Raw genomic sequence first — 72,089 nt, 5'->3', positions numbered from 1 at the left:
AGTATCCGTAGTTAGGTCATCAATCTGCAATCCATATTCTGCCCGTGAAAAGCGAATAGCTTGCTCAACAGCATTTTTACGCGAGGCATCTTGGGTAACAATAAGGCACCCTTAAAAGATATAAGGGGAAAGAATAAAATCAGTAATAAGAGAAATGTCAACAGCATTCCCAGAATCACCAGCCAAGTTGTAAGTTGGAGCTGCTAACTTCAGGAAACCAATAACCTGGTTCAGCAGGCGTTGGAAAGAAATGGTAAATTTCAATGGCTTTGACCCCATGACATTTGTGTATGATCAAAATATACCATCAGAAGCTAGGCTACTATAGGGCATCATCAGAGCGAGCGAGGAAGCTAACTCGCAATGCTAGCACCCTATCAAGGCCTACAAATATACCAATGTCCTCACTGTACTAACCTCCCAACACCCTTAAAACACAGTAATCTCTAATATGACACTATGGACAACAATAAAGCCATACACCATGTATGATAAGCTTAAAGCAAACAAAATGAACCCATCCTACAACCTCGAAAGCACTAAAAGCTCAAACTTGTATCCACTACCAACCTTAAAAAACCAAACGTATGTATAACACAAAGACCAAACTGAAGGGCAATTACATTCATAACAAACATACTTAATCACAACAATACATGCTTAAACAAGCCACAACTGTTACAACCAAACAACCTCTTTATAACAGGAAACTAAAGAAATGACCATAAACACATACAATAGATTATGCACCACCAGAGAACAATTATAACAGGAAACTAAAGAATTGACCAGAAACACATACAATAGGTTTTGTAGCACCAGAGAACAACAAGATTTGTTGTTTAATACCTACACCAACAGCATGAAACAACAAAGTTAAAATTAATTAAAAAAAATTAAAAATGACATGAACAATAACAACATTTGAAAAAAATTTATAACATTATAACAACAATGATTGAATTTAACTGATATGAATAGTTAATCACTCGTTAAACAAGTCTGTATTTAATATTATAACCAAGATTAACAATCACTTATTGCTTTACAAATTAAATCAACATATATAATCAATTTGCCTACATTTCTAATCTGCATTCTCATTTTCTGATCTGAACAACTAATGAGTCTTTAAGAAATTCAATGCCAGATTTTAACATGAAGAACAGAACAATGTAAAATTATTTTTTAGACTGACCATCCATAGCCTTAAGAAACCTAACAAAGTTAAGCACAGGGTTTTTTTTCATGATATACCCAAAATTGACTGTGTGCAGTTCAAATAAACTCATGAAAACCAAATTTTAAAGCATTTTTAATGTAAACTCTAAGATAATGCACAACAAACAACAACTATACTTTGGAATGATTTAAGCACCAAAATGACTCTAACAATACTAATCAAGAGTCCATAATGTAGGTCCAAATCAATACAATCCATGTGCTATCTATAAATCTGTTCTTTGAAGAGCGTAATGTCAAGTGTGTTGTATCAAGGTTTAGTACAATTATGTGTTTATACAATAAGAGCAATTTTAGGCAAAGTAGTGCACATTATATCATAGTAATTCTACCTTTTCAATTTAAACTAGAAAACCATTAAAGAATACCTCAAGTGGAAGGTTTCTTACCTATTACTATTTTACTCTTCAGTTTTTTTTTTCTTACTTCCTTTGTTTTGATAATGAAACACCATACCAGCATTGCCTTTTATACACATTACCATCATAACCAAACCAGAAATTACATGGTTCAGTAGCATGCGCATGCACTTGAAAATCCCCTGAATAACAACATGGCTTGCATGAGTCACCTTAATATCCAAATAGCAATCCTTTATCCACCAGACAATCAACTGCAACTCAATTGGAACCCCAATTACATACGGTAATTTAGTAAAAGAAAAGTAGCATCATATTTGACACAAAGTCATTTTACTTAACTAATTAAACTCCCCTAGATATGTAATTTTCCAACCACAGTATCAGATTAGCCAAATATAATGTAAAATAAATTTAAAATGAATCTAATAATTATAATTTAAATTAAATCCCAATGTCACCAGAATCATAAACAAAGATTAGAAAGAGAGTGACAAACAAGTCAATAATTGAGCAGTATAATCACAAATAAATTAAAACAAACCTTAACAAGTTATTACGATTATAACAAATACAAGCTGAAATGTGTCATACAATCTAAAAATTACAAGCATAACAACCTAAAATTATCTTATGATTATAATACAATTACATAAGCTGCATAATCTTTATTATGTTCAACATGTTAATTCAATGGAAAACCAGGAAAGTAAATTAGCTAGAATGCCAAGATGATATGCTGAGGTGTCCAAAAATGGTTATGCTTATACTTGACTTCCTAAGCTGAGTGTCCATGTACACAACTTGCCAACAAAGGATAAAGCATTAAAACTGAATACCTTTTTTTAAAAAAAAAAAAACAAAAAATAAGGAAAATAAAGAAGACATTCGAGAAGGGAAAAGTATGAGCAAAACTTAAGGGAAAAATCGCGAGTGCACTGTTCATAAGAAAAAGAAAAAAGTAGAAATTCACATACCCAATTTAGCTTTTAAGGGTTATGGATCTAAGCTACACTTTAACTAACGAATATGATCTATAGCTACGATATAATATAGGCACATGAGATCTTATTTGGATTGTCTTAATGTAAATGTTCTTAATGTCATCTTTAAAACAATAATTTAAATTGTGTTAGCAAACGTAATAAAAGAAATGTATGTCAACTAAAAAAAACGGAGGTAGTATATATTTAAAAGGGTGTAAAAAATTGAAACAGCATACTTCGTCCGTTCTAGAAATATTGAAATAAAGGGAGAGACGAAAACTCTAAGATAAGGAAAGAGACATAAAATAGGTGCCCATGTAATGAGAAGAAAGATAGAGAGAAAATATGTGCAAATTGGAAAATGTTGTAATATTTGTGCTAATTTCTAATATGGTAATTGTTGTAATAATATTGGAACGGGGGAAGTAACATACTTATGCATGTTCGAGTTTTATTAATTAAGCCTAAAATTTAAAGCCTTACGATTCACCCCTGATAAAACCCCGATATAGTAATATGTGTACATTAGCCAAATTAAAATTGTAAATGATAAATTTTCAATTCCTTAAGATATGGTAAAAAGTAAATTTGTTGAGGGAATTAATGGTTTTAAACCTCATTAGGGTAAATTACTCAAGCCAGGTTGATGAATATGAAGATAACAAGTGGCCTAGTCTCAAGTTGACACGTGGTGAGTAGCTCAGTCTTAAGTGACCACTCAAAGTATGACACGTGTCAATAGGAGGCACCTGATGATGAAAGTCTAAAAAGCTCACAATCACGAAATAACCTCGTATAACAGAGCACCCCAATACACATGTCACTCACAAGGGTAGCCAATCACTACACACGTTTTTAGGTCACAAAATGATAACTTGTTATTTGTTATGATTTTAGGGTGTTATTAAACCTTGGTTACTTGATGAATTGGTGTTTTGGTTCACTTTTACTCTATTTTAAGCAATTTTGTATACCCTATGCTTCACGGGTTTTTAGTGTTTTTGTTGAGATTTTAGGTCTAAAGACAACCAATTAAAGCATATGGATGATAAACCGAAGTTGGAAGCAAGATAAGGATGAAGTAAAGCCTAGGCAAAGGAATTCAAATGAAGATAAATGGGAGATAGCAGTAGCGCGACCTCTCCAGGTCAGTGGAGAGGCCTCTCCAAGCCTAGCAAGAAATTCATGTCTCGATATTTCAAAGTGAGAAAACTAGGAGCGACTAGGGATGGAAATTTAATCCGAGTTCGATTCGAATCCGATCCAATCCGAAAAAAAAAAATCCGATCCGAATTCGTTTAAAATTTGTCCGAATCCAAATCCGATAAAATAGATCCGAATCCGAATAGGAGGCGGATTGGACTTGGACCCTACGCAAAGTCCGATGGAGTCCGATCTGAGTCCGAATCCGAGAGTATGAGCATATGCTTTATAACTTGGGACAATTGTTTGCTTGTTTTGTAGAAAAATTTGTTATGTAACTTAGTTCATAATTTAAATATGTTATGTTTATGCTTTACTTGGTATGACAATACAAGAAATTATAGGTATATATAAATATAACAATACAAAAAAAAAAACGAATTATTTCCGAGGTCCATATAAACGGACTGGATTCGGATCCAAAAATTACGAGTCAGATCGGATTCGGACTTGGATTTTTCGGAGTTGAACTCGGATTCAGATTTAGCTACATCCGACCTGAATCCGATCCGTTGCCATTCCTAGGAGCGACCTCTCCTGATTGAGGCGTGGCCTCTTCACATAGCACGACATCTCCAAATCAGTGGAGAGGCCTCTCCGCCTTGTTGCTGTAGGTACTGCCTTCCTTATGCAGATTTAAGAGAATAGTGAGGAGCGGCCTCTCCAACTAACATAGGTGCACCACCACTCCCCCTAGCACTCCATCTCCGCCTTGTTGCTGTGGGTACTGCCTTCCTTATGCAAATTTAAGAGAATAGCGAGGAGCGTCCTCTCCAACTAACATAGGTGCACCACCGCTCCACCTAGCACGCCCTCTCCACCTATTTGGAGAGCCCCCTCCTCCCTACTACAAATGTTCCTGCCTCCCCTTGGAAGAATTGGAAGAAGAATACAGATAGGCATGCATCTGCATTTGGGGCGCGGCCTCTCCACCTATTTGGAGAGCCTTCTCCACCCCAGCATTAGAGTTCCTGTCCCTTTTAAACTCAGCAAGGCGCAACCTCTCCAGGCCTTGGCGCGGCTGTGCTTGATAGATCCTACGACTTTTCTTTTGCGAAGTTTACTATTTAATTAGGGCAATATAAATAGTTCTGGGGTTTTTTTGTACGGACATCCAAGTTTTTAGAGCTTTTCTCTGATTTTGTAGTCTTAGAACTCCAAAAACTCTTCAATGCAAAACTTGAGTTAGCTTTAAATTCTTAGCTTAGAAATCTCAATCCAAATCATTGTAGAAGACCATTCAAGTTCCACCATTGTTATTCAATTTGAAGCTTCTTAGTAAATATTTCTTACTCTTTTATTCTATCTTCCCCCTACTTGGTTGTTAATTACCTGCTTAATTCTTGTATTCTTAGCTTGTTAATTAGTTTTATTCTTATTAATTTGAGTTTGTTCATGAATTGCTTAAAAGCTTTAATTGCTTTAATTTCCATGGATTGTGAGTAGTCTATTTTCTAGGGTTTGGGTAAAATCCTCAATGTAGTCACTGATAACATGTTTCATGTGATAATTTGGTAATTGTGGGGTGTTAATTAGCTGAGCTTAAGTGGTTTCTTTGTTAGTTCTTGCATTTGGCCAATGTTAGGACTATTTATCCAAGCTTTCGCAACGAATTGAAGAATCGAGAGATGAAATTAAGTTAGCTCCCTTATGCTTACATTAATTGACTTGAAATGCCATGAAAATAGGAATTTCCAGTCAAGGAATAATGTTTATGTCATTGTGATTATGCTTTAACACTTGTTTTATGCTATGTAACCACGAGAGTAGATTGTATTCATTATTCAAGTAATCCCTCTAGATTGAGAGAGTAGTTGGGTGCCTTAGATTAATTCCCCTAATTTACCTTGATTATTGCATGCTAACTGTGTTTTGTAATGATCAATGGTATAACCTGAGCCCTACATCCCTTTTAATATTGTTAATCTCCTCTTAGCCTTTAATTGAATTGAACTAGTAGAAGTTACTTAAAACCAAACCAAATTTGACTTGATTTTGCTTATTTAAACGGTAGTATTTTTGTGGATTATTTAATGCCTCTCTTGATTTTGACCCTTTTTTACCCTTGTTATTAGTTTGTGAGACCAAAAAAGGTTAAGCTTTGGTAGGCTCGACGACGCCTATCACAAAACCATGGGAGCATGCACTCCGAAACATTATTAATATTTTGATCATTTATTGATGGGATAAATTACATTCATTACAACATTCAAGGCAAAGTAACCAAGAGCTCTTACTTCTCCCTACTTTCGCTCTCTAGGCCAAATTACTGGAATATACCTATTGCATCTTTGATTGTAGTTTTCCGAGATGTCTCTAAAAAATCCAAAAACTAAATCTACATTGGGGTTTTAAATTAAGGAAAATCAACTTTAAATTGGGATCAATTATTTTTTACAATTTAGCTTTAATTTATGGTTTAAATTATCAAAATTTAGTATTGGCGTGTTTAAATTGAGTTCTCCCGTGATAAATGATGTTTCCATTTTATATAGTGTTTTACCCCCGTCCCTTGGCCATAATTGGTCGTGTTTTTGGCTCTTTATTAAAAGCCATTTTTATTACGAATTGGTGTTTTCTAGTGTTTTCGTAGTTTTGGTTGACTTTTGTAGGGAATTGCACTTTTGGAGCATTTTCCCGGGATATTATGAAGTGGATACGAGCATTAGAGGAGCACGACCATCCTTTATAGCCCAAGGCCGGTTAGAGTCATTGAACTGGTGATTAAGGGCTCAGCATTTGAGATTCCAAGGCATTTGGACCGAGTATTCAAGACCTGAAGAGAAAATTCGAATTGGACCGAAGAATCGGAGCCCAATCGAAGTCCAAGCTTGCCCAAATGTCCTTGCCCGGCCAAGGAAGCTCCTGCCCAAAGGCGCTCCCGAACGGAAGGGGTTGATGAAGAAAATGGCCACGCACCCGAGCTCGCGCCCGGCCGGGCGCGAGAGATGCCCATGATGGAAAAAAGGCGGGCTCGATTGGGTGCGAGATTCTGAGGAGTTCTATTCAGCAGAATTTCTTAGTTTTAATTAGGAGTAATTATTTTGAATAAATACGATTTAATGCCTTTTGTTTTAGTACCTCTTCTCTTAGACTTTCTCTCTCTACTTAGTTTTAGATTACTGTAGGGAATAGTTTCAAGCCTTTAAAATCCCACTAGCTTGAACCCCACTGTGATCATACACTAAAGTACGGTGGCGTCCAAAAGGGAAGAAGATAGAGCAAAATAGTCGCCAACAAGTTTTTAAGGAACTTGTAAACCGTCACGAGGTGAAGGTTACACCCCTTAACGATCCAAGAGATCGTCAACTCCATAAGGTCATGAACCAAATAAGGGTTCGGGGATGAAGGTACAAATCCAACCTAAAAGAGATTGAACCTGCCCTAATAATAGGCCTCTACTTTATTCTGCTCGTATTCATGTGCGCTTTCTGACTAACATGCAATCAATAGGATTAACCTTAAACCTGTTTAATCTATGTTGGTTGAACATTAATGCACAAATAAACTATTATTGGCGATCACTTGAATTATAATCACAATTAACCCTAAACAAGATTATTAATTATCTTATTAAGCGTGATTACAAGTACCAAGTTCCCTTTAACATGCAATAAAGGTGATCAAGCAATAAAGAATAAATATAATATGTATCAAGCAACATAATAATAATCAATAATAATTATAATTAAAATAATCATGAACAATAACGAATATCATAATCAAAACAATAATAATCATAAATAAAATAATCATTATCAAAATAATAATAATAATAATAATAATAATAATAATAATAATAATAATAATAATAATAATAATAATAATAATAATAATATTCATAATCATCATAAATTATAACAATTATAATCATAATCATGTTCATGTTAATATTAAAGCATAATAAAAATAGCAAGATCCTAGGCATAATACTAACAAGATTAATAACAAACCCTAGCATGTCACTAAGCAATAAAAATCAAATCTTTAACCCTAACATGATACTAACATGAATAAATATTAGGAAGAGAATAAAAGGCATCATAACAATCATATTTAACATTAAAAATACCCTAGACATGATACTAGGAATCATAATAACAATATAAACATTATTTCTACATCATAATATCAATTAATCAATTAAAGTACTTACTTTGATGCCTCGTACCTCTTTCTAATAACAAAATACACACGTTAGTAACTTCAAGGAAAAATAATAATCAAAACAATTAAATTAAATAATTGAAAGAGAGATTTGGGACCAAACCCTCAGAAATTAAAACCTTTCACGTCTAGGGCGAAGGCAACTTCGAATATGGCAAGGTGCTTCAAGATCTTGTGAATGCGGAATTTTGTATGAAAAAGCAAGAAAGAAAGAATGCCAAAAGATTAAGAATTGAGAATTGATGAAAGAAAGATGATGAATAAAGAGAATTGGAGAATGTTGATGATTATTGATTGTAGATTGTAGAAAATTGATAATCGGTGATTGGAGATAATTGGTGATTGTTGATAATTGGTCCATGAAAACGGAGTTTTTGATACGATATTTATAAAGAAAATCGGCCAAAAAAGATAATTTATCAAAATAGAGTCTGAAGATCACAGAAACAACTTGGCGCCAGCCCTGGCTCATTGGCGCCAGGACCAGTGGCTTGCGCCAGGCGCCAATGGCTGGCGTCTGGCGCCAATCCTGGTTCCAGGCGCCAAAGCCTGGGGTTGGACGCCAAACCGGCTTTTAACACGTTTTCGAAACTATGATAATTTTACCGTACTGGAAGATAAAATAATATAATTTCAGTCGAAAATGCTATTTGATCTAATTTAAACTCTAAAGAATCCTAATTGAATTAAGAATGATAAGACCTTCTAGAATGTTCTAGAAGACCAAAACCATTCCTAATTTCATTAGGAATGATAAATCATATTAGGCCCTCCCCTAGATCATTGGGCCGTACTTAAAACTCAAATCGGGCCCAGTTTAGTAAATTGGCCATAACTTCCTCAATATTCATCGGAATTGGGCTTATAATATATCGTTGGAAAGGTCTTTGCAAGCCCTATCCAACTACACCACTATTGGACCCTTATCATGGACCAACCAAACTGGATTGGCTGTTTTCTTAAAATAAAGTTTTCAAAAACAGAGAGAAGAGAAAGGAAAAGAAATAAAACTTTCCGCAACACTAGACCTTTCCACACTTTCGTTTCATTCGATCATGATTCGACGTGAAAGGTACTCATCACTGGGTTTGGTTTTGGGGAGACACAAATGGGTGTCTACAATTACTTTCTCTCTCTACAACTTTGTTCTCTACTTTGTTCTTAATTCAACTCTTTAATTCCGATTAATTTGGTAACGATTTCTTCTACTTTAATCTCAGTTATTTACTTTATTTCATTCTAGGGTTTATGGGGATCCATAAATAATATGAAGGGGTAAATTATTGTTGTTTGATTATCAATGCTTGATTAATTTCTTATTTATTGATTTAATGCTCTGCAACTAGATTAGCGCTGGTCTTTTATGTATGAGTTTAGCAATATTAATTCAAGATTTGAGAGATGAGAATTGATATTTAGTCTTAGTTTCAATAGGTAGGTTAATTTATACGGAGTAAATGGTTAAGTCGAGATTCGAGAGATGAGATTTAATATCGGTAGATTAATTTTGTGATTGTAATAAGTAGCGAGAGCCCTTTATGATCTGATTAATTAATGCATTGATGATTGATTATTATGTTTTACCCTGGAATATTATTTATTGGTGAACCTATGCCCTAGGTCTTTTATTCCTTGATTTTCCTCTTACTTTTATTCCTTCTCACTTTTACTCCTAGTAGTTTAGTTCTCCATTATAATAACCAATTGGTTACTTAATAATTTAGATTGCTTTAATTAATTAGGAATAGAAAGACTAGTTTCCCTATGGATTCGACCCTACTTCCCTATCTGCATTAGTTAGAGGATTTAGGAATTACTTTTGATTAATTGATACGACTTTAGCCTAACAAAATTCGGCGTCGTTGCCGGGAAAACGGTTTTATTTTTATTTCTGATTGTTTTCTGTAGTCTAGGTTATTTCTTCTTGTCTCAGAGAACGTTAGTTCTTTGAGGCAAGTCTCATATTTTCTTTTTAGTTCTTTGTGTATGCCCAGGTGTTCTAGATCAGGTTATATCCCATTCGATCCTGAGATCAAACACTCTTTTCATAGACAAAAGAATCTTTATAGGAAAATCCTGGCGGGTTCTGAGGATAATAATAATCGTCGAGACCCTCCAATTGATTGTAGTGATTCATAAGTACCTTCAGATCCAGAATCAGAGATGACGGCACCTAAGAAGCTCAGTGATTATTCGCAGCCGATGCTTACAGATTTTCCACACCTTACTCCCACTTCGGCTCTTGATGGGGTACAATTCAAGATTAAACCCCAATTTATCATGATGATAGAAAGGAAGCAATTCTGTGGAGATAAGGGTGAAGACCCAAATCTTCAAATTGTAGACTACTGTCAATATTGTAATACCATCACGCAAGCTGGGGTCACACAGGACCAAATCAAGGAGATTCTCTTTCCTTTTTCTTTATGTAGAAAAGCCAAATTATGGTGTAATGGATTAAATAGAACTGCACTTGGTATAACTAACTGGGAGACTCTTGTTTTAAATTTTTATAATAAATATTACCCTGTAGAGAGGACAGTTTTGCTAAGAAGCGCAATTCAAAACTTTGCCCAAGAGCCAGATGAAACTTTATATGAGGCTAATTGGGAAAGATTTAAAGATCTACAGAGGGAGTGTCCCTGCCATAATTTAGCACAGTGGCAGTTGATCCAAGCCTTTTATAATGGGATTGGAAATTCATCTAGAACAATATTGGATTCTGCAGCTAGTGGCAGGTTTATGAACCTTAATGTTGATGATGTAGGTCAAGTTATCGAACATATGGCAATCCATAATTCCCAATATGGGAATCCTAGAGGCTTTGCTAACAAAGGGAAACATAGTGTCGACTCTGTATCCTTTTTACAAGCTCAATTAACCTCTATTTGTCAAAATTAGATAATCTTAGTACTGCAAATATAGCTAATGTTTCTGCAATTAATAATAATACTAATGAGACTTTATGTGAAAACTGTGGAATTATAGGTCATTGGGAGCAAGATTGCAGGAGTTCCGTGGAGCAAGTCAATGCCTTTCAAGCTTATAGGCAGAATGACCCATACTCCAACACCTATTATCCTAGGTTCCGGAATCATCCATATCTTTCTTACCGGAGCACCAATGTTCAAAATCCGCCACCTCCACAACAATCACAGGCGCCACAACAAGCATAGCAGAAATATTACCACCTCAATGCTGGCTAGAAGAACCAACCACAACAACCCTCCTCATCTTCCAACCCTGCTTTGGCAGAAATTGGAGCAATGCTGGCTAGTATGCAAAAGCACATGGAGAGTAGAGATGCTCAAATTGATTCGATTATAGCACATAATAAAATAGTAGATAATCAAATTGCGCAGATTTCTTCTACTCTACAAGCCCGTCAATAGGGAGCCCTGCCAGCACAGCCAACCAGGCCTAAGGACCAAGCTTTTACAATTACTCTAAGGAGTGATTCACACTATGATGGCCCCCCTATGCCCAGAGATAATGAACCTGTTTTAATGAATAATGTTAATCTTGAATCCATTAAACCTAACAATGTTGCTAATTACACAAATTTGCAGGTAACGGTTCCCTTCACAGAACTAATTACACAAATTTCTTCATATGCTAAATTCATGAAGGAAATATTGACTAGAAATAGATATATTAATGAGGTAGAGACAACCGCTTTTACTACAGTATGTAGTGCCGTAACTACAAAATAAATCTCCACCTAAACTGAAAGATCCGGGTAGTTTTTCTATCCCTTTTTATATTTGCAATCTAATGATTGATAATGCATTATGTGATTTGGGTGATAATGTTATTAGTGTCATGCCATTGTCTATGTGTTCCAAGCTAAATATGGGTAAATTAAAAGCTACTAATATTACTCTACAAATGGCCGACCGTTCTTTTAAATACTCCTTAGGTGTTTTAGAGAATGTTCCTGTTAGGGTAGGTAAATTTTATATACCTGTGACTTTGTTGTTCTTGGTATGGCCGAGGATTTGCAAACTCCAATTATTTTGGATAGGCCATTCCTTAACACCGTAGGAGCAATTATAGATGTGAAATGATAAGATTACTTTCAATTTGAATAATACCCCTAAAAGCCCCATGGTAGAGGAGAAGTGTTTTAGTGTTAATGTGGTTGATAATTGTTCTAATTAGCCCCAAGCTCTTGTAAAAGATCCCTTGGAGGCGGTATCTTGTGTTGCATTTTCTACAGATGAAATAGACAAACGGCAAAAGGAAGTTGATGCAATAGAAAGAGCCCTCTACACTGTCGGTCTTGGATTTGAAGATGAGAAGGTGGAAACAAACAAGCAAGTTGCGGAAACTGAGCCCATAGTGAGTGTTCCACCAGATCGAGTTGCAATTGCTCAATCCAGTGACAACTTGAAGCAATCATCGGTCAAAAAGGGGTCTCTTGTGAGTAGTAGTAAAGAATCCCCAGTTCACGACAAGGAGGATCCACCAGATAAGGTGAATTGGCGTCCCACAGGGCATGTCAGGAAGCCACGTCGTGGTCTAAACACTGCTCGATCGGGTGAGAAACCACCCGATCAAGCGGTAGACCAAGGGTCCTAATTTTTAATCTTGTGGTAAGAGGGTCGTGCAGGACCTAGATAAACCAACGCTTTGCGGGAGGCAACCCGTATTTTCATGCTTTTTAGTCTAGCTTTCTTTCTTTTTCTTGTGAGAAGATAGAGGAGGGAGTTTAATGAGTTTATTGAGTTTTTGTACAGGCTTGAAGAAAGAAAAAAAAAAGAGTTAGTAAAATTTGAAAAACAATAGAAGGAATTTCTCGTACAAGTCTTGTCTCAGGCCCGACCGGGCAAAACACCGCCCGACCGGGCGCGAGAGTAAGGGTCCTAAATCAGGAATTTTTGCCCGATCGGGCGCAAAATTTGAGGAAGTACAGAACTTTTCATCGCCTGACCGGACAAAGTGCGCCCGACCGGGCGCACGAATTGAAGAAAATCGAGCGTATTTGTCGCCTGACCGGGCGCAAGACCAATAAACTTTCTAAAGTTTAGATCGCCCAACCGGGTGAGAGGCCGCCTGATCGGGCGCGAGCTTCCCTACCAAGCTTTTCTTCTTCTTTCTTCTTTCTTTTCTCATTTCCTTTTCTTTCCACCATTTTTTCTCTCTAAAACCTTAAACTCTCTAACTTTTCTCTAAGAACTCCTCTCCAATTCTCACCCAAATCCAATAATTCTTACATATTTCTAACCCTCTCTTCATCCTCTACATTTCTATACCAAAATTCCCCAAATTCCAATAAAAAATCATACCCATTGTTTCAAGTATAGCATCAAAGAGGTCAAGGACGATTCTTGGGGGGAGTTCTAGCTCAAGTCAACAATATGATCCGGAATTGCAACTTCCGTAATGGCCAACCATCCAAATTGCAACCCGGGAGCAAAAAGAATGGCTTGAGCAACTCTACGAGCGAGAGGTAATCCCTTCACGGTGGTTACACCGCTCTACTCTTGAATCTTATGGTTTATATGATTATGTAAAACGTTTTTTGAACAATAAATATTTGAGGAAATTTGTCGATATGCACTACCCTACTTATCGTGAATTAACGTGTGAATTCCTTTTCTCTTTGTCTGTTGTGAATAGTAAAAAATGGTCCGAAATTGATGTTTAGGTTAAATAATAGAAATATTGTTTTAACCTTTGTTGATTTTTGTAAAATTTTTGATTTGAATTCTGAATTACCCATCTAATGGTATGAACAATATCAAATGGAAGATATCTATCATGTTTTGACTGGTTTAGCGGCGCCTAACGCCCAACATGCTAGTGCCAAACCTATCCATCACCCTGTACCTAAAATCTGGCAAAGATTTACAGGTGTTTATTTTCTAGGAAGGAATGAGCCGCATAACGCCCAAACCAATGAACTAGCTGTAATTGGACATTATGTGTTTGGGTACGGTAAACTAAACATTTCTAGATGCATCATCTTTCACCTTAGTAGACATGCCTCGGCTAGAAACCATGCTACTTCCCCGATTCGTCTAGGAGGCCTAATTACTAGGATAGCAATTAAGAAGGTCGTGTTTCTTGAGAGTGGACCTCACGGTCTCACTAACTGTGGATCAGACACCTACATGACTGCTAGGTACCTTGAGGATTTGGGTTGGGTACATTTGGATAGCTAGCGAGTCCCCCACTGGTGCATTAGGACAGGAATAGAGCAACCATTGCTCATCTTTCCCCTGCCTAATCCCGAGTTGACCGCTTTTCCCCTTGGGAAAGTGTAGGGAATATTTCAAGCATTACCCCAAACTTGAACCCCACTGTGATCATACACTAAAGTACGGTGGCGTCCAAAGGGAAGGAAGTTAGAGCAAAAGAGTCGTCAACAAGTTTTAGGAACTTGTAAACCGTTCACGAGGTGAAGGTTACACCCCTTAACGATCCATGAGATCGTCAACTCCAATAGGTCTGGAACCATAACTGGTAGTTCGGGGATGAAGGTACAAATCCAACCTAAAAGAGATTGAACCTGCCCTAATAGTAGGCCTCTACTTTATTCTAATCGTATTCATGTGCGCTTTCTGACTAACATGCAATTAATAGGTTTAACCCTAAACCTGTTTATCTATGTTGGTTGAATATTAATGCACAAATAAATCTATTATTGGCGATCACTTGAATTATAATCAAATTAACCCTAAACAAGATTATTAATTATCTTATTAAGCGTGATTATAAGTACCAAAATTCCCTTTAAACATGCATAAAAGGCATGATCAAGCAACATAATAATAATCATTAATAATAACAATTATAAAAATAATCATGTTAAAGCATAATATTAATAAGATCCTTGGCATGATACTAACAAGATTAATAACAAACCCTAGCATGTCACTAAACATATAAAAATCAAAGCTTTATCCCTAACATGATACTAACATGAATAAATATTAGAAAATAATAGGAAGCATCGCAAGAATCATAATTGTTATATTTGATATTAGAAATTATAGTTGTTATTCTAAACATCAAGCATCCTAACATGATACTAGAAATCATAACAACAACCTAGACATGATTTCTACATCATAATATCAATGCAAACAATTAAAGCACTTACTTGGATGCCTCGTATCTCTTTCTAATAACAAAATACACGCTTTAGTAACTTCAAGGAAAATAATAATCAAACAATTAAATTAAATAATTGAAATAGAGATTTGGGACCAAACCCTCACAAATTAAAACCTTTCACGTCTAGGGCGAAGGCAACTTCGAACTTGGCTAGGTATTTCTAGATCTTGTGAATGCGGAATTTTGTAGACGGAAAGCTTGAGAGAGACCAAGAGAAGATATTAAGAGATTCTTGAAAATTGGAGAGAATAAGAAAATTAATTGTTGATTATGAGAATTGATGATGGAAAACGGAGGTTTTAGGAGGCTATTTATAGAGAAAATCAGTCGGATGGATAGAAAAACGAATCAGAGTTTTGAAGAGAATAAAACAGCTTAGCGCCAGATTAGCGGCAGGCGTCAAGGCTAGCGCCAGACGCCAAGCCTTAGCGCCAGGCGCTAATCCTGTCGTCAGGCGCTAGCGCGCCTGGCGCTAGAAAACAATTTCACGCGTTTTCTTAATTTTGATCAAATTTAGCCGTACAGAAGGGCAAAATCGTATTTTCCTTAAAAACACTTCTTTTATTCTGAATAAAACTCTTAAAAGTCAACTAAAGTCAATTTATCAATGCTAATCAAATTAGGAATGAAACGAATCTTCTAGAAGAATCTAGAAAACTACAATCAATTCTAATTGCATTAGGAATGATGAATCAATATTAGGCCCTCCTCTAGATCATTGGGCCGCACATAAATATCAAACCGGGCCCAGTTTAGTAATTTGGCCATAACTTCCTCATTATTCATCGGAATTGGACTTATAATATATCGTTGAAAAGCTCTTTTCGAACCCAACCTAACTACACTATTATTGGACCCTTGTCATGGACCAAACCAAACTGGATTGGCTATTTTCTAAAATAGGTTTTCAAAAACAGAGAGAAAGAAAAGAATTAAAAACTATCCGCAACACTAGACTTTTCACACTTTTGCTTTATTCGATTATGGTTCGATGTGAAAGGTACTCATCACTGGGTTTGGTTTTGGGGAGACACAAATGGGTGTCTATAGAATCCCCCACTTTGACTGAGTTTGGAGAACCACAAGTTTCGAAAACGATAGTCAAAGTAACGATAGGGACGGAGAATGAATCAGAATGTTCTACGATCCTAAACCATTCTTGTAACGCCGATACCTGCAAAACTAGCATTAGTTAAATAGATAAAAGAGTTAAGAAACGCGTATCTTGCACCGTCGAGCACACGTCTCTGGAGGTAACCGATCTGTTGTTGTATTTGTCGTTGTGACAACCTTCCACAAGCAAGGGAACGCCATCTTGTTGTTTTGATGTTCACTCGTCTCTAAACAATGGAGATTTTGGAAGAAATGTCCACGCATCTCTGAACAAAGAGCTTCTTTTTGAGGATTGTTCACTCATCTCTGAACAAGGAGCTTTGATGATATGCCCACACGTCTCTAAGCAAAAGAGCTTCTTTTGATATGTCCACGCGTCTCTGAACAAAGATCTTTTAAATGATACGTCCACGCGTCTCTGAGCAAAAGATCTTGAATGATATGCCCACGCGTCTCTGAACAAAAGAGCTTGAAAGGATTGTCCATGCGTCTCTGAACAAAAGAGCTTTTTGATACTTGAATGTTTGTTGCAATCATTCGGTTGGCTGCGATCTGGAGCTTTGATGAATGGTTGTATCCTGTAAAAATCAAAAGACTTTTTTAGCGTTTTTCTTAGGGTTGACCTAAGCCTTGATGTTTTTTCTTAGGGTTGACCTAAGGTGATCGACTGACTTGAGGTTGACTCAATGTGACTGACTGACTTGAGGTTGACTCAAAGTGAAATGACACGTGTGACTCATGACCCGTGTGTGCATTGTATTGTGACCGTGCGACTTGAAAATGCAAAAAAGCAAAAATTTTCCGTCATTTTTGTGGAGGGTACCGACTTTCTCCCGAAAAAGAAAGACGCGAAAAAAGAAAGAAGCAAAGTTTTTGAAGGTGTATGTTGAATGAGCTTAATCCGTTAACGTTGTCTCTCATAATACAAGAATTGTATCATCTTAGACTATCCTAGTTGACTTGATAATGAAAGTATTTAGGTAACTTAGGCGCGGAGGCTAAGTACTTCATACTTTGTGATGCAATGATGATTGAATGTTGATATGACAAGGCATGCTTCAGCGTTGTGTTAAGATTTCATGACAAAGGGTTCCTAAGGGGAAGGACTATTTGTTCATGTGTCTGTGCAGTGTGTGAAAGTGACACTAAGGTTAGGCTGCAAGGGCTAAGCGTGTGGAAAAATATTATTTTGAGAAGAGTCAAATAATGGTGACTCTTAGACTAGGTAAGCTAATGATGTAGGGATCAAGCCCCCAAGTCGATCTAGCTCTACATAAATAGGGATGAGCATTGGAGATCCTTTTATATGATCATGGTGTGAGTGTGTAAATGTGAATATGAATGCATTTTTATTACGGCCGCACCTCGATGTGAGGTTGCCTACGTATCCGTTAGGAATCAGGCCGAACGTAACTCTAGACGAACCTCGCACAAGTATGTGTATACCTCAAAAAGGTCTTTTTAAGGGTTGTAACGTGGTTAGGCTAAAGGTTTTGAAAAAGAAGGGGATAAAAGCTCAAGACCCTAGATAAACCCCAAGGTTTGCAACCTTGCTTTTGAATCTTTATATTTTATGCTTAAGGCTTTTGACTCTTTTTTAGCTCTCTTTTCTCTTTTGCTTTAGCATCTATTTTATTTTTATAAGTGTGGGCAATCCCGATCATGCGGTCTATCACTCACTTGGCATTCATGTTTCTCAGGCACGGTACCGAGCACTCGATAAGAGACGCAATCTGAGACGTATTCATATCAAACACATGTTCAAGTCAAAGACATTGGAACACTTGCCCTTTTGTACACTTTTATTATTATCATTTTTTTTTATTTATTGCTATTTTAATCTTTTGAAGTCACTCAAGCTTTTTATGAAATTGAAAATCGCATAAGTTACACACCATCCCATCCCAAGGTTAGGTAAATATGGGTTGAAAAATGAAAGGTCTATCGTTAGACGAGGCTCAAAGTGGTTTATCAAAAAAGGATTGTATATTTAAAAGGGTGAAAGGTGATATGATGTGGCTAAAAGGGGTGCCTCAAATCATTGGTATACCTTGTGCTCTTTTTTTTTTTTTTTTTTTTAATGCAATGCGATGATCATATGTAAGGAAATAAAATGCTCATTTTATTAAAGGAAAAGAAATAATGATCCTACCAAATAAATCTAAGGAGAATAAAAAGGTGTCTATGCTAAACTTATTGGGGAAAGGGTAAATAAAAAATAGAAAAAAGATCATGAAATCTTGTCGTTGAAGCTTGCCTCTTGTCCCTTGGCTTATCATCACTTGGTGTTCTTGCCGACTGGAGGTATTGGAAGCCCGTTATTGTCGATCAAATATTGGATTGCTTCCTTTAGCTTCCAACAGCTCTCAGTAGTATGACCCCTACCTTGATGGTACTTGCAGCGTACATTTGGGTTCCAACTAGGCAATCTCTTCTTAAGTGGGGGATCTTGAATGGGTCCAATAGGAATAATGAGTCCATTTGCATGGAGTCGATCGAAAGCATCATCGTAGCTAATTCCAATAGGGGTGAAATCCTTTCTTAGTTGCTTTCTAAATCCTCAATTATCCATGGCTAAGATTTCATTAAGGTCGAAAGTACCAACACTGTTACTAGAGTAGGTGTTTTCGGAAGAAGAATGATAGTCGTTCTTCTTTCCTTTACAACCACTGTTGTTATTGTTACTAATCTTGGCCTTCTTGTTGCGTGGAGGAACATGAAGGAGATTTGAATCAATGAGGTCTTGAACACGATCTTTGAGGGTGAGACATACTTCGGTGGTGTGACCACGACCTCTATGGTATCGGCAATAAGATTTTGGGTCCCAATTGGGATACTGTTTTTCAGGCGGAGATTCTTGACTATGACCAATGGGGTGAATGAGACCTTGATCGTGAAGACAGTCAAAGTGTCCTTGCCTGGCCAAAGAAGCTCCCGCCGGAAGGCGCACCCGACCGGGCGGGGTTGATGAAGAATAAGGCCTCGCGCCTGAGCTCGCGCCCGAGGTCGCGCCCGGCCGGGCGCGAGAGATGCCCATGATGGAAAAAAGGCAGGCTCGCTTGGGCGCGAGATTCTGAGGAGTTCTATTCAGCGGAATTTCTTAGTTTTAATTAGGAGTAATTATTTTGTATAAATACGATTTAATGCCTTCTGTTTTAGTACCTCTTCTCTTAGACTTTCTCTCTCTACTTAGTTTTAGATTATTTTCTCTCTCTACAACTTTGTTCTTGATTCAACTCTTTAATTTCGATTACTTTGGTAACGATTTCTTCTACTTTAATCTCAGTTATTTACTTTATTTCTTTCATCATGTCTTGTTTAATTTCTTTGATTAGTTTAGTTTTAATTATGTCTGAGTAGTTTTCTTTCTAGGGTTTATGGGGATCCATAAATAATATGAAGGGGTAAATTATTGTTGTTGATTATCAATGCTTGATTAATTTCCTATTGATTGATTTAATGCTCTGCAACTAGATTAGCGTTGGTCTTTTATATATGTATGAGTTTAGCAATATTAATTCGAGATTCGAGAGATGAGAATTGATATTTAGGCTTAGTTTCAATAGACAGGTTAATTTATAAATGGTTAAGTCGAGATTCGAGAGATGAGATTTAATATCGGTAGATTAATTCTGTGATTGTAATAAGTAGCGAGAGCCCTTTATGATCTGATTAATTGATGCATTGATTATTGATAATTATGTTTTACCCTGGAATTTTATTTATTGGTGAACCTATGCCCTAGGTCTTTTATTCCTTGATTTTCCTCCTACTTTTATTCCTTCTCACTTTTACTCCTAGTAGTTTAGTTCTCCTTTATAATAACAAATTGGTTACTTACTAATTTAGATTTCTTTAATTAATTAGGAATAGAAAGACCAGTTTCCCTGTGGATTCCACCGTACTTCCCTATCTGCATTAGTTACAAGATTTAGGAATTACTTTTTTATTAGGTGATACGACTTTAGTCTGTCAATAAAATGAGTATAATTAAGTTTAATTAGGTTACAAATTGTTAGATGTGGACCCAACTAACAAATTTTTTTGATGAAACTAGGGTGGTCGATGCACGCGCAATGCGGCACCGTCGTTAGCCATTTCCGGAGAGATGTTTCAGTTGTTGGCAACATAATGAAGGAAAACAATATATGTAAACAAATTTATTTTTAAGGATATAGATGTCAGCATACTATTTTAAAGAGTTTTAAAAAAGTCAATTAACATTAATAAGGGCAAATAAGTAAATAAACGGTTTAGAGGATATAAGTGTCCAAATACTATACATAAGAGTTAAAGTATTAAATCACACATGGAAAATCTTAGAGAAAATTAGCATCATATGAATATAGGCTTATAGGTAAACAACCAATTTTAAGATATAATTTTCCTTACACTATTCATAAGTGTTTTCTCATACTTTTTAAATGGTAGGGATATTATGTCTGCACCCTATTTTTAAGAGTTTAAAAACAGGGAATTAACGTTATTGGGTGAAAATAAATAAATAAACATTTGAGAGGATATAATTATCCAAACACTATTTATAAGAATTAAGTCATTAAATCACACAAGAAAAAATTAAGAGTCAATTAACATTATATCATAGAGGTATATAGGTAAACAAACATTTTTAAGGATATAATTGTCTTCACACTATTTATAAGTGTTTTGTCACATTTTTATAAAGGCAGGGATTTGTCACAATTATAACCTTTTTTTTTTTGTTTTGTTTTGTTAGAGAGCCACAAGCCCACAAGGGCGAGTGATGAGAATCGATCCAAGATCACCAAAAACTTGGGGGGGGGGGACTTTAACCACTTCAGCTATCCCTCACTAGATGTTACAAGTATAAGGTAGTGGTACAAAAATTGAAATAAATTATAAGGTACAAAATATTGCATACAAAGTACAAATTATATTATTATATACTTTGTTCTTATATTATTTTAATATTGCACACTAAGAGTAGAGCATGATTTTTATTGTAGTAGAAAAAAAAAAGGAGTGAGAGAAAGGAAAAAAACTACGGAGTATAAAATTGTTTATGTGATTGTAAGAAATTATATTAACATGCTTTTACTATTACTCATCTTTTTTTTTTTTTTTTTTTTTACTTCTTCCGTTTTTTTATACTTGCAACAGTTTGACTTTTACACTATTCATGTAGTCCACTTTAACTAGCTTTGACGATTTATAACTAAGAAAAAATATAGTCATGTGGGATCTTGTTAGATTCGTCTCGGTTTATACTATTTTAATATCTAACATTTATAATTTTTACATATTGATAATTAAAGATATAAACGATTAAAATAATGCATCGTCAAGCGTGAAAAGAGAAGTGTTGCAAGTAAATAAAAACAGAGGAAGTATATATTACCAAGTATGAAAGATGATCATATATATTTTATCATATAAAGCTCTAGGCAAACCTTCTCAAAATTATTAAATGAAGAATGATAAAGACTATGTATAAAAAATAAAAATAAAAATAAAATAAATAAATAAATAAATAAATAAATAAATAAAAAGTCATAGAACTAGTGAATATTTTTTGCTTTTCTAAATACAAGTCATAGAACTAGTAAATGTTATGGAGAATGTGTTAACTACTTCGTATTAATTCTTCAGTTCCCAACATACAAAAAGAATTGGAAGACCCACGACCTCCTCGTCCAAAGTCACCACGAATAACACGACCATGGGTAGTAATAAAGGCAGTAGGTGGGAAGAATTGGAAGAAGGAATTCTTGATGTATTCAAGTTTTCCTCATAACATTTGATTATTTAACAACATTTTTATAATTATTTTTCAAAAAAGAGTAAGCAACTTTTTTTAAAATGTCTAGCAATAATGAGATCCTGATTATATAATTCTTATATTCTTTAAATATTGCACCATAAGAGTAGAGCATGATTTTTTATTGCAGTAGAAAAATGAGTGAGAGAAAGGAAAAAAAGTAAAGAGTACAAAATTCTCTATGTTTCATATGAAATTATATTAGATGCTTTCATTGTTACTCATCTATTCTTTTTTATTTATTTATTTTTTATTACGAAGTATGAAAGATGATCCAGCCTATCTTGTGTGTGGCCAGCCATGCACACCGTGTGGCCACTTATAAAGAACAAAGTAACCTATATAAAGCTAACCAAATAACTCCGCTAATACTAATTGAGTAACTTTTATAACACTAACCGAGTAAGCCTATAGCATTGACGAAGTAACCCCTTTAACACTGACCAAGTAACCCCTATTACACAAACGATGTAACCCCTGCCACACGGTGTGTCCAGCCACATATAAGACTTTGGACCTGTTCTGATTGACTGAACTAAGTTGAATTGAACTAAACTGAACTGAACTGAATATTTTATAAGAGAAGGAAATTAAGATAAAAACTGAACTGAAAATAAGCTGAAGAGACCAGACCCTTTGTGTAAATGATCATATAACTTATCATCTAATACTCTAGGCAAACCGTCTCTAAATTATTAAATAAAAATGATAAGGATAATGTATAAGAAGCTAAAAAATAAAAATTAAGAATTGATAAGTATTAATTACACATTTTTTGTACGAAATCAAAAACTGTAAACTTTATTTTATTTTAAGAAGTATATGTAATTATTCTAATTAAACTGGGATGAAGTGAGTAATTTCCAAGAAAAAAAGACGTGTGCTAACAAAAGTTTGCATGACTTGTTGTAACATTAGGGGTGGGTCGCACATACTAAAGGTTGAGATACAGAAGACAAAAGAAGTGTCTTCCTTGTTGTATTTTTATGCTACAAATAATACAAGTGTCCCAAATGCATGTGGTGAATGGATGTATGATGAAATGTGGTGAAGAGATGCCGTTATGAAAAGCGAAATTGAAAGGATTAAAGCCTTGGAGGCCATGATATTAAAGTTGAAACTTTTGTCTTTGACATTTCAAATTTTGGCAAAATCTTATTATGTCTACTTGGGAAATATTAAATTACCCCATAATCCCTCGATTCCTTTTTATTGCATTATGAGCCCACTTTTTGTGAGAGTTTTATGACTTATACAGTGTAAATAAAAGGAGATTCAGGAGTATAATTTGTTCGAAAAATAATACACTCATATTCATTATGCTTAAATCCTAATTTGACACAATTAAAATGATTTTACATTTAAATGGAATAGTAAAATTAAATTTAGGCCCTCTTTTGTTTACCTCATTATAGTTTTACTTATTTAGAAAATTAAGTTAAGATAAAATAAGGGTTAATATTTCCAATAAGCTCCTAGAAAATAAGTTCAAGGAATTAAGTGTTAATAAGGGTTGGTACTTGGTAGGGGGAAGACTTGTCAAAAGCAAATCCGACCTAAATAGTTGAACCCAATCATGATTCGACTTATATAAACCCAATGATATAACCCAATCAACTCGACCCGATGTAACCTGGATTATTAAGAACTGAGCCTTAACATGACCTAACTTAGAGTTGACCTGCTCAAATATGACTCACAAATTATTGATGTAAATCGAACCCAACTCAAACTTGAGAATGATGCAAACCAATTTAACTTGTTGAAACCCGAATTCCACCTTGAGTTGTTACCAACCCGTCCCAATTAAATTCAACATAACCTGCTACTAACTTAACTTGAAATCAACTCAATCAACTTGTTAATGACACGACCCATGTTCAACTCAACTCAAATTAAAGTTAGCTTTAACAACCCTTGACCTTATATAATTATACCCTCCTTTCTATTAAGCACTAGTGAGTAGTCTGGGCGTTGTCCAACAGATTGCTACTATTGTAGACATACAATTAATAAATTTTATCAAATGCTTTTCAAAATTAAAATTATCGTTGTCAAACCAAAATTGAGTTATTCTTTGAGAATTTTTTTTAATAGAAATTTGTGGTTTGCATTTATATAAATATTTTTACATAATAATAGCATAGTTTATAATTGGCTTATATGGTTAAATAGTCATCTTTGTTATAAGAGGTTGAGGATTTGAATCTTCTTATTCTTATGTTTTTATACGAACTACGTACTATTGGTTTCTTGGGTGACGTGGCACAATGGCTAAGATTGTTTCAGTGATGATGTGGTGTCGTGAGATGTTTGAAAGGCGACGTAGCGCAATAATAAGAGACTACTACGTGGCACATCAACGTTCTTAGAAATGCCTTTTAATATATTAGTATAGATAGATAGATAGATATGTCGTTCTTCATGTAATATATAGTATAGTATGCGGAATTAATGTCACACACAATACCAATTGTGTCAAACCCATGGATCTTATGACATACTTAGGCTCTGTTCTTTTGAGCTTCTTGGCAGAGCATAGCAGAGCAGGGGTCAGCAGAGCAGATTAAATTTCAGCAGAGCAGAGCAGATTTCAGGAAGAGTAGAGCAGAGCCGAGCCGAGCCGAGCAGAGCAGATTTCAACATTATTATTTATTTGTTATAGCTAGAGGAGTGGGGGCCCAGATTGTATCTCGGCTTCCCACTAATTTATTGTAGGTTGTATGACTTTTATTATTATTATTATTATTATTATTATTATTATTATTATTATTATTATTATTATTATTATTATTATTATTATTATTATAAATATTTCCCACTACTACTACTACTACTACTTTTTAAAATAAAATGATTTAATGAGTAATAATGATTTTACTTATAAATTTGTCTTAATCATATATTTTTTACCCTAAAAATAATAATAATATACAAAGTACTACTTGAAAACAACCTCTTTTTATTTAAAATCTTAAAATGTATGGCAAGATTTGAAAAATAATTCAACTCAATGAACTAACAATCAATACCCACATAAAATGTTTTTACACATTGTGATTCTAATATCAAATGTTTATAAAAGAAATTGTTATTATTATTGTTTATTTATTTATTTTGAAAGAATTGTTATAATGATTAGAAATCATTAAGTAATAATATTATTAAATATTAATTCTTAATAGCTTGAATTATTAAATATTATTATTGGTAATTATTATTATTTATTATTATTATGATTAATAAATATTAATTATTATTAATATTAATAATTATTAAAATTATTTTTAATATTAATAATTATTCAAAATAATAAATTATTACCATCAATACAATATTAATTATTATTATTGAATATTAATTATTATTGTTGTTATTAATAATTATTATTTGAAAATAGAGCAGAGCAGATTTCTTTTGAGCATAGCAGAGCAGAGCAGAGCAGATTTAATTTGAGCAAAGCAGGGCTCAGCAGAGCAGAGCAAAGTAGAGCAGCTCTAAAGAACGGGGCCTTATATAGTTACGAATCTTACAATCAAGTACATAATGTAATTTCTTTCCTTACCATTGGTGTACAATATATATAATAAGACTCAATAACAATGTAATAAAACACAATAACAAGATAATGACTCGATCTTTACTTAATCTTACATGAAAATGAATCAACTCAAAAACCATCTAAAACCTAAATCGAGTTGACCCAAACTCAAATTGTATAATTGAAAAGGCCTAAATTTGATTTGATTCGAATTCGGTCTAAGACTCTAAGATCATAAGGTTGCATGACCTGATATGACATAACATTACCGGACATGATCTACCAACATAGAAAAGTCGAACAAGCCGACAAGACTTGACCCGAGTCAGACTTGGCCGACATTGCCTCGCCCCAAACCTAAATTGAATAATCAAATTGACAACTCAAATAAGGGCTACTTAAGCTAAATTTACTATTAAAATAAGTTCAAATAAGGATTAGTTAATTTAATTAGATAGATCCAAGCTAGTTTAGATAAGATCAAATAAAGATCTAATGTGTAATGTACTTATGTACTAGTGTGTACAAATAAGATAAAATAAAACGTACACATGATTTATACTCCATCTAATGTGTAGTGTGTACAAATAAGATAAAATAACACATGATTTTAAAAAATTGATCGAATCGCCCTAAGTGCATGACTCCAACTAGAAAAGAACCGGATTGAATTATACCAGTTGATCAAACATGACCTATAGTTTAGAATAACTCAAGTAAAATATTTATACTTCCTTTGTCTCTTATTATATTGTCTATATCTATTTTAATCCTTTTAGTTTTGATTTTTTTAATTGAAATTCTAAATAATGTATACAAAAATATATAGTCATGGTGAGATGTCAAGTTCTTACATATTTTTTAAATACGTAATAACTAATAAGAGATATTGATGGTTAAATGTATATTTTCAACTAGGTTAATCCCGTGCGATGCACGGTTTTATATTAAGAATTGATTTATAAAATTTTAACACTTATTGAAATAAAAATAACTACTTCCTCCATTTTCCTAATTAATTTTGATTAAATATGAATATACAAATACCAAAAGTGCATAATTTTCATATTTAGGAAATTTCAATTAAATTATATTATTAACTATTGTTAACAAATCATAAATAACTAAATAACATAATATCTATAGAAAACCAAAAAATTAAAAATTCAAATGGAATTTAATTTTCAAAGCAATGTTAAATAGGGTAGCTTGTAAAGGAAAAATATGACATCATCCATGTATTTTGGAGGGAAAAAATAAAATAAGAAAGTGACACGTAGGCAGTGATGACATCATCGGTTGTTACTTTAGTATACATAAAATAGATAAGGAAAATATTAAAAATGGAAAAAATAAAGAAAAAAATAACATTCATTACCTCGATTTGTGAGTGATTTTGTCATAAATTTCTAGATTAATATTTCCTTCGTCCCCAAAACTTCAATCCTTTTGGCTTAATCTTAGTTTCAAAATGATCGACTCATTTGCATTAAAATGCTCACCAATTTACAACAATATTTGTGCAAAATTAGCTTCGATCCCCATATAAATTTTTTTTTTAATGTATTTTTAATAGTTTATCTCTCCATTTTTTTTACAAACCCCATGTAAATTTATCTTTCCAATATGTTTTTTTATTTCTTTTTATTTAACTTTCTTAATAACCACGAAATCAACCCAAAAGGGTCGAAATAAGAAAATATGTTAAATGCCTATTCTTAGGTCTGAAGCTATGTATAACATTACTCTTTGATTTTAGACGGTGCTTTAATTTTGGATGGAGGCTAGGGGGAATTTGTGAATTAACCTTTGACACATTTGTCCAATCCAAATTATACAATTTTTAATTTCTAGCCAATAACAACCTTTGACACATTTGTCCAATCCAAATTATACAATTTTTAATTTCTAGCCAATAACAGTAACTAATTTTTCTAAAGGTAGTTAAAGCTAAATCAATTTCATTGGCATTGAGTGCAAACTAAGTGAAGAGAATCTGACCACATCCACATGTCCACATTACTTTTAAGAATCAGTAACTCAATTTTAAAATAAAAAATAAAATAAATAAAAATAAAATAAAAAATAAAAAAAACCCTCATGATTGGCCAAAAAAATGACCTACTTTTATGAAAAATGTCATGGAACAACAAAAAGTAGTACCCAAAAAAAAAAAAAAAATCGTTAAATTGATTTCTAAGTTCTAATTAAAAAAATAATATAAGATTCAATTATTTGTTTCAAATTTCATGCATTCTAATTAAGAATTATATGAGATTCCATTATTTGTTCCACATTTCATGCATTCTATAAAGAATGAATAATTAAGATTCCATAATGTGTTCCAAAATTCGTACTTATCTAACTAATTAGTAATATTTTTTTTTATTAAACGGAACTAATTAGTAATTAAGAATAAGTGAGTAACTAATCACTCAACTCTCAAACAACTAAAGAGAAACACATGGGTCCTTATCAACAGTACAAACTCAACTACCATCCACTAGGTTTGCTTGAGCCTGTTGCCCATTCTTTATTTTTTTATTGACCAGAAATTTGCAGATAATGACATTTTTTTGCTGTTACTCGAAATTTCGAAATTATCGATCATCCATGCAAATTGTTGACACGTTGCACTACAAGTCCACAAAATAGAGTCTTGTTTAGTATAGAGATTAGAGACCATAAAATTCCAAAACTAACTATTACTCCCTTTTTTTTTTCTTTTTTTTTTCCTAGGGTAAAGTAGCTTAGGAAATTCTTGAGAGTAGTTATGCTACAATTTCAAATTAATACTCCCTCTACTTTGTATGAGTACAATTCCAAATTGGCCATTTTCTTAAGTACATCACTTTCATATTTGGACATAGACCTAGTAATCCAGATTTGTATTCGATGATTTAACCCAAATGACCCAAACAGACCCAAATTGGATCTAAAATAATGACCCGAACTTGAATCAAAACCTGAAATCTATTCAGCTGTAAGTGGAGTTAACCCAATTTTGATACTATACCCAAAGTGACCCAACTGGCCATACCTGACCCAAAGTAGACCCAATACCCAAACTGAACTGAATCAAATTTGCCTCGAAGCCCGAAGTGATCTGAACCAATTTTCACTAGAGTTAAGACCTTACTCGAATAATTTCTGCGGCCAAAAAAATAATGACATGCAATTTGAGACATTTCTTAATGCAAAATGAAGTATTTACTTTTTTTTTTTTGTCATATCCGATCTCAATTTAGACTCATAAGGGCCTTAATGACCCCCCAAGACTTTTAACAGAACATTTTCTAACATGTAAATTGTAAAAAAATAACATTAATAGGTGAAGAGCGGCCCCCACTAACAGTGATGGAATAAACAAAACGAAATCTGTTAACGACAAGACGGATAACAGCAAGGTCACTATATGGTTACTAATTATATTTGAGAGTTACATGCGTAACTTTCAAGACGAGGGGGAATAACATGGAAAACGCAATATTAGAGGCTAAGGTTATTACTAAGTAGAATTTTCCTTTATTATTTTTTTACGTGTTATGTATAATTTGTATATTTTGAGTGCATGAGTATTCCTTTTTTTACACAAACTGTTAGGTCAGTCAAGCCTGACCAAATAGTTTGTCAGTCCATCTATTGTTTTCTATAAGACATTACAAACTTCTCACACCCTCATTTTTACTCACCACCACCAACAATACTCTCACTCAATCCTACTTCACTTTCTCTCTCCTCCCTCACCTTTAACCCACCCCTATTTTCTCTCTCCTCAACTTCCTGCTAAATTACTCCAATTTATTTGTTCATAATTCATGCTTGAATTGAAGAGGATGGTAAGGATGCTCAAAATAAATATTGTTGATTATATTTGTCCATGATTTATGCTTGAATTGGCTTGATAATTGATTGAGATTCTCGTATTTTTCGAAAATAGCCCAAAAAATTGATTTGGGTCTTTCTTGTGTGATCTATAATTGTCCAAATTGATTGTTCTATATGATTGTATGTTGAATTGTGAGCGTTTTGATAACAAATGCATGTATTTTGGTTCGTTGAGAAATGAGCATGTTATGTTATACCCATGAGCTACGAGACCTTAATGGTGATTCCACCATTGTTGACCTTTTAATAATTTTTATGAAATAAATTCTATTTTCTTGATTATATCATCTATAATAAGTTGGATGATATCCAGGGGCGGAGCTATAGGGGGGGGGGCTGGCAGAGGTCCGACCCCTGTAGCCCAAACCCGCGACCCTTAATTCTCTAAAATGGCCCCTGCAGGATTTTAGTATATTTGTTAATCATTTCATATACTTCTTGTTGAAACTCTGGTAGCAATGGTAAGTGGGCTTACAATATCTTCTTCAGGTCCAAGGTTCAATCTTTCTTTTTTTCGACCTCCCAATGATAGTTGGTAACCCAAGGTACTTTTCGTGTCGTTCAACCTCTCTAACACCCAAAATATCAATAATTTCTTGCCTTCGGTTCTGACAGACTTTTATGCTAAAAACAACTTCGGTCTTGCATAGATTGACGTTCTGACCCGATGCTCTCTCGTATTTGCTGATAATGTCAGCTATAACCAAGCATTCTTGCACATTTGCTCTAGTAAAAAGTATACTGTCATCTGCAAAAAATAAATGAGACACTCTGGGGGCATTTCTGCAGATTCGAGCACCATGAATTAAGTTACCATTAGCCGCTTTGGAAATCAAAGTCGAAAACGCATCCGCACATAACAAAAATAAGTACGAAGATATTTGATCACCCTGGCGTAATCCTCTAAATGGAATCATAGACCCCGATATATGTCCGTTGATCTTGAAAGCGAAAGAAACACTTTTAAGACAACACACTATACGATGAACCCAAGTATTCGAGAACCCCAATTTGATCATCACTTGCTCTAGAAAACCCACTCCACCCTATCATATGCCTTGCTCATATCAAGTTTTAGAGCGACATTACCATCCTTCCCTTCACCACCTCTCTTCATGGCATGAAAAATTTCAAATACCACAATAGCATTATCAGTAATAAGTCTCTGCGGAACAAAAGCACTTTGATTCAGAGAAATTATATCCCCAAGGAAATTTTTCAATTTATTTTCCAAGACCTTAGAGATGATTTTAAAAATAACCTTGCAGCAACTAATTGGCCTAAATTCTGAAATCGGAGTAGGTTTATCACATTTCAGAATAAGCACAACACAAGTGTTATTTATCTCAGCCAAATTCACATTCCCATTCCACTAGTTCTGAACATAAGCAATAATATCTGACCCGACCACATGCCAAAATTTCTGAAAAAATAAAGTGTGCGTACCGTCAGGGCCCAGAGCCTTGTGAGGGTGCATCTGAAAAAGTGCATGTCTTACTTCTTCTCTCGTAGGTTCTCTATCCAGGATTGAATTCATCTCGGTTGTAACCAGTTTTTCGAGCCCCACCGTTGCATCCTTGTAGGGAATATTTCAAGCATTACTACTAGTTTGAACCCCACTATGATCATACACTAAAGTATGGTGGCGTCCGAAGGGAAAGAAGATAGAGAAAAAGAGTCGCCAATAAGTTTTAGGAACTTGTAAACCGTTCACGAGGTGAAGGTTACACCCCCTTAACGATCCAGGAGATCGTTAACTCCAGTAGGTCTGGAACCATGATTGGTAGTTCGGGGATGAAGGTACAAATCCAACCTAAAAGAGATTGAACCTTCCCTAATAATAGGCCTCTACTTTATTCTGATCGTATTGATGTGCACTTTCTGACTAACATGCAATCAATAGGTTTACCCTAAACCTGTTTAATCTATGTTGGTTGAATATTAATGCACAAATAAATCTATTATTGGATATCACTTGAATTATAATCAAATTAACCCTAAATAAGATTATTAATTATCTTTTTAAGCGTGATTACAAGTACAAATTCGCTTTAAACATGCATAAAAGGCGTGATAAAGCAATAACAATAAATAAATATATCAAGCAAAATAATAATAATCATCATAATAAATCATAATAATTATAAAAATAATCATAATCATAATAATCATGTTAAAGCATAATAATAGCAAGATCCTAGGCATGATACTAACAAGATTAATAACAAACCCTAGCATGTCACTAAGAAATAAAAATCAAAGCTTTAACCCTGACATGATACTAACATGAATATTAGGAAGGAATATTAGGAAGAATATAAGAAGCATCGCAGGAATCACACTTGTCATATTTGATATTAGAAATTATAGTTATTACCCTAAACATGATACTAGGAAGATCAAAATATCCTAAACATGATACTAGGAATCAAAATAATAACCTAAACATGATTCTTAAATCATAATATCAATAAATCAATCAAAACACTTACTTGGATGCTTCGTACCTCTTTCTAATAACAAAATACACGCGTTAGTAACTTCAAGGAAAATATTAAATAAACAATTAAACTAAATAATTGAAATAGAGATTTAAGAAAGTTTAGACTAGATTTGGGACCAAACCCTCAGAAATTAAAATCTTTCACGTCTAGGGCGAAGGCAACTTCGAACTTGGCGAGGTGTGTCTAGATCTTGTGAATGCGGAATTTTGTATGCAAAAGCTAGTTTAGAATAGAGAGAGAAGATATCAGGAAATTCTTGATGAGAGTTGGTGAAAGAGAGAATTAGAGAATAAGAATTGATGATTGAAAACGGAGGTTTTAAGAGGCTATTTATAGAGAAAATCAGCCGGATGGATAAAAAAACAAATCAGAGTTTTGAAAAGAATAAAACGAATTAGCGCCAGACGCCAGGCACTAAGGTTAGCGCCAGGCGCTAATCCTTTTGTCAGACGCTAGTCAACAGTTCCACGCGTTTTCTTAATTTGATAAAATTTAGCCGTACAGAAGGGCAAAATCGTATTTTCCTTAAAAACACTTCTTTTATTCTGATTAAAATTCTAAAAAGTCAACTAAAGTGAATTTATCAATGCTAATTAAATTAGGAATGAAAAGAACCTTCTAGAAAAATCTAGAAGACTATAATCAATTCTAATCGCATTAGGAATGATAAATCAATATTAGGCCTCCTCTAGATCATTGGGCCGCATATAAAGATCAAACCGGGCCCAGTTTAGTAATTTGGCCATAACTTCCTCATTATTCATCGGAATTGGGCTTATAATATATCGGTTGAAAACTCTTTTCGAACCTGACCCAACTACACTATTATTGGACCCTTGCCATGGAACAAACCAAACTGGATTGACTGTTTTCTTAAAATAGGTTTTCAAAAACAAAGAGAAAGAAAGAAATAAAAACTAACCGCAACACTAGACTTTCCACACTTTCACTTCATTCGATTTATGATTCGACGCGAAAGGTACTCATCACTGGGTTTGGTTTTGGGGAGACACAAATGGGTGTCTACAATCCTGAAATCTAGTTGGTGAACTCGTAGCAAAGAGCTTTGCAAATTATGCGGCAATTAGCTTTTCAATGTCAACCTCTTTATTTTTCCACACACCATTATCATCAAACAAACCAGTGATTCTATTATTATTATTTTTTTACATTTAATTTTAATTTTAATTTTAATTTTTTTTTTTTTTTTTTGCCAAAATTCTATACTAAACTTCTTCAATTCCTCCATAAGTAAATTATCTTTTCAATTCTTCAATCTTCTACGTTCTATTATTATTTTTTGTACATTTTATTTTTTTCCTTTTTTTTTTGGCCAAATTCTATGCTAAATTTCTTCAACTCTTCCATAAGTGAATTATCTCTTCAATCTTCTACATGTATTCAATCAGATAATTTTGTCTAATTGTTTTTTTTAAAGTGAGTGGTTGATAGTCAACAAGTGAATTCACACTGATTTTATACATAAGAAAATAAATTGCCAATAATTTTAACAAGTAAGCTATTATTGATATTTTTTTAATATGAAAACTCATAAATTGCGATTCAGGAAAAAAAAATTGTTATAATATTAAGCCATATACAATATTTAAACTATTTATATATTGATTCAACCGCCGGCCCCCCTATCTTAAAAATCCTGGCTACGCCCCTGATGATATCCTCTATAATTAAGTTGGATGATGTCATCCATTGTCCATATGATATCTTGTATTAGTTCCATGATATCCTCTATTAGTTTAATGATATCTTCTACTATATAGGTTCCATGATATTATCTATAGTTTGGATGATATCCTCTACTGGTTCTATGATATCATCTATAAGCTAGATGTAGGGAATAATTTCAAGCGTTAACCCCTAGCTTGAACCCCACTGTGATCATAAACTAAAGTACGGTGGCGTCCAAAAGGGAAGAAGATAGAGCAAAAGAGTCGGCAACAAGTATTTTTAGGAACTTGTAAACCGTTCACGAGGTGAAGGTTACACCCCTTAACGATCCAAGAGATCGTCAACTCCATAAGGTCTTGAACCAAATAGGGTTCGGGGATGAAGGTACAAATCCAACCTAAAAGAGATTGAACCTGCCCTAATAATAGGCCTCTACTTTATTCTGATCGTATTCATGTGCGCTTTCTGATTAACATGCAATCAATAGGTTAACCCTAAACCTGTTTATTTATGTTGGTTGAATTTAATGCACAAATAAAACTATTATTGACGATCACTTGAAATTATAATCGTATTAACCCTAACAAGATTATTAAATATCTTATTAAGCGTGATTACAAGTACAAATTCCCTTTAAACATGCATAAAAGGCGTGATCAAGCAATAAAAATAAATATATGTATCAAGCAACATAATAATAATTATAATAAAATTATAATCATAACAATCATAATTAAAAATAATCATCATTATAACAATTATAATCATAAAGTATAATCATAATAATAATAATAATAATAATAATAATAATAATAATAATAATAATAATAATAATACTAATAATAATAATAATAATAATAATAATAATAATAATAATAATAATAATAATAATAATAATAATAATAATAATAATAATAATAATAATAATAATCATCATGTTAAAGCATAGCAAGATCCTAGCTAGGCATGATACTAACAAGATTAATAACAAACCCTAGCATGTCACTAAGCAATAAAAATCAAATCTTTAACCCTAACATAATACTAACAATCATAAATATTAGGAAGAACATAGGAAGCATCGTAACAATCATATTTGATATTATAACCTTTTCCCTAAACATGATACTAGGAACCATAATAACAACCTAAACATGATTTCTACATCATAACATCAATAAAAACCATTAAAGCACTTACTTTGATGCCTCGTACCTCTTTCTAATAACAAAATACACACGCTATTAACTTCAAGGAAAATAATAAACAAAACAATTAAATTAAATAATAATTGAAAATAGAGATTTGGGACCAAACCCTCAGAAATTAAACCTTTCACGTCTAGGGCGAAGACAACTTCGAATATGGCTAGGTGTTTCTAGATCTAATGAATGCGGAATTTTGTATGTAAAAAGCTAGTTAAGAAAAGAGAGAGAGAGTAATTAAGAGAAAATTGATGAAAGTTGGTGAATGACTATAGAAGAGAATGAGAGAGAATTGATGATTGTGAATGAAAATTGGTTGTAGGTGAATCTGGTTGTAGGTCAATGTTGATGGAAACTGGTTATCGAAAACAGAGTTTTTAATACGTTATTTATAGAGAAAATCAGCCTAAAAAAGATAAATTTTCAAAATAGAGTATGGCGCACAAAAAAACGAACCAGCGCAAACGCTGGCTGTTGGCGCCAGGCGCCAACACTAGTGCCAGGCGCTACAGCTGGCATTTGGCGATGATTTCAGAAATTCACGCGTTTTCTTAAAATCAGATAAAAATTGTCGTACAGGAGGATAAAATCGTATGTCCCTCAAAATACTCTTTGATTTTAATTAAAACTCTGAAAAGTCAACAAAAGTCAATTTACCAATGCTAATTGAATTAGGAATGAAAAGAACCTTATAGAAGAATCCAAAAGACTAAAACCATTCCTAATTGCATTAGGAATGATAAATCATATTAGGCCCTCCCCTAGATCATTGGGCCACATATAAGGCTCAAAACGGGCCCAGTTTAGTAAATTGGCCATAACTTCCTCAATATTCATCGGAATTGGGCTTATAATACATCGTTGGAAAGCTCTTGTCAAGCCCCATCCAACTACACTATTATTGGACCCATATCATGGACCAACCAAACTGGATTGGATGTTTTCTTAAAATAAGTTTTCAAAAACAGAGAGAAGAGAAAAGAAATTAAAAACTATTCGCAACACTAAACTTTCCACACTTTCACTTCATTCGATTATGATTCGACGCGAAAGGCACTCATCACTGGGTTTGGTTTTGGGGAGACACAAATGGGTGTCTACAGAAGCCCCCACTTTGACTGAGTTTGGAGAAACGCAAGTTTCGAAAACAAAAGTCAAAGTATCGATAGGGACGGAGAATGATTCAGAACGTTCTGCGATCCTAAATCACTCTTGCAACGCCGATACCTGCAAATTAGCATTAGTTAAACAGATAAAAGAGTTAAGAAATGCGTATCTTGCACCGTCGAGCACACGTCTCTGGAAGTAACCGATTTGCTACTGTTTTGATGACCTCCTGCAAGCTAGAGAATGCCATCCCGCTTGAAAACCGCTACGCTTGTAACTGCTTCCAATATAGAAGACTGATTCACTTGAAACGATCCTCTCCGCATTGATAATATTCCGCGTCCAAGGGAATACTATCGAAGATTGTCTTGCTTGAAACAATCCTCATCCGCATTGATAATATTCCGCGTCCAAGGGAATCTATCGAAGATAACTTCGCTTGAAATCAACTTTAGTTGCTTTTTGACAACTTTCCACAATCTATGGAATGCCATCTTGCTGTTTGTTTTGACGATCTTCTGCGATCTAGGGAACGCCGTCGATCAATGTTGCTACATCTCGAGCCTTTTCTCGAATCATAGTGACAACCTTTCCAATCATAGAAAAAGTCGTCGAAGACCGCCTCATCATGAACCGCTCTTCTCATATCTTGGTGACAACCTCCATAATCTTAGCGAACGCCGTCGAAGACCGCCCATCTCGTGCTATCTTCTCAAATATTGGGTGACAACCTCCACAATCTTAGCGAATGCTGTCGAAGACCGCCCATCTCGTGCTATCTTCTCAAATCTTTTCTCAAATCTTAGTGACAACCTCCACAATCTTAGCGAATGTCGTTGAAGACCGCCCATCTCGTGCTATCTTCTCAAATCTTTGGTGACAACTTCCAAAATCTTAGCGAATGCCGTCGAAGACCGCCCATCTCATGCTATCTTCTCAAATCTTTGGTGACAACTTCCACAATCTTAGTGAATGCTGTCGAAAATAACTTTACTTGAAGTCATCCTCAGTTGTTGCGATAATATTCCGAAGAAAACTACCGAAGACCAACGCTTGTCGATCTCTAAAGCCCGCTTGAACTTTGCTTCCGCTAAAACCAGTATGTTGGTGTCTCCGTGATGAGCCAATTCTTAGGCGCTTTAAGATAAGTGAGACGATCTTTCATCAGGTCGATCACTCATTGTGATTGTAATCAAGCCGACTACTTAATCATGTCAAATTGCTTATAGGGGCTAACTGGCGTACCAAGGAACCCAAAATTGCTGTATGAGGTCGAAATCACCTTTCTGAGAGGCTTCGAGCTCTGTTGCTGCTGAAATATCTCTGGCGCCAAGAATTGACTCTGTGATCTAATGCCAAGCGCTGAAATCTATTTCCAGACGCTAAATGTTTTCGTCCGGCGCTGGAGTAGGGTCTTCCCTGTTCTGCTGCACCTGTATTTATTTTTTACTATAGAACTTTTCTAATCTTTTTAATCATCTTAGGGTTGACCTAAGGTTTAATGTCGCTTGACTCATCGACTTGACACGACTCAAGGTATAAACTTAACTCGCTGTGATTGACTCGAGGTTGACTCGACTCAAAGAGTTTGACACGTGCGTTAGACTCAAATCACGGTGACATGACACGACATGACTCAATATGTACATGACTTGTTTGTGCATTGTAATGTGATCGTGCGACTCGAAAATGCAAAAAAGCAAAAATTGCAAAAATTTTCCGTCATTTTTGTGGAAGGTACCGACTTTCTCCCGAAAAAGAAAGACGCGAAAAAGAATCGAAGTTTTGAAGGTGCATGTTGAATGAGCTTAGTCAAATGTTGTTTGATAGTATCTCTCAAGGTGCAAAGATTAATCCATCCTAGGCTATCTCAATGGTTGTCTCAATGATGAAAGTATTTGGGTAACTTAGGCACGGAGGCTAAGCACTTCATACCTCAATGTGCAATGACAATTATGATTGATGAGTGATGTTGATATGACAAAGCATGCTTCAGCATTGATCCATGACAAAGGGTTCCTAAGGGAAGGACTATTTGGTCATGTATCTGTGCAGTGTGTGAAAGTGATACTAAAGTTAGGCCGCAAGAGCTAAGTGTGTGGAAAGATATTATTTTTTAAAAGAGTCAAATGGTGGTGACTCTTAGGATAGGTAAGCTAATAATGTAGGCATCAAGCCCCCAATTCTAGCTCTACATGAATAGGGATGAGCATAGGAGATCCCTTGATATGATCATGATGTGAGTGTGTGAATGTGAATGCATGTTTATTACGGCTGCACCTCGATGTGAGGTTGCCTACGTATCCGTTAGGAATCAGGCCGAACGTAGCTCTAGCCGAACCTCGCACAAGTATGTGTATACCTCAAAAAGGTCTTTTTAAGGGTTGTAACGTGGTTAGGGTAAAGGTTATAGAAGAAGGGGATAAAGGCTCAAGACCCTAGATAAGCCCCCAAGGTGTGCAACCTTGCTTTTGAATCTTTATATTTTTATACTTGAGTTTCTACTCTTTTTTATCTCTCTTTTCTCTTTTGCTTTAGCATTTATTTATTTTTATAAGTGTGGACAATCCCGATCATGCGGTCTATCACTCACTTGGCATTCATGTTTCTCAGGCACGGTACCGAGCACTCGATAAGAGACGCAATCTGAGACGTGTTCTTATCGAAGATATTTTCATATCAAAAACATTGGAACACTTGCCCTTTTGTACACTTTTATTTATTATTATTTTTTATTTTCTTATTTTTTGCTATTTTGATCTTTCGAAGTCACTCAAGCTTTTGAAATTGCATAAGTTACACACCATCCCGTCCCAAGGTTAGGTAGATGTAGGTTGAAAAATGAAAGGTCTATCGTTAAACGAGGCTCAAAGTGGTGTACCAAAAAAAAAGATGTATAATTGAAGGGTGAAAGGTAATATGATGTGGCTACAAGGGGTGCCTCAAATCATTGATATACCTTGTGCTTAGCTCGACATGGATCTTTTTTTTTTTTTTTGTTAATGCAATATAATGAAATGATCATATATAAGGAAATAAATGCTCATTTTATTAAAAGAAAATATATAATGATCCTACAAAAAAAAATCTAAGGAGATTAAAAAGGTGCCTATGCTAGACTTATTGGGGAAAGGGTAAATAAAAAATAAATAGAAAAAGAGGTCACGAAATCTTGTCGTTGAAGCTCGCCTCTTGTCTTTTGTTGTTGCTTTTATCATCACTCGCTCTTCTTGTTAACTGGAGGCATGGGAAGCTTGTTATTATCAATCAAATGTTGGATAACCTCCTTTAGCTTCCAACAGCTCTCCGTAGCATGACCCCTACCTTGATGGTACTTGCAGTGTTCGTCTGGATTCCAACTAGGCAATCTCTTTTCAGGTGCGGGATCTTGAATAGGTCCAATGGGAGTAATGAGTCCTTTGGCATGGAGTCGATCGAAGGCAGTATCGTAGCTCATCCCAATGGGGGTAAAGTCTTTCCTTAGTTGCTTCTTAGATCCTTGGTTATCTATGGCTAAAACTTCACAAAGATCAAAGGTACTAACATTGTTACTAGAGTGGGTGTTTTCGGAAGAAGAAGGATTGTCGTTCTTCTTTCCTTTCCAGCCACCATGGTTACTATTGTTAGTAGCTTTTTGCTTTGCGAGGTCATCTTCGATTTCAATTCCGATGTCATAAACAACCTTGAAAGTATTCAGATTGTGTTGATACTTTAGATGCTTCGAATACTTCTCTTGGAGATTCTTGATAAACATCCTCACAGATTCTTTTTCGGTGGGCACCTCAATCATCTTAGCGGAAGTTTCCCTCCATTTATTAAAGAAAGAAGTAAAGCCTTCATTCTCTTTTTGTCTTAGCATCTCAAGTTGTCTATAGTCGATTTCAACTTGAATATTGCACTTGTACCTATCAACGAAAGCGTTTACTATCGACTCCCAGGTAGAGGTTTTCTCTTTGTCAAGGGAGAAGTACCATTGTTGGCAAACGGTTTCAAGAGATAAAGAGAACAGAGAGGGGAAAACCTTCTTATCGATACCCTTAATGTTCATTATAGTTTCGAAAGCTCTTAGATGGAAGTAAGGGTTATCTTTTGCCTTAAATTTAGGGATGTTAGTGGCGTTGAACTTATGCGAAAGAAGATCTTTGTCCACCGAGACACCTTGTGAACTCATGCCCTGAAATTTATAGTCACTAGATAGCTTTCTCAAACTTTCTTGCATGAGGTTCATTTCTTGTTGTTTCACGGGATCATCGACCTTAAGTGTGGGGGCTTCAGTGTTTCAGTCATGGTAACCAGTTGGTTCCTAAGCTCATTGACCTCTTCTTGTGTTGCCATTATCTTTTTAGCCTTCCTCTTTTGACTAATCGGTTTATCGAAAAGTGAAACTTGAATAAAGAGGTTGTCCTTGATTAATCGCCCTTCTCTCCTCGACCAAGTACTGTGGAAAAGGAATTTGGGGATGTTCATTATTAATTATTTGACACAAACTTTATTCAACATGCAATGGATGGAGGAAGTGAAGAAAGATCGGAATAGAATGTGAGGAAGAATGATGTAGATGGAGGGATATGAAGAATTAGGAACAGAATGTACCCCCAACTCAAATGACGGAAAACACCGACTCATGCATGATCCTAAGACATGGTCACCGTGACATATACTCAAAGTGTGTGCTAAGACTAGTGAGTGTAGGTGGTATGTTAAGACTCGTGTCATGACCATGTGGCTAGACTATGTGACTGGACTCAATTAATGACTTAACAAGGTATTATTGACAGCGAAATTTAACCGAATTAATTAGCAAACTAGTTAATTAGACACTAGGTGATGACTCGACCAATAATCCGAACTGTCGGCAAAACGACAGGACTGGCGTCGTACTGTGTAGTGTAGCGCCAGACGACAGAGCTGTCGCCAAGCGCCACACTCCACAGAGTGGCGCTACAGTCCAGACTTTGGCGCCAATATTGGAGCTTCAATCTGGGACTGTTTTCGGTGTTATTAATCAACAGGGGTATGCCTAAAGTCGTACTAGGTTAATTCTGATTAAAATATAAGACTTTATTTACTCAAATTAATTAATTAATTAATTAATTAGGCAAAGTTCTTTAAGTCATTAATTTATTTAATCTCAACACAAGTCAAACAAACGGTTAAGAAAAACATAGAATATATGCACAACAAATAATGCACAATTAGTCAAGTAGGCACGATATGATGCAATGGGTTTTCAACCTAGCCATGGCTCTAGTTCTCTAAAGTTCGGGATATGGTTTAGTAAAAGAGGGTCCATGGTTAATTGTCCGGATGCATCGCGCGGAAGCCTAACCGTGAAGGGTTGGCGCGAGTGGATGGGACACCGCGAGTTTTAGAAAAACTCGCTTCCATGGTTTGGTGAATTCAACATTCTCGGATGTACCCTTTGTTGCTCAGAGCGTTCAATCAAGTAGATGGAGCATGAATTCCCAGAGGGTTATGTCCATATGTAGAACACATATGGGTTTCAGAAAAGTGAGAAAAACTCAATCATGAAGTAGGATCGAGCAAACAATACGAAAGACTGGTCGAAATTAGAACGCATATTTCTGGCTCGGTATTGGAGGAATTTGGCGCCAGCAAACAGAGACTGGCGTCAGGTTTTAGCTGTAGCGCCTGGCGCCAATGCTGGCGTCTGGCGCTACAGTTAAAATTCTGGCGCCAATGCTCTGGCCCCTGGCGCTAATTCCTACATGCCTCAGGAGCTTTCTGTGCTCGATAAAATTTTCCAGTTTCGCGCGGTGTTATTTCGGTCCTAGTTGTGAAAGATATTTCTCAAATTTCCTACGTGTAAAATCCTATGTTTTTAACTCATTACGGATGGTCTTTCCAATGAGATCTTTTTTTATGCATATGACAATAATGTTAATCAAAATTACACACATGAAATACTTAGAACGTTTTGAGTCTCATCCACTCATTCTAAATCATTGCCGAACAAATTCAGGAATTAAAATAGAAATCCTCCCCAGCGGAGTCGCCAAAAAACTGTAGGGAATAATTTCAAGCGTTAACCCCTAGCTTGAACCTTTCACGTCTAGGTCGAAGGCAACTTCGAATATGGCTAGGTGTTTCTAGATCTAATGAATGCGGAATTTTGTATGTAAAAAGCTAGTTTAGAAAAGAGAGAGAGAGTAATCAAGAGAAAATTGATGAAAGTTGGTGAATGACTATAGAAGAGAATGAGAGAGAATTGATGATTGTGAATGAAAATTGGTTGTAGGTGAATCTGGTTGTAGGTCAATGTTGATGGAAACTGGTTATCGAAAACGAAGTTTTTAATACGTTATTTATAGAGAAAATCAGCCAAAAAGATAAAATATCAAAACAAAGTCTGGCGCACAAAAAAACGAACTAGCGCCAGGCGCCAATGCTGGCGCCAGGCGCCAAGCGTAGCGCCAGGCGCCAATGCTGGCATTTGGCGCTGATTTCAGAAATTCACGCATTTTCTTAAAATCAGATAAAAATTGTCGTACAGGAGGATAAAATCGTATTTCCCTCAAAAATACTCTTTGATTTTAATTAAAACTCTGATAAGTCAACAAAAGTCAATTTATCAATGCTAATTGAATTAGGAATGAAAAGAACTTTCTAGAAGAATCTAGAAGACTAAAACCATTCCTAATTGCATTAGGAATGATAAATCATATTAGGCCCTCCCTTAGATCATTGGGCCGCATATAAGGCTCAAAACGGGCCCAGTTTAGTAAGTTGGCCATAACTTCCTCAATATTCATCGGAATTGGGCTTATAATACATCGTTGGAAAGCTCTTGTCAAGCCCCATCCAACTACACTATTATTAGACCCATATCATGGACCAACCAAACTGGATTGGCTGTTTTCTTAAAATAAGTTTTCAAAAACAGAGAGAAGAGAAAAGAAATTAAAAACTATCCGCAACACTAAACTTTCCACACTTTCACTTCATTCGATTATGATTCGAAGCGAAAGGCACTCATCACTGGGTTTGGTTTTGGGGAGACACAAATGGATGTCTACACTGGATGATATCATCTATTGCCTAAATGATATCATTTATAGGCTGGATGATATATATCCTCTAATGGCTATATGATATCATTGTAGGCTGGATGATATCCTATATTAGTTTGTTGGATGATATCCACCTAATAGAGGATATCATCCAGCCAATAAAGAATATCACCCAGTTAGTAGAGGATATCATCCAGCCAATAGAGGATATCATCTAGCTAGTAGAATTATCATCCTGTAAATAAAAGGATATCATATAGCCAATAAAAGATAGGAAATTTTGTAATTATTAATCCCAACTTTACGCCATTTACTTTCATTAATCCCAACTATTGATTATTCCTGAATAAACCCAATTTTAGGGGGTATTGACTTTTATCAGGCCTTATGGGTTACCAAACCTATAATAGCAAGTCATTTACCACGTGTCAACATTTTATAGGTTAAAAAAATTAAAAGAAAAAAAAGGAAAAAAATCAAAACAAACCCAGCCAAATACCCCCCAACCACCGATCTGCCACGGTGCCACTCAAGCTTTGACGCCAGATGGCTGCTCTCCCCCCCCCCCCCCCCCCGTTCACCGATTTCCCCTAGCGTTGGTGCCGCAAACCACCTCCCACCGCCCTCCTCTCCTTTTCCAGCTCTCCCCCACAATCAAAACACCCTAAAACCACCTTACTCCACTCGCTAAAACCACCTCACTCCACTCCCTCCACCATCGATCACATACGACAATTCTCAGTGACCAAAACGCCGACAACCCTCACAAGCCTGAAGAGCATTAAATCCCTTAGGGATTTTAACGACGTAACCATCAACGAAGACTTCAATGGCGTCATCAAGGTTAGGGATATGAACACGAATGTTGTTGACAGGAGGGCGAGGTGGTGGACGGACGAGGAGGATCTAGGGTGGTTTCAGCGACGGCGGAAGCAGTGTTGTTGAATACAAAGGTGAAGAGAAATTGGATGGGGGAACTTGGTGGTTGCGGGTTGGAAGGGTTTTACTTGGTGGTTGCGGGTTGGGAGGGGTTTCGGGTTCTTGGGTAAAGGTTTGGGTTGGGTGGTTCATCAGGATGAGGTAGGTCACCGGCTAAGAGAGGTGGTGCCGGTTCCGGTGGCTGTGTTTACGGGCTGGGAGGGAGGGAGGAGTTTTCAGATTTTTTTTTTGTTAAGATTTTTATTATTGTGACCATATAAAAGCTGACATGTGGCAATATGAAAAAACAAAAAAAGAGTTTATCTTTTCTTCAGGTCACCGGTAATTTGGACCTAATAAAAAAAAACACCCCCTAAAGTTGGGATTATTCAGGAATAATCGATAGTTGGGATTTATGAAAGTAAATGGCTCAAAGTTGGGATTAATAATTACAAATTTTCCTAAAAGATATCATCCAGTTAGTAGAGGATATCATCTAGTCAATAGAGGATATCATCCAGTTAATAGAGGATATCATTCCGCTAATTGAGGATATCAAAAATCCGCATTTTGTCAGTCGGGGACTGACGAAACATTTCGTCACTCACTGACACAATACCTTTTTTTTCCTCCTATTTTCTCCATAAAGTTATAATTATTCGGTGAAAAGATTATAAACTAACGAACATACTACCAGTCTACCAGATTATATATGACAAGATGACATGTTATGTTATAAATTGATTAAAGAGTTTCATGTGGCATATAGATATATTTATAAGCATATTATTATCAACCTAATATTATTTTTTTGACACATTACAAATATAATCTACTTTACATTGATTTGGTTAACTAATTAAAGGTCTTTTCTGGTGATCTTATTTTCACTTATTTCAGGTGTAAGAAGGGAATGTTGTCTTCAGCTTAAGTTCAGTTCAGCTGAGTTCAGTTCCGTTCCTAATATCATCCTCTCATAAAATATTCAGTTCAGTTCAGTTAAGCTCCAATTAGTTGAGTTCAGTTTAGTTCAGTTCAATAAATCAGAACATGCCCTAAGTTTAGATGAGTTCAGTTATGAAAAAATAAGTTCTGATAAGGATTACCCAAGTACAATTTATAACTAAAATAAGTTTTAAGAAGGGACTGTTCTCTCCAGCTTAAGTTCTGTTCTGTTCAGTTCAGTTCCTAATGTCCTCCTCTCATAAAATATTTTGTTCAGTTCAATTCAGTTTAGCTCAGTTAAGTGAATCAGAACAAGGCCGAAGTTCAAGTAAGTTAAAATAAGTTCAGATAAGTGAAAATTGGGTGAATAAAACCATACGCATTACTTCTATGCATGGTTCCATCCTTTCTTTTTTGTGCCTATCTCACTTGCATTGCGTACAATTAAAAGTACTCCATCCGTTTTTAAATACTTGCTCCACTTTCTTTTGTTGCCGTTTTAAATACTTGTTACATTTCCTTATTTAGAAAGCTTTTATAATATTTAATTTATTTTTCTCAACTAGTGAGGCCTAATTTTATTACTTTTAGATTCTCTCCTCCAATTTACCTTTCACTTACCCCATTATCTCCTTACTTTATTACTTTTTCTAATTTCTCCTAAAACTCTGTGTATGGAGAAATGGAGCAAGTATTTAAAAACGGAGGATGATAGAGATTATGAAAAATTGATATTAAGATGTATACTACATACACATTGCAATGAATCTAACAAGTTTCATATAATAAATTATGTCTTTATTTATAAGTACTATTAGAATGCGATAAAGTATCTTAATTTGACTTAGAGGAGTAGAGGTTATATAAAATACCAGTCAAGTTGAGCTAAAGTATAAAAATCCATACCCAAAATCCACATAATATAAATATATAATCGAGCTTGTTGTGCTAAAATAAAGCGGATTTTTTGGGGACAAACTCGAACTTTAGTAAAAAAAAAGTTAAAAAAATTACTAAAACAACAATTTTTTTTTGGTGTAAAAATAATTTCAGTTAGTAAAAATAAGTTTACCTAAGTAAAATTAAGTTCAATTTACTAAAAGTAATTTCAATTCAGTAAAAATAATTTCAGTTCATTAAAATTTAGTTTTCTTAAAGAAGAATAATAATAGAAAATCAGTAAAAATAATTTCAGTTTAGCAAAAATAATTTCAGTTCAGTTAAATTAATTTAAGTTTAGTAAAAATAATTTAAGTTTAACAAATATAATTTTTGTTTCAGTAAAAATAATTTCATTTCAACAAAAATAAGGTGAAGAGAACGTGACCTAAATCAATCATATATAACACACTCGTATACAAATTTTTGACAACTTCTCCTCCTCTCATCCTTAAGAGCATCAACACTCGTATAATTTTATACCACGATGTAAAAACTCATAAAAAACATGCAATTTTTTTACTACATTGGTGGTATTAAACTATACCATTAGATGGTATATACCATCACATGGTAAACAATTGTTTTGATCCTCGTGAAACATGAACCAACCAGGTTACGTCATGTGACCTGGTTATCATGGATCTTTTATTTACTTTTTTCAATTGCATTTTAAGAAAAAATTATAAAGTAAAAAATTATAAAGTAAAAAATTACCATTGTTCATAATTTTTCAAGACCTACACATAAACACCCATATTGATATATTTTTAAATATTTTTTCAAATTCACTTTTTGCTACATAAATAGCTTATTTTATTTAATTAAATTTACAAACATCAATTAATTATTTTCAATAATAAAATGAAACATAATTATAATTAAATTAAGTGTATTATTAATACAAATAGGAGAAATAAAGTGTGGTGGTATTGTGGTAAACTTTTTTTAATACCATGGGGGGATGATTTTTTGGAGAAAGTATATGCTATTGTGGTATAGATGATGTGGAAGAGTGAGAAAGTGATAGAGAGAGAGGGATGATATAAATTTTTATACCATGAGTGATGATGGTCTAAGATCGAAAAGGGAAATCACCTAAAATAGAAAAAAAGTGTAAAACCTCTTTGGATGAATCTAAAACAAAGACATCTTCGATCGAGTAACTCGTCACATTCGCATTATATCACTGACCTCATTAAGCCAAAAACAATTTTGCTACTTCTTTAGGTAATTTAACCTATTTATTTTTATGCTCGTCAAAAAAAAAATTCAAAAAAGAAAAAACCTATTTATTTTTATAATTACTCTGATTAATTTGGCATGCGATAAGAGCCATTACCACTTATTGTGTAAGGCCCTGTTTGATTCACCTTAATTTTGCTGAACTGAAATTATTTTTACTGAACTGGAACTGAACTGAACTTAATTTTACTGAACTGAAATTATTTTTACTGAACTGAAATTATTTTTACTGATTTTCTATTATAATTCTTCTTTAAGAAAACCTTATTTTTACTGAACTGAAATTATTTTTACTGAACTGAAATTCATTTTACTGAATTGAACTTATTTTTACTGAACTGAAATTATTTTTACTTAATATTATTTTTTTAAGGTGAAAAGAACAGGGCCTAAGTCTTACAATTGGATAATTTTCATTTTTAGCAAGTACAATTGGATAATTTTTTTTAACTAAGTACAATTGGATAATTCACTCTGCTATAATCATGGAACTTTTTTTTTTGTTTGAATTACTCTATTTGTCCTAATTGGTTCGCATGGGAGTAAATTTTAAATTTCCACTACTAAATATTAAGATCTCTACACTTTTTCATAATTAATTATTAATAATATACAAGTACTAATTGGTTGTTTGTGCAGTGGTAATTGGGAATGCAATTGGCAGGGGGACCACGAGTTTAATCTCCCACAACGATAATTGAGAAAAGACTGAAACCTAATCATTTAGAACTGATTCCAAACCCGGATTAGTCCAAAGAATTAAAAAAAAAAAAAAAATTACACTCAATATACAAGTACTTCACATTCTATTATTAATTTTTTTTGTAAATAAAAATTAATACTTGTTAAACTCTCAAACTACACTAAATTAGTGTGGTTTTGTAAAGTGCGAACTAAATTAAAAAAGAGAAAGTATATATTTATGAACATTTGTTTAGTTACGCCATCGTACCATATTGCAGGAGTGATGTTATCATGATAAGCTATCACCACATAAAATATTGAATAATTTTTTTTGAATATTGAATAATGGTGACATAGGAAATTGTCGACATCAATTATAAACAAAAGAAAAAATTATAAACAAAGGAAAAATGTTACAAAACGACATCTCAGACGGACACATCAACTGCACTACTTTATGAATACGTGGTACATTGCATGTTACATTGTTGATCTACAACTACAACTACAACAACAATAATAATAATAATTAAAATTATGATAATACGGAGTAATATTAATTAAATATGTTCCATTATTAATAAACTTAAATGCTACGTAAATCTAGCTTAATTTAGATAAGTTTGAAAAAGTTCATACAAACTCAAATAAGGTGATCCAAATATTAAATACTCCCTCCGTCCCCAAAAAAATAACCCATTTGACTTAATTTTAGTTCCAAAAAGAATGATCTATTTATTACCCAACATCTATTAAAATCACAAAATTATCAATATATCCTCAAATATTTTTGTCATGTAGCTCATTCTCCCTATTTTACCCTTGGTATTTTTTTTAGATTTTTGTGCCATTTTCTCTCTAAAATTTTAAACTTTTTTTTCTCTCTCCTGCCACCATTAATTTTTCCAAGTGTTTTCCTATACATTTGTACTCCTTCCGTTTTTAAATATTTGCTTCACTTTTCATTTGCGACCGTTTTTAAATACTTGTTCCATTTTCTTATTTAGAAAGTTTTTACATTATTTAATTATTTCTCTCACCTAGTGGTCCCAACATATATTCTCTCTCCTCCAATTATTTCCACTACTTTTGCCTTTTATAAATTTTTATTCTTCCACCAACCCCACTACCTTCATAGTTTATTATTTTCTCCAATTTCGTTCTCCTAAAACTCCGCGCATGAAGAAATGGAGCAAGTATTTAAAAACGGAGGGATACTTGCAAATTATTGCTTACTTGTATTTTCCCATACATTTGCACTAGCAAATTAAGTTTCTTAATACCCGCACCCAAATGAGTCGTTATTTCGGGGACGGAGGGAGTTGATCACAACCTTTTTTTTTTTTTTTTATTTATTTATTTTTTTTAATGTTGTCCTTATCCAGAGTCTAAATGAATTGAGAAAATTGTGAAAAAGGACCTTTTAAGTGGTCGACTTTTTGAAAAATGACCTTTTAAGTGAAAACTTGTGAAAAAAGACCTTTTAAGTTGTATTTTGTTTATATGGAGTACTTGGGTGAGCTTGCGACCTTACGTGGTGGTCAATGCCGGAGCTCCGACGTTGACTATCACGTGTTTTTTTTCCCTCCTTTCCCGACCTAATCAATGAAAGAGTTAGGTCGAGAAAGGAGGGAAATTTGGGGATTTTTTTGTTTTAAAAAAAAAAGTCACGTGACTAGCACGTGATAGTCAACGTTGGAGCTCCAGCATTGACCACCACAGAAGGTCACCCAAATACCCCATACAAACAAAATGCAACTTAACAAGTCTTTTTTCACAAGTTTTAACTTAAAACGTCCTTTTGCAAAAAGTCGACCACTTAAAAGGTCCTTTTTCACAATTTATTTTAATGCAAATGAAATTCTTACTCTTTTGATAAATATATAAGGCAAGACATGTTTATGTATGATTATGTTTGATTTGTTTAATATTATTTTTTTGATCAAATATTATCTTTTTATTTTTTTTTTTTTGTAAAAAAAAAAATATACCGTCACTGATAATTATTATGTGCAACTTTGGTATATTTTATGTATTATAAATAATAGCCTAAAATTGCATATAATAATTAACGGATGTAATATTAATATATGTATGTTAAACTGCATGTGACAATAATGATTTGGATGAGTAAATTAGATATTAAAGCTTTTTTTTTAAAAAAAAAAATACCATCATTCCTTATTTCCTTTGTAAAATAATGATGGTTTTATTTTAGTGTTGTTTTGAAAGTTTTGGCAAACTTCGTTTTTTGCTTGTTTTTTCAAAATATAGTACTCCTTCGATTCTACAAGTATATTATTTTTATCTTTACAAAATGAAAAAAAGGAACTACGTTTTTTAGATTATTTCTGAACAATAACAAGTGATAAAAAAAAAAATAAAAAAAAAAAAGTTCAGCAGCATATTAAATTTTTTGACAAATATTTAAAGACGTCATAAAATGAAAAATTTGACAACAAAATTGAGACTCGTCCAAGTTCTCGTTTTTGGACCTTTTTTTTTTTTTTTTTTTTTTGTGATAAAAGAGAGTCTGACTACGCTAAATTCATTTGTGATAAAATGTTACTACTCGTCCAAGTTTGGGCTAATATTATTCGACCGTTATGTAATAAAATTCGTGTCATTCATTAGAGACCCTCCAAACTCCAAAGTTCTGGTTTTTGGACCTTTATTACTTTTACAATATTAGACTACTATTTTATTTTTTTACGGGAATATTATACTACTAATATTTAATATTTTGTTCTTCTAAAGTATGGTTCGTGCAGGCGGATGCACGATCCACATGTTGCATCTCTTCCAAAAATAAAAAAAAAAAGCGGAAAGAACATTGCATAGAAATATAAAGAACATTTAGTTTAAGTGAAAAGAACATATTATAGAATTGTAAAGAACATTGTATAGAAATGTAAAGAACATTCAGTTAAAGTGCAAAGAACATTCATTTAGTTAAAGTGTAAAGAACATAACGTGCAATTAAATAATGTTTTTTATCTTCATGTTCTTTAATTGTCAGAATAATGTACTTTTATTTGTGAGACATGTTAATTGTTTATTTTGAAATGTTCTTTGAATTTTTTCTTTAGATTATGGTGGTTGATTGAAAATAATGTTCATTACATTATATTATCATTAGAGGTGATAAAAAATTCGGGTCGGGCTGGGCCTTAACATAATATATCGTGTCCAAAAAACCCGGAAAATATAGAGGGCTTTTCGAGTTTTTTTCGGGCCGAGTTTGGATTTTTAACTAAAAAAGCATTTTTAGACTTGTCTAAACCCACCCTTATTTTTGGGCTGGGTCAAAGTTGATCACCTCTACGGATGTTCTTTAGATGTATAAAGAAGATGAAGTTGAATGTTTTTTTTTACAAAATAGTTATACTACCTCCGGTCCAAATTACTCGCAACTTTGGAATATTTTATATCTCACAAATAATACCCTAAAGTTGCGAGTAATTTGGACCGGAGGTAGTATGTTCTTTATAAAACAACTATATGTTCATTACAATACAACTATTTGGTTTATTTTTTTATGAAATAACTTTATGTTCTTTACAAAACACATGTATGTTCTTTACTGAACAACGGAATGTTCATTCCGCCTTTTTTAAGAGAAAATGGATGCACGAAGCATCGTGCATCCGCCTCCATAGAAAAAATCTTCTTCATTTTTATTTTGTATCCTCTCTCTTTTTCAAAATAATTAACATATTATTACTCTATATATCTACTCTGTATTAACTTTGATTGCATAATTAGCTAATATAATATTTTCAAACAATATATATCATGTAAAATATTGTTATATAATTAATATGTATTTTCGTTATGTCAAAACTTTACTAGTGTAATTTTAATACAATTATATATATGTCTGATCAAACTGTGTCAATTATTTAAAAACGAAATAATATTAAAATTCTAATAAGAAACCCGAAGAAGCTTCTATGAGGGACCTAAAGTGAAACAGGGGTGAAGCATTATTTATATAAATAGGATATAGGAGCGAACTAAAAAAATGCGCACAGCTTGAATTACACAAGCTAAGTTAAGCTAAGCTATATTGTTGATCATCTTTCATACCACCTCCTTTAAAAAAAAAAATTATAACAACAAAAGGAAGTGTTTAGTTATTGCTTGATCATCATATAACATCAATATGGCAGCAAGTGCAACAACAATGTTGCTGAAATACCCAACAACTGTATGTGGTATACCAAATTCATCATCAAACAATGATACTTCAAATAACATCGTCCCAATTCCACAAACTATTACTAATAATCCGGTACTTAAGTTTCGTACCCCTAATAAAACCATTAACGCCGTCGCTGCCCCGGCTTTTCCTTCTTTAAACACCACCACTACTCCGCCGTCAATTCAATCACTTGTCCAGGAATTCGATCCGAGGATTCCGGCCGAGGATGCTCTTACGCCTCCTAGCTCTTGGTATACTGAACCTGCTTTCTATGCTCATGAACTTGACCGTATCTTTTACAAGGGATGGCAAGTCGCAGGTATATATATATTTTTTCTTTAATTTATTTTTAAATCCTTTAATCTTATTTAATTTAACTTAATACGGAGTACTATGTTTTATTGATTTTATTTTGGTTAATTTTTTTATTATAGAACGAAATTTGGACCGTGAAAAAGTATAATTTATTACTTGAGAACATTAAACATTAAACTTCATCATTTGACAATTTTGGACCCTTTACATCGGACATGCATATGAGATATGACGAAATACTCTTTTGTATCTTCTTTTTTTTGCTAAACTTAACTTGAATTATCATCTAATAATAATAATTTAAATACTAAATTATTTCTAATTCTAAAGATTCAGCTTGCCATTTTTTTAAAAATAAAATAATGAAGAATTGAAATTTGGATCACCAAATGAATATACTCATTTAGAAATAATTTTGTACAGAAATCAATAAAAAATTCACATAATTTATAACGAATTTAGGAATGTTTAAGAATGCAAAAAATAAAAACGAAGTAAAGATAATATTGTTCAGCTAGAAGTTTAGATGAAGAAACTTGGGTGCTGTTTAGTTACGGTTTGACGGCATGTCAACCGAGTTTAGTAGTTGCAAACTTGCAACGAAAGAGACAACGGTGGTCAGGTGGCGGTTGCTTGGTGGCGGCGGAACAAGCCGTGGTAGTGGCCTAAGCTAGTCACAGCAGGCCAGGTGGTCAGGTGGTGGTTGCATGGTGAAGAAATCAGGAGATAGAGAACAGAGGTGGCTGAACCAGGGGTTCCATTTCACAAGTCCTTGAATAAATTTTGATTTTTAATTTATTTAGTTAATTTATTTATTGGCAATGATGTAGACGATACTTTGAATATACTTTTTAACCATTAATCAGTAAAACTTGTTGACACTAATTCACTAACTATATGCATGCATGTTTTTTTTTTTAGGTTTTTCCTAAGCTAGTAAATAAAGATCTACTAAAATACACTGATTTAGGCGAGATTAGTTCCATGAGACCATGAATATTCTTAATAAAGCTTGTATTATTCAAGATAGCTATCCGTTAATATCTACCTATACTTAGACTTATAAAATTGTACCAAAAGCTCGAATAGGATATTCGTTGCGTGGTATGGAGTATAACTTATAAATAAAATAATTCATTTTGCTTATCACACGGCACTATATAAAAATAAAGGCAATGGATATAGATGACATCTAATTACATATACCACCTACCAAAAGAAAAACAACCTAGAGGAATGTTACCATCGTACTATCCATTTACTCTATTTCAACTTTTATGATGGTTACAAAATTATGCAATTACATAGAATTTTGTTAGATTCAACTCGAATGTTAGAGATAGGATATATCACTCCGTATAGATCCTATCTCTAACATCGAATCCTTGATTTTTACTTCTTATCACACAAAACTATATAATTTTAAGTTATTTGTAATAAAAGGATTTCGTGATTAGAGTAATGCATTGACATCAATTGAAAATTGGTGCAACTAAAAAAAAATACATGTGTGAAAAAAAACTTACAGATCAGATAATGTTAAGTAGAGTAATCCATAGCAATAACTAATTATATTAAAGTGGGCGTGATTTAATAATTCGCAAAAACATACTTGTGTAAACTTCTAAAAGCAATTGATCGAAAAGCATGAAAAAAAAAAGTCAATCCATGATAATATTAAGAATAAATCATGCTAATTGCCAACTAATTTAAAAATAGGGGTCATGACTCATGATAGCCATGTATATAGTTTTTTTAATTTTACTTTCATCACACCTCACATATCCAATGAATCATGGACAATTTTGTATGTGGTTTAGAAGTTGAACTATGGGCCCGTTCACATTTACTGAGCTGAGCTGAGCTGATTGGAGCTGAGCTGAATTGAGCTCATTTTATGATAGAAGGAAATTAGGAGCGGAGCTGAGCCAAGCCGAGCTGAGCTGAAATAATTAAGTAAATGTGAACAGACCCTATGTAGGTCCACGACATCTAGCCATGATATAAACGTTGGGCCATAAATTTTTTTAAAATGTTAGATTTTAAATGATGATACCATCTAAATAAAACTACGTAATTTGAATATCAACTAACTTGGATATGATAGTTAAAGGTTTGTGAGCTGATATTCATGACCCAAAATCAAATCACGTCTACATCACTATCCTTTGTAACTTCTTTTTACACCTAACCAAAATAAATATTGAAACTAAAGAAATTTACAAATTTGGTATGTCGATATATAATTAAAGAAGTTTTTCAATGATATATTGATGATTAATGGACTTTTCTCCTGTGTTACTTGTGCTTTCGCATTTTTGTATCATATGGGATCTATAATTATGCGTGTGAAAAACATATGTTGATCTAGCTACGAGTTTTTGTAGATGATACATGCTTGAACATTCAAGAACTATAGTAGAGAAAAAACCATTTCAAAAGGACTAGTTTTCTTAAAAAAGAATTTGGATGTTCTTCTTGAAAGGGACATACTACTATGTGCTAAAAATTTGGTCTTCTACTCGCAGGGTACAGTGATCAAATTAAGGAGCCTAACCAATATTTCACCGGAACGTACGTTATTTCATCTTGAAATTTAAGCTTAATTCATAGCAAAATTTCAAAAATGGTAAAGATGCTAATATGAGTTTTAAACAGGTTAGGAAATGTTGAATATTTGGTGTGTCGAGATGGTGAAGGTAAAGTTCATGCATTTCACAACGTTTGCACCCATCGTGCTTCGATTCTTGCTTGTGGAAGCGGAAAAAAATCGTGTTTTGTATGCCCTTACCATGTAAGTTTCTACTTCTATTTTGCGTCATTTAGCAATACATAGAATGAAAAACCAATAATTGTGATATCTTCGATATTACTGTAGTTTTGTTAAATACATGTGCTAATTTGTCAATTCATTTCCATTTTTTAGGGATGGGTATTTGGCATGAATGGATCGCTTACAAAAGCTTCCAAAGCAAGCGAAGAACAGTCACTTGATCCCGATGTATGTGGTCTTAATCACTTAGTATCCAATCTAATCTAAACAAATACAACCTCTGTTTCAATTTGTTTGCAGCAATTTGTGATAAAGTGTGAGTAAAAATGTCTAATTATTGCAAATAATCTGAAACGGAGGTATTATAAGCATTTGATTTCAATCCATTTTAATCTATAGTTTATAAAACTAAAAATGGTGATTCATGTTTTAGGAACTTGGGCTTGTACCCCTGAAAGTTGCAGTATGGGGCCCATTTATACTCATCAGTTTGGACAGATCAAGCCTTGAAGTAGATGATGTTGGATCTGAATGGCTTGGTAGTTGTGCTGAAGATGTTAAGGCCCATGCTTTTGACCCTAATTTGCAGTTCATCAATAGGAGTGAATTTCCAATGGAATCTAATTGGAAGGTCTAATATTAATACTCTACTCGGTCATTAACCATTTAATGTTAGATTAGTAGAATTGTTATGTGTTTAATCGCGTGACTAACATTTGATTCTATGATTTTTCTTGTTGTAATTGAATTCAGATTTTCAGTGACAACTATTTGGATAGCTCGTACCATGTTCCTTATGCACACAAGTACTATGCTACTGAACTCGACTTTGATACTTACCAAACTGATGTAAGTTCGCTCTAGTTCTTACCTAGTTACATTTATTCTAATGAGGATCCTTCTAAGATGGCACTTATGTGTACACAAAAACCGATTAAACTATGTTACTCCTTTCAATTTTTTACAAGTGCACCACTTCTGTATTGAAATCCTCTATTGTATACGAAGTACATTTTTATGTTATGGACTAAATATTGAATGTTATATGATTATCTTTAGATGATCGGAAATGTCACGATTCAAAGAGTGGCAGGGAGTTCAAACAATGGTTTTAATAGACTTGGATCTCAAGCATTCTACGCTTTTGCATACCCTAACTTTGCTGTGGAAAGGTACACATTTGGTTATTAACTCTTCGTACCTTTTCATAGAATGGTGGAGTCATTTAAACACTCTTTGATAATGACATTTTGGCTACTAATTTGAAAATTTTGGACCCTTTTTGTGGTTATCTTTCAGGTATGGCCCTTGGATGACAACAATGCACATTCTTCCATTAGGACCAAGGAAATGCAAATTAGTGGTGGACTACTATATTGAAAAATCAAAGCTGGTAAGTTTTCATTTGTGTAACTTCTAATATAGTGTTTAATGTTTAGTTGTGGAAAATAAGTCACTAATGTCAAGCTAATCTCGAGTTGATTTGGGTTGAGTCATATTTGGGTGTAAGACATAAATTGATTTTAATCTAATCAATCGGAGTTCATAATGAGTGTTTTGAATAGTCAATCAAGAATATAAATTCATAGAATTTTGGGTCGATATATTTGGGAACAATTGAAAGTCAGATTTTTTCAAAGTATGTTCTTATAATTTTTTAATTTATGTGTCACATCATTGATACCATGAATCATATTTTGCTTATTTAAATACTTGTCCTGCAGAACTACTTGAAATTTTTTTGTTGTAATTAATTTAAATTATTATTTTTTGTGTAGGACGACAAGGATTACATCGAGAAGGGCATAGCAATCAATGATAATGTACAGGTACGTTAAAAATGAACATGTGACTTTGTTTATTATTGGCCAAGTAACTGTGCAAACTTGACAGTGTTACCTCAGAAATTTAAAAACTTTAGGTGCAACCGTAAATGTTCTTTATTTACTATGCAAAATAAACGAGTTTTTGGTGCACTTAAAAAGTTAAAATTAGATACACGCATACACCTTGGTATGTAATAGACGCGTTAAAAAACCATAACCACACATACACTTGTGAAAATCCTAATTTATATTGATATATATTGATCTGTAAACTCATATTATCACATTTATGTAAATATTAACAAAATTGACATACCGTTGAATAGTACATCATACTCGTATTTTATACTTTTGTGAAATTTAATAATATCAGCCTGACATGTAATGCTACTATTTACTTTCAAAATGTTCAATTGAACCAAAAAAAACACACAAGTATAATCCAAAAATCTACCTTCAATGACCATTACCTCGTGTGAAATGACTAAAATACCCTAGCATGTATGCTACACGCGCCTTGGCACGCCATATAGACATATAATAAGGAAATATCTAACTGACAAATGTGGTGCAAAATTGCAGAAAGAAGATGTGGTGTTGTGTGAAAGTGTCCAAAAAGGGTTGGAGACACCTGCGTATCGTAGTGGAAGATATGTGATGCCAATTGAGAAAGGAATCCATCATTTCCACTGTTGGTTGCACCAAGTATTGAAGTGATTGCAGCAGATCAGATGTTCGTTTCTTAATTTCCTTTTATTGGAATTGGATGATTGTTATAATAATAAGTAAAATTATAATGTCATGTAGTTGAGATTGTTGCTAGAGTTGAGCGTATGCTCCTCATGCACTTAGTTATCAAGTGTGTATGTGTTTGGTCATGGGCAAAATGTATTTTCTTGCTAGAATTTGTTATATTATGGTGCTAATGTCCAATAATATAAATAACACCATTGCACCCTTTCCCTACTTGAGAAATTATATCCCATTTATTTTCAGGGGATCTATGAGATAATCGTCTATGAACATTAATTTTCGACTTGTGTATGGTATTTCATTTTCATCCCTTGTGTAGGATGAAGTCATGAAGTAAACAACGAGTGTATCAAGTTTCCATTAAATTTCTCTTTTACCAATTTTGTTAACAAAATCATAGAGTTAAGCATAAAAGAAGGGCCTACATATGCATTTTTTTTACCTTTAATGACCTTCCACTTTTTTTTTTTTTCCTTTAAGGACCTGTGGTTAGAAATCAAGGCACTTAACTCACCATTAACCCACCTGAGTGTCGATTAAAAGGTTAGTGCCTTAATTAGCAAATGTTAAGTCCTACAAACAAACAAACAAAAAAAAAAAAAAAAAAAAAAACTCAATCCCTTACATCTTAAAAAATTTAAAATTAAAAATTAAAATAACAACCACCATACATGTTTCTTCATAACCCGTCGGTCGCCAATTGATCTCGTGGTCATTGCCCTTGTCCACAAAAAAAAAAAAAATAAAACCTTCCCAATTTCACCCAACTTAAGCTTAGTGCATGAAAGATACTTAGAACCCCCAATTTGTTTAGCCCTAATTTGCCTGTTTCAATATTGTTGTTATATGTTTTTAACAGAAAACACCTACTGCCGCCCAAAACACCACCCGATTCATACCCCAAACGGCCAAACCTGAATTAAAATCAGCCCCAATTTCGACATTTAGGCCACCATCGCCATCCACCTCTACTAATGATGAAGAGGAGAGAATCAAAATTAGCCCCAATTTCGAAACCAAATCAATTGACATATTCCCAGTTGCATTTAGGATATTAAATCAATACAATTCGCTGTTTCTCCATGGATGATTTCCGAGTTTTTTTTCCATATAATTCTGTAAGTGGATGTAAGTTTCTCTCTAAAATTGGTTTGGTATTATATTAGTCAGAATTTTGAGTTCAAGTATAGGAGTTTTAATTATGGATGCAAGTTTTAGCAATGTTGGAAAGATTAATGAGGTGTTGGTGCTTCTAGAAGAAGTGGATAACATCATAGAAGAAAGAAAATGATTTATTTTATTTTACTTTATTTTAGTGCAGAAAAGAGAAAATGATAAAATAATAAATAACATATTTATTTTGATTTTCTTTGTAAAAGTAAAATATTTAACCCAAGAACCTAACTTATTTAACTCAAGGACCTAACTTTTTTTTAAACTAAATTAGTTAATTTTGGTCGGAAAAGTTAACATAAGTCCTTAAAAGTGAAAACAAAAAGTAAGAGGTCATTAACGGTGAAAAATGTGAAAAGTGAGGTCCTTATTATGTGCTTAACTCCAATAAAATCATGAGACAATTGGTGTTATTAAATATTAAAACAATACAAATGTTTCTACTATGTTTAATCTTTTAAATTATCTATCGTTTTTCTTATTTAACTGAGGAGAAGTTATCAAGAACGAATAATCATAATTATCTCTTACTCAAAACAATTTTACCTTTGTTATATTAAGGATGGTTATAATTGTAGGAGATATCAATCTATTGGTAGCGCCTATTTTACATTGTTACTAGGTTACACCCCGTGCCATGCACAGAGATTTTTATAAATTAATTTTAAATTAACATTGTATATGTAAATATTATAATGGATATAAAATAGTCTATTTCCCAAACATATATTTAAAAATATGCAATTTACTATATACTGTACTGATGAAGGATACATCAAATATTTTATTTTTATAAATTAGAAATTTTGTTTTATACTTAAGTTTTGATAGCACGATATTATACACGATTTATATGTGATATTTGGTCATGTTTTATTGTGTTTTCTTCGTTCTCCTAATCTTTTTAAGCTATTATTGTAGACACCTAAAAATGTCTCCCCAAAACCAAACCCGATGATGAACAACCTTTCACCGCCACTATTGGTCGGGTTCAGTATTTAATCCCGAGAGTGCTTAAAAAAAATCGTATTTGATTAAATTCGTATTTTTGAACAGTCAATGGATTAGTCTTGATGTTTGGTAAAAGTATAGTTTTAATTTCAGCCCAAATTTATTATTTAATTTAAGCCCAAACCTTTTTTTTTTAATTGTTTATTTTTGGCCCTAACCTTTTATTTAATTATTTTCTTATTTTAGCCCAAATAATAATAAATCAGAAAATGGCCCGAAATTATCAATCGACACTTAAAATGTTGAACGAAATTAGGGTTAAAAATGTATTTAGACGGAAAAGTAGGCTGGGAATTCCCGCGCCACGGCAGGTACCCACCGTGTCACGGGAATAATTCCCGTCTGACGGTGGGATTTCCCGTGTCACGGGAAATCTGCCGTGACACGGGAATTTCCGTGTCTTTTCCGCGTAAACCCTTAACGCGTTTTCTTCCCCGTTTACTGAAAATTTCCCGCGTCACACCAAAAATACACGTGTCACGGGAAAGTTTCCCGTTTGACGGTGGGACTTCCCGTGTCACGGTACAGTTTGCCGTGTCGCGGGATACTTTTTTAGGGTATTTATCATTTTAGGGTTCCGTGTGCCCCCTCAGCACATTTTCTCTATAAATACCCCATCATTTCTGATGTACGGGGCATCAATTAATTCTCGAATTGATTTTTCTCTCTTCTATGCTTTAGCCTAAACACTAGTCTACCCTTCTTATTTCAAAATTCCTTCTTCAAGTGCTCAAAGGAGTCCGTACTTTACTCGTGGTTCTGTCCTTAAGCCAAGCGTGAAAGATAGAACTGTTTGAGGATTTGGCCCCAAATCAACTCTACTTTATTTAGTTTAATTTAATTGTTGTCTTATTATTATTTCCTTGAAGTTACTAACTCGTTTATTATTTTGTAGTTGCAAACAAACAGAATCAAAGTAAGAATTATGTTCCTTTTATTTCTATTATTTTTCTAACGATTTTATATTGTTGGAATTATTGTTAAATTGCTCCCAATATTAATGCTTATTCTATTATATTTTGTATTGATCACCATATTGCATGTTTAAAGGGAATATGTAATTGAAAATCACGCCTAATAAGATAATTTGGACGACCGGTTTAGGTTCCTTTTTAATCTTGTTATTAATTGAAGTGATCACAAATATTTTAGAATTATATGTCGCATTAATATTCAACCAATTTAGCTTAATAATAGTTTGGAGTGAATTGAATATTTTTTTTGTATGCCTTTGAGATCACAGGAATGCTTTTCAATATAAGAATCGAGTAGAGGCCAATACGGGCGAATGTGACTCCATGACTCACTTCGTACCATCATCCCCGATCCTCCTTTCGTGGTTCCGAACCATATGGAGTTAGTAATCTCAGGAATTATGAATGGGGTGTAACCTTCACGGGTCAATCGTTGTTGCCTATCGTTGTCCCTCATCGTGGTTGCCTTTTTATGATCCGTGAACGGTTTACAAGTTCCTAAAAAACTTGTTGGCGGCTCCCTACTTTCTTTGTCCATAATCGTATATGTTAATTCCCACTTCCTATTAGTGCCAAGCATATTCACCACATGATTTTAACGTAGGCGCACTTCAAACGACGCCTACAATTTGGCGACTCCACTGGGGAGGATTCTTGGTTATTTATCGATTTGAGTGATCGATATTTAATTAAGATGAGTGGATGAGACTTGAAAGATTCTTGAAAAAAATATTCCTGTGATTAATTTGGCATTTTTGCATCTGCATAGACGTTTTAACGTCGCATTCAGGTCTGTCCCGTAGGAAAAATTGAATAACTTGGTTGCGCACGAAGGAAAACAGGGCACCAGTCAGACCTTCTGACTGCCGTGCCACGGCAGTCCTAAAATCAGTCCGGTGGCTTATTTTCTCTTCTCACAGTCAACTTCCTTCGATTTTTCTGAAAAAACGTATGTGTTCTACATGCGTCTTAGTCCCGGGTGATTTAAGCTCTATCAACCCAAAAACGCTCATGGCAATAAGGGTTCATCCGAGTTATTAAATTCACCCAAACCATGGAGTCGAGTTCGATTTCATCACGAACTCGCGGAGCCGCCTGTTGGCATACACCCTCAAGGGAGGCTGCCTTGCTAACGCGTCCAAACTCTTAACCATGGTACCCTTTTGACACCCAAAGCTTGACCAATAGTTGAACATAGATCTTGACTCTAGGTTGCGAACTTTTTTTACATCATCGTGCCTAAATGCTATGTGGTTGTTTGGTGCTAACCTTCATGTATTTACTCTTTTTGTTAACCCATGACCGAGGGTTTTTATTCTCACATAGTAATTAGTACGGACCTAAAATCGATTAAAATCTGGAAAAATCACAAAAATGACCTGGAACTGTGCACCGTGTCACGACATGTTCTGCCGCGCCACGGTGAACAGTGTCGTGACACGGGGCTTTCTACCGTCTGACGGTAGACTGCACCGTGTCACGATAGTCTGCACCGTGACACGGTGCCCAGGAAAAGTGTCCTGTAAGTATTTTTTCGGTTTTTGTGCGAACGTATGTGGTTGTTGTGTCCAGTTTGGTGTCATGTCTAGCTGTACGGTCAAAACAGGCGTCCATAACCTCACTTAATCACTCACATATCGTATTCACACACTTTTTTCCTTAGTCGTGCACTACTTTTTGACCGTATTTTAGGGTAGTCTTGTTTTTCGTGTCTTTTTTTTCGGAGTAAGTCGGATGGTATCCTCCCATTTTTTTTTTAAAAAAATAAATAGAATTTCAAAATTATAGATTTTTTTTTTAAAAAAATTCATTTTTCTTTTTTGTTTTTTTTTTTTTAATCCGGATGGGTTAAGGTTAAGTTTGGTCATTTAAGGTGTGTTTGTTTCAGTGTCACAACACTTGGTCAAGCAGCAGGGGTAGATTGTTACGGTTCGAGTCAATACCTCAACAACCTCTTATACCAAAGAGGCGTACAAGGAAACCACCACAATCGTCTCCACAAGATCCATCTCCAGTCTACTCTTAACCAATGGCTATTAAGGAAGACATCGAGAACATCAACAAGACAATTGAAATGTTGTCTAACATGATGCAGACTCTCACCACTAGAGTCAACACGGTAGAGCAAGACAATCAAAACAATGTCACTACCGCTGCAATGGACAAGATTAAGGAACATATGAGCAAGATTTCTGAAGAATTCACTTATGTGGAACAGCCTGTCACCTCTTCGTCCATAAGGGACAAGCTTCCTGAGAAGTTTTCCATTGCTGACATTCCCAAATTCAAGCCTACTGATAATCCGCTTTTCCATTTGAAGGCTTTTTCTGCAACTATGGCTCTTAAGGGAGTAGATGTGACACTCTTCCCTACAGTATTCCCTCTTTCCTTGGAACATGCCTGTCAACAATGGTTCTATTCTTTGGAATCCAAACATGTCGCGACCTGGGAGGATGTTGCTGAAAGCTTTATGAATCGTTACAAGTGTAACATTCAGGCCAAGACTTCTGAACGTGAACTTTCCATTCTCAAACAGGAAGAGAATGAAGGCTTCACCACTTACTTAAGCAGGTGGAGGGAAACAGCCGCGCTCTTGGTGGATCCCCCCAAGGAAAAGGAGATGGTTCGCTTGTTCATTGCCAATCTGACTCATAAGTACAAGCAACACTTGAAGTTCTTGCCTCTGAGTACCTTTGAAGCTGTATACGATATTGGAATCAATATCGAAGATGAACTAATGAAGACTGCTGGTAGCAACAGTAATGACAGCACTTGGAAAAACAAGAAGAACGACACTCCTTCTTCTTCGTCTTTCAAGCCCAATAATGCTACCAACAATATCAATCTCAATGATGTGCTGGCCCTTAATGCTCCTCCTCAAAGATTCCAAAGGAAAAGGAGAGTTTATACGCCTTTGGGAATGACTTATGATGCTGCTTATGACCGTTTGCATGGTCAAGGACTGATTATGCCAATCGGACCATTTCCAGAACCTCGACCAGAGAATAGAACCGCTAGCTATGACCCCAATGCTTATTGCAAGTTTCATCAAGGCAAGGGTCATAATGCTGAGAAGTGCTGGAGGTTGAAAGATGCAATCCAAGACCTAATTGATGCTAATCAACTTCCTGTCCCTCCAGGGGGCAAGAAGCCTAACATTCAAACATGTCCTCTTTCTTATGCTTTGGCTATCATAGGAGATGAAGTCTCCTTTGATCCGTCAATACTCATTCAACCTGTGAATGAACCTCTGCCGGAAGTTGTATTTGTCTCGAGTTCTGAAGAAGTGAATGGAATTTGGGATAGTGTAGGGAATAATTTCAAGCCTTAATCCCACTAGCTTGAACCCCACTGTGATCATACACTAAAGTACGGTGGCGTCCAAAAGGGAAGAAGATAGAGCAAAAGAGTCGCCAACAAGTTTTTTAAGGAACTTGTAAACCGTTCACGAGGTGAAGGTTACACCCCTTAACGATCTAAGAGATCGTTAACTCCATAAGGTCATGAACCAAATAAGGGTTCGGTGATGATGGTACAAATCCAACCTAAAAGAGATTGAACCTGCCCTAATAATAGGCCTCTACTTTATTCTGCTCGTATTCATGTGCGCTTTCTGATTAACATGCAATCATTAGGATTAACCCAAACCTGTTTAATCTATGTTGGTTGAATATTAATGCACAAATAAATCTATTATTGGTGATCACTTGAAATTATAATCAAATTAACCCTAAACAAGATTATTAATTATCTTATTAATCATGATTACAAGTACAAATTCCCTTTAACATGCAATAAAGGTGTGATCAAGCAATAAATAATAAGCATCAAGCAACATAATAATAATCATGATAATAATAATAATCATGATAATAATAATAATAATAATAATAATAATAATAATAATAATAATAATAATAATAATAATAATAATAATAATAATAATAATAATAATAATAATAATAATAATAATAATAATAATAATAATAATAAAAATAACAATAATCATAAATTATAACAATTATAATCATAATCATGTTCATGTTAATATTAAAGCATAATAAAAATACCAAGATCCTAGGCATGATACTAACAAGATTAATAACAAACCCTAGCATGTCACTAAGCAATAAAAATCAAATCTTTAGCCCTAACATGATACTAACAATCATAAATATTAGAAAGAACATAGGAAGCATCATAGGAATCATATTTAATATTAAAATTACCCTAGACATGATACTAGGAATATCATAATAACAATGTAAACAATATATCTACATCATAACATCAATTAATCAATAAAAGTGCTTACTTTGATGCCTCGTACCTCTTTCTAATAACAAAGTACACGCGTTAGTAACTTCAAGGAAAATAATAAACAAAACAGTCAAATTAAATAATTGAAAGAGAGATTTGGGACCAAACCCTCAGAAATTAAAACCTTTCACGTCTAGGGCGAAGACAACTTCGAATATGGATAGGTGTTTCTAGATCTTGCAAATGCGGAATTTTGTATGAAAAAAGCTATTTTAGAAGAAGATGAATGAGAGAGATGAATGATTTAGAGAATGCTAAAGAATTAATGATTTGCGAATGAAAACTGATTGCTGATGAATGAAAACGGAGTTTTTAATACGATATTTATAGAGAAAATCAGCCAAAAAGATAAAATAAACAAAACAGAGTCTGACGCACAAAAAACAGGGCTGGCGCCAGGCACCAACACTAGCACCAGACGCCAATGGCTAGCGCCAGGCGCCAAGGCCTGAGGTTAGGCGCCACCAACGTGTTTTTGAAAATCCGATAAGTTTACCGTACTGGAGGATAAAATCATATAATTTCTTCGAAAATGCTATTTGATTTTGATTAAAACTCTGAAAAGTCAACAAAAGTCAATTTATCAAGGCTAATTGATTTAGGAATGAAAAGAACCTTCTAGAAGATTCTAGAAGACTAAAACCATTCATAATTGCATTAGGAATGATAAATCATATTAGACCCTCCCCTAGATCATTGGGCCGCATATAAAGCTCAAACCGGGCCCAGTTTAGTAAATTGGCCATAATTTCCTCAATATTCATCGGAATTGGGCTTATAATATATCGTTGGAAAGCTCTTGTCAAGCCCCATCCAACTACACTACTATTGGACCCATATCATGGACCAACCAAACTGGATTGGTTGTTTTCTTAAAATAAGTTTTCAAAAACAGAGAGAAAAGAAAAGAAATTAAAACTTTCCGCAACACTAGACTTTCCACACTTTCGCTTCATTCGATTATGATTCTACGTGAAAGGTACTCATCACTGGGTTTGGTTTTTGGGAGACACAAATGGGTGTCTACAGATAGTGACGACGAAGATGTCTATCTCAAGGATATAGCCTGCTCATCTCATGGCACAAGTGAAGATGTTTAGGGGGACTTTGAGGTCAAGGTTCTTACCAGAAGTGGACGGTTGCAACAACCTAATCCACCTCCACCTCCACCTCCACCACAATCACATTCGATAGTTGATCCCATCGACCCTGTGAACAGCGATGTGGTCAAACAATTGCAAAAGACCAAGGTGGAGATGAATGTATGGAAGCTTTTGGCCACTTCCCACGAGCATCGAAAGGCTGTGATGAATGCTTTGGTGAAAATAGGAGTTGATGATGACATGACTCATCAAGGACTTGTCAACTTTCTCACTACTGAATTTCCAAGTACTAGCAATCTGATTTCGTTTTCTGACAAGGATCTGCCCCCGGAAGGGGACCAACATAATAAGGCCTTACACCTCACTGTGGTGTGTAGGAAGATGAATGTTCCTATGAGCCTGGTTGATAATGGCTCTGCAATCAATGTGTGCCCACTCCGTACTGCAAAGAAGTTGGGCATAAAGAATGAAGAACTGACTCCCTCAACTCAAGGGATTCGCGCTTATGATAATACTCGCCGTCAAGACGTGGGTACTATCATACTGAACATAACTACTGAGGCCATTGAACGTCGCACTAAATTTCAGGTGGTGGACATTAAGGCCTCTTTCAATCTGTTGTTAGGACGCCCTTGGCTTCATGAGCTAAAGGCGATTCCATCATCGCTACACCAGAAAGTGAAAGCCATAGTTGGAGGGGTTCCAATAACTATTGATGCTTCTCCTATGCGCATTCAAGTTATCGACATTCCTATCGTCCATGTCGAACATGACGAAGAAGATGAAGATCTTTGGGGGTTTTCACTAGATGATGTTCTCGTGATCGAAGAGGAGGAAAAGTGTCATCTTGACTTCGATCCCTATTCAAACACCAATATTAATGCCATTTTGAGGAAGCAAGGGCATTTCCCTGGAATGACCCTCGGACTCAAAAAGAAAATGGTTGAATCTTGGGGCCATCCTGGTGCACTCATGAAAGATATTTTTGGCTTGGGATTCAAGCCAACAAAAGAAGATGTGAAGCAATCTCTGTCGAAGATGAAGGCTCGCAATAACACTCGAATCATGAAGAAGGAAATGGCCATGGATTCATATCCATTAACACTCAATGGCCAATACATCAAGGAAGGGGAAGACTTTCTGTGCTATGAATTCCCTGAACCTTTTGTCCATGATGGGATCCGTGAACCAGGATTCGAGATGTTCCTCGATTGTGACTTTGTTGATGAAGACGAAGAGCTCTTCACAACCGAGAAGCCAGCTAGCCCGAACTCTGATGATCTAGGAATCAACATGCTTTTTGGAATGGAGAAGAATGAGTCTAATCCGGTCCGCAATGATAACTCCGAGCTCGTTCAAGCTGTCATAACAAACAAGGATTTTGACCCCTCCGAGTTAATCGTCCAAGCTGACAACATTTCAAGGGGATGACACAAGACATTGAGGATCACTACGCCAAGTGGAGAGAAGTTGGAAATAACCGCTGGCGAAGGTCCTATGTTTGATGAGTCTGAGTCGTCTGGGTCCGAGTCCGAGTCTGAGTCTAAGTCTGTAGACGAGTCCTTAGAGTCTGAGGCCGACCCTCTTTCTGCTATAGAGTTCAACCCTGAGTCTCTTGTTGAGTCCTCTCTTTCTAGTCCAGATAATTCCGGTGAGGTCACAGCCGACCTTGCCCCTCTTGATGTATTAGCCAATGAATTCAATAAAATGAGTACCTTTGCTTACGATGCGTGTCATTCCCCTAGCCCTGATTAATATTGCTTTGCTAATGATAAAAATGACAAAGAAATAATAAAAGTAATGGAAGAACACGAAAATAAAACAGCAGTAATCGAAGATACATAAAAGTTAACATTTCCAATGATACGAATGTTAAAGAAGTAAAAATTGGATTAACACTGAGTCAAGATGAACGCAAAGAGCTAATTAACTTGCTTAGTGAATTTGTTGATGTATTTGCTTGGTCATACCAAGATATGCCAGGAATTGACAGGGATATAGCTCAGCATACGATACCACTCATTCCAGGTATAAAGCCTGCCAAACAAAAGCTGCGCCGTATGAAAACGGACGTGGCTCTCAAAATCAAGGAAGAAATCAGGAAGCAGTTGGCCGCAGGTTTCATCAGAGTATCCAAATATCCAGAATGGATAGCAAATGTGGTTCCAGTTCCAAAAAAGGATGGAAGGGTCAGAATATGTGTTGATTACAGGGATCTCAATAAAGCAAGCCTAAAAGATGGGTTCCCTCTACCTTACATTGACATTCTGGTCGATAACACAGCAAACCATGCACTCCTATCATTCATGGACGGTTACGCCGGATATAATCAGGTATTGATGGCCGAAGAAGACATGGAGAAAACCACATTCATCACGCAATGGGGTACATATTGCTATACGGTAATGCCATTCGGGTTGAAAAACGCGGGTGCCACCTACCAAAGAGCAGCTACAGCGTTGTTACATGACATGATGCACAAAGAGGTGGAGGTCTATGTCGATGATATGATCGTTAAGTCTAAAGATCGCCCAAGCCATATTATTGCACTTCGCAAGTTCTTTGAAAGACTCCGCAAGTACAACATGAGATTAAATCCAGCAAAGTGTGCATTCGGAGTCACGTCAGGCAAATTACTTGGATACGTGATCAGTTCTCGAGGGATTGAAATAGATATTACAAAAGTAAAGGAGATCATGGCCATGCCACCGCCCAAAAATGAGAAGGAGATTCGAGGTTTCATTGGAAGGTTGCAGTATATAAGTAGGTTCATATCAAAGCTCACAGCGATATGTGAACCTATATTCAAGAAGCTCAAGAAAAATGTCCCAATCACATGGGATGACGATTGCCAAAAAGCTTTCGACAAAATAAAGAGTACTTGGCAAACCCACCCGTGCTAGCGCCAACAATACCTGACTTTCCTCTTCGACTCTACCTTACGGTGACAAGAGAAACAATGGGGGCAATGCTAGCACAAGAGATCGAAAGCAAGGAGAATGCAATCTACTATTTGAGTAAGAAGCTTCAAGGATATGAGACGCGATACACACCACTTGAAAAGTTGTGTCTCGCACTTGTGTGGGCCGCACAGAAACTAAGACATTACATGCTCACTCATACGGTGCATGTCGTGTCCAAGATGGATCCTCTCAAATACTTGTTCGAAAAAGCGACACTTAATGGCAGATTATCAAGGTGGATAGTCAATCTTGCTCAGTTTGACTTGAGATTTGTGCCACAAAAAGCCATCAAAGGTTCTGCGGTTTCTGACTTCTTAGCAGACTTTCCGCTAGAAGAAGTTGAAAAAGAAGAAGATGAGTACGATTTCCCTGACGAAGATTTACTCATGACTGAAGATGATAGCTGGACGCTCTATTTCGATGGAGCTTCAAACCAAAAAGGATTTGGTGTAGGAGTCTTGCTTATATCACCCAATGAAGAGCACATCCCAATTTCCATGAAGCTTGACTTTGATGTCACCAACAATGCCGCAGAATATGAAGCATGCATTTTGGGGTTAGAAACAGCTGTCGCCTTGGGAATTAAGAAACTCAGAATCTACGGTGATTCTTCACTAATCATTAACCAAATCTCCAAGAGATGGAAAGTGAGAAGTGAAAGTCTCGCTACGTATCAAGCTCATTTAGAAACTCTCACGGAGCAACTAGATGAAGTGGAATATACGTATTTGCCAAGAGAAGAAAACCAATTCGCCGACGCACTAGCTAAATTACCACCAATGGTGCGAATTCCAACTGATACAATCAGAATGACACTGACCATAGAAAGAAGATATGAGCCGGCTTATGTTCACGCACTCGACGATGAACAAGAACCACAAGAAGAAGATGAAGAGCCATGGTATACAGATATCCTTAATTATGTGACAAGAGGAGAATACCCTCCTAATACTGATAAAAGGGCACGCCGTTCTTTGAGGCTCCTGGCCTCACAGTATGTGCTCATCAGGGGAGAACTCCACAAGAGAACTGCAATGGGAAGAAATCTCTTATGCATAGCCAAGAAAGAAGCACATAAAACCATGGAAAACCTTCATGCCGGTATATGTGGAACACACATGAATGCAAAGATGTTAGTCCAAAAGATTCAACGACAAGGTTACTATTGGACTACTATGGAGAGAGATGGTCACGAATACGTCAAGAAATGTATGAAGTGTCAAGTCTACGCAAATTTACACCATGTTCCACCTTCGCTTCTCTACACATATACTTCTCCATGGCCTTTCTCCACTTGGGGCATCGACATCATTGGAAAAATAACACCACCAGGACAAGGGGGGCATGAATTCATTCTCGTAGCAATCGACTATTTCACCAAATGGGTCGAAGCTACCTCATATGCTAAGCTGACGGAGAAACATGTAGCTCAATTCATTGAGAAAAATATTATATGTCGCTATGGGGTACCATATGAGATGATCAGTGATAATGGAACACATTTCCAAGCCGAATGCGCGGAATTATTACAGAAATATCATATCAAGCATCACATATCATCACCTTACAGACCACAAACAAATGGTGCAGTCGAATCGGCCAACAAAAATGTGAAAACTATCATCGAAAAGATGTCAGAAAATTACAAGGATTGGCCAAGTAAGCTACATTTCGCCCTTTGGGGATATCGAACCTCTGTTCGTACATCAACGGGGGCTACTCCTTTCTCTTTGGTCTATGGAGTTGAAGCTGTACAACCAATAGAACTCGAAATCCCTTCTCTTCGAATCGCATTGGAAAGCCAATTAGATGAAGTCGACTGGATTAGAGCAAGATATGATGAACTAGTCTTACTTGATGAAAAACGTTTGGCAGCTTTGCATCATGTCCAAATATACCAACAGCGTATGGCGCGACATTTTAATAAAAAAAGTCAAGACTAGGAACATTAAAGAGGGTGACCTGGTGCTTAAGGCACTTCGTAAAAATGTGTTAGATCCAAGAGGAAAATTCAGACCGAATTGGTCAGGCCCGTACATTGTTAAAGCCATCCTGTCTGGGGGAGCGGCACAATTGGTAGACATGGACGGTAACGACTTCCACAATTTAACCAACTTGGATCAACTCAAGAAATTCTATGCCTAGTCGCATGGGTTCATGACCTAATAGAGCTATGTTTGGCCTGATTCCTTTTTAGGATACGTAGGAAACCCCTAAAGGGGGCCCGACAAAAAAAAGGGTTTTTTCCGCGACACGGGACATTCCACCGTGTCACTGTACAGTCCACCGTGGCGCGGTGGACTTGAGTGCAAAAAAAAAAAAAAAAAGGAATTGCCGTGACGCGGGAATTTGTAACGTGTCACGAGATTTTTCACCGTGACACGGTGGAATTTCAGGTTTTCCGATTTTTTTTAGTGACGCATTCGTTGCGAATTCATTGTTTGTTCGAGGTTTTTTTATTTTCGTTCTTCCATTGCGTCCGACTCCTTGACTCGGATAAATAAATAATAAATAAAAGTCATTGTAATTTTTTGTTTAAGGCTGAAATAAATATGCTATTATTATTGAAATAAATGTGACTACAATTATTGGCATCATATGCCTTATTTTAAATAAAAATTATAAATCATAAAAAGCAAAACAATATTGATTTAATCTCTCTTCACTTTAGGAACATCCTTCTCTTGGTCAATTAGGTCGGCCTTCACCATTAATGTGTCTTTTGTAGCCCGAACCGTCACACCCCTAGTCGAACTTTCACCCCTTTCACCTTTCTTGAAATTCTTCGGTTGTTTCTCTCTATAGACCATCTTTTCTTTACCCTTCCCTTTCACATAATTCTTCTTTTTCGGCATTATAGGAGTCTTAAACTCAATCCCTTGTGTTCTCGGACCTAGACAATCTTTAGGAGGGGCTTTCTTATTTCCAAGACGACTCTTCACATCAGACTTGCGTGATCCGAATCGTTCCCTCCTACTTCTAGGGT

General features: G+C 34.8%; 1 protein-coding gene across 1 annotated transcript; it reads left to right on the top strand.

The window, feature by feature from the left end:
- Positions 1-51,728: 51,728 nt before the first annotated feature.
- LOC145643116 (choline monooxygenase, chloroplastic-like) lies at positions 51,729-57,844 on the top strand. The gene is made up of 10 exons (XM_081694281.1): positions 51,729-52,211; positions 54,736-54,781; positions 54,866-55,001; positions 55,134-55,208; positions 55,414-55,611; positions 55,734-55,829; positions 56,040-56,152; positions 56,280-56,373; positions 56,759-56,809; positions 57,389-57,844. Exons 1-10 carry the CDS (start codon positions 51,854-51,856, stop codon positions 57,521-57,523), a joined length of 1,302 nt encoding a protein of 433 aa, XP_081550407.1. The 5' UTR covers positions 51,729-51,853; the 3' UTR covers positions 57,524-57,844.
- Positions 57,845-72,089: the final 14,245 nt, after the last annotated feature.

This window comes from Chenopodium album, chromosome 1 (assembly GCF_948465745.1).
Source record: "Chenopodium album chromosome 1, dcCheAlbu1.1, whole genome shotgun sequence".
NCBI lineage: Eukaryota > Viridiplantae > Streptophyta > Magnoliopsida > Caryophyllales > Amaranthaceae > Chenopodium > Chenopodium album.
The sequence above is the reverse complement of the archived record's forward strand: the minus strand, read 5'-3'. Positions and strand labels throughout refer to the sequence as shown.

Coding starts and splice junctions, on each gene's coding strand:
- LOC145643116 (XM_081694281.1), top strand. CDS start 51,854: ATGGCAGCAAGTGCAACAACAATGTTGCTGAAATACCCAACAACTGTA. Junction 56,153..56,279: donor CCTAACTTTGCTGTGGAAAG/GTACACATTTGG, acceptor GTTATCTTTCAG/GTATGGCCCTTGGATGACAA. Junction 56,374..56,758: donor ATATTGAAAAATCAAAGCTG/GTAAGTTTTCAT, acceptor TTTTTTGTGTAG/GACGACAAGGATTACATCGA.